We start from the raw sequence: 58,296 nt of genomic DNA, 5'->3' as shown, positions 1-58,296 counted from the left end.
AATTTGCTCCGACTCTACTAGACCAAGTCAGGCAAATGACCCAAACACAGATGTGTAAAGTAAATAAATATTATTTTAAAATAAGGGTTTTTTCGAGGGCAAATTAGGAAATTAAAAAAAGTTTTGCAACCCCTACTGCAACATTTTCAAATAAAAGGACTCGTTAAAAGGATCTCAAATGTATTTTTGTTATTATCGTAAAATAAATAGTATTTACCAGACGAAAATTTACCTTCCCCCCCCCTGATCTCCGAAACTAGTTGAGCCTAAAATTTTGAAAAAAAAATTGCTTGTAGATTACAGGAAAACCTATAAGAATTCTATCAATTGAAAATAAAGTAGTAAACTGAATACAATACGTTCATCATCCCAGCCTATATACGTCCACTGCTGGGCACAGGCCTCCTCTCAGAACAAGAGGCTTGGGCCATAGTTCCCACGCGGGCCCAGTGCGGATTGGGAACTTCGCACGCACCATTGAATCGCTTCGCAGGTTTGTGCAGGTTTCCTCACGATGTTTTCCTTCACCGCAAAGCTCGTGGTCAATTTCAAATGTAATTCCGCACATGAATTTCGAAAAATTCAGAGGTGCGAGCCGAGGGATGAACCTACGACCCTCTGCTTGAGAGGCGATAGGTCAAACCACTAGGCCACCACGGCTTCATAATAATACGTTCACTTGCGGAAAATAGTTCACTAAAACACCACTAGATAGCGCTAGTAGTAGTTAACTCGCGTCTTACTGTGAGGATTTCAAATGTGATATTTTGTAAATAATTTATTGAATCAGGCGTTACTTTGCGGACGTCCATATCAATGTACTAAATAATTTCCTTGCTCACCCGCGACCTTACGATAGCTAAGCTTATGCAAAATATGCGTGTTCATGCAGTTCCTCCACCTCCACACTGTAAGAACACACACAAATCACACAAACCCATCTATCACCACCACCACACTACACTGACGCGTTTCGAACTCAACCAGAGCTCATCTTCAGAGTGACACAACCTTACATATATTGTAATAATTTAAAAAGCACCGTAAAATATTTATAAAAAAAGAGGAAAATAATTGACTTTTGGCATGGTACGGAACCCTCTCCACGCAAAGTTCAACTTGTACGTGGCCTGTTATTTCTAACAAATAATTTTACACACAAAATATAATTTTTCATTTATTTTTTTTACATTACGCCTGTATTCCCAAATGGGGTAGGCAGAGCACACGAAACGTTACCGCTTCGGAGCCACTTTTTAGCAACTTTAGGTCAAATTTTATGTTTAAAATGAATTTTGTTTAGACGTTGCGAACGCCGTGGAAGCACGTCTTCAGATCCAAACATGTCTGGGCCTCTTTCATGACCCACGCTTCTGCCGGGCTCTGCTTCGTGTTCTTCTTAACCCAAATCCCGTCTTATATGCATTACATCCTCGGGTTTGACGTGAAAAATGTAAGTATCATCAAATTTTTGCTTCTCATTCTCATCTTCTTATATTTTGATTATTTTACTGGCAATAAAAGAAAAATGACGATTGATGATGATGTGATATGATTAATAATTAAAAGTCAAAAAATGTATTTTTATGCAAGTTTTTTATGTCTTTCGTGAGGTGTAGTAAGAGTCGTCGTAAGTGTGTGTACTTTTATCAAAGTCAGGTTACAATTTTTAATGAGCTTATTTTCATTGAGGTCTTAATGGTTCCAACGGAAGACCAGCGTCAGCTGCAAGCTTTATCATGTTGAGTTGGGACCTTTTCGTGACAATATTTGTCTTGATTTTTATTTTTGTTTTTCCTTGTTTTATAAAATTATACGAATAAATGTTTTTCTTTCTTTTCTTATTCTTATTATTTTTCAGAGCGGCCTGCTTTCTTCGCTTCCTTACTTAGCTTGCGCCTTCGCCACAATGGGATACGGGGTTTTGTCTGATTTCTGCACAAACCGAGGCTACCTTTCCTTGAAGGCAGCCAGAATAATTTGGAATACACTTGGTATGAACTAGCAATTTTTTTTTCTATGGTATAGGGGGCAAACGAGCAGGCGGATCGCCTGGTGGTAAGCGATTACCGTCGCCCATGGACACCTGCAACACCAGAAGAGTCACAAGTGCGTTGCCGGCCTTTAAGGTGTATCCGTTGGTTAAGCGTCTACAAATAAAATTAGGATTATAATCGACAAGAGACCCGTTTCAGATTTGCATGGTTAGGTACTACTTTGAAAAAAGAGATGAAGAAAGAAAAGTATAGTTAGAACTTTATATTCTTTACCATCTTTTCTCCAAAACTACATTAACGCAAAGCTAATACTATATAGCTAATGCTAATACTATTTATATAAACAATGGGTTATTTTTGATTTCCGTTCTGTAATGGAACATTCGTCAGGTTATACGCAGTTAATTTCTTCAAAATACTAGTGGTCTAACTACTGTTTTGAAGATGTTCGTGAAAGGGCTTTAATTTATGACGCTTTTGCAAAGCACGCAAGTATTCTTAATTCATACATTTTTAGTCAAATAAGGAATTTGTTAGATCAATTTCCCAAAATTGTTATTTCCTAGTAGCAAAATTTCCGTTCGCATTTTTTCCTGAATGATTTTTTCTTACTATGGTTTTTTACTGAAGCTTAGTTTCACAGTAGCGTTTTTTTCCAATCAGAATCGACACACACAGTGTCGACGGAGCTCCACTAAGGCGGAGCTCCTACTTTTGTGTAGTTTTGGCCCTTCGGGCCGATGTAAACTTAACATAACCTAAACCTAACTCTGTTTCTGTATCGACTCTGATTGGGAAAAAACGCGACTGTGAAAATAAGCTTCAGTAAAAAAGCATACTGGGAAAAAATGCATTTAGGAAAAATGCGAACGGAAATTTTGCTACTAGGAAATAACGATTTTGGGAATTTGATCTTACAAACCAAAGTTATTAATACTGACCGCGAACCACAAAGAGACAGATGCCAAGAAGTAACTTTTTTGGTAAACTTTCATTTTTAATACAAGCTTTTTTGCTGACTGTACTTTTTGTTGACTGTACTTGTATTGTGACCCAAACTACATTTGCATACCAAATTTCAAGTCGATGCCATTAACCACTGAAGAGTTCCGTCCTGTGAAGACGTTCCTGGCCGGACTACCAGGATTATTGTATTGTCACGCAATTTACATAAGTATACCAAATTTCGAGTCAATCTAACTACTGAAAACTGGTCAAATTTAACTTACAATATTTGACTACAGACACAGACAGACAACGGGACAGGTGAAACTAAATAAAAGCCTGTAAAAAAAGAAGACCATACATGGTTCGGGTAAAATTACACACGGTGCTGCTCGCCAGTTCCGTTAGCTTGAACTTGGCTTGACACGCCGCGTGTCTAGATCACCGAATCAGTTTTGATTCGGTAATCATTTACTTATTACATGTATGGTCTTCTGTCAAACTGTCAAATGAATCTATTCATTTGAATAGACTCATTTGACAGTTTATTGGTCATCAAATAAACAAGCGTTTGTTATGCAGCTCAAGCTGGTCCAGCTCTGTGTCTCGTGGCCGTATCGTACACAGATGACAGCGCGTTGGCTGTCTTCCTGCTGATCGTTGCGCTGGGGTTATACGCAGGGATCCACTCTGGATGGATGGTGAGGATACAGATGATGTTTAAGAGTGCATAGACACCGTGGGAATTCCCATGGGTATGCCAGATAGGTGGACGTCTGGCATAACACATAAACTACTTTTTATCCTGTGGCCGTATTGCCTAACCGACGCCCCAGCACTCGCGATCGCATTTCATTTCCAGAGCCAGCAATTTTCGTGGCATTTTTGATCTGTCATAGTGACTTCTCACTTATCGACTTCCGATAATCAAAGTCAAAGTCAAAATATCTTTATTCAATTTAAGCTACAACAAGCACTTATGAATGTCAAAAAAAATCTACCACTGGTTCGGAATAACCTCTGCTGAGAAGAATCCGGCAAGAAACTCAACGAGGTATATATTTCATCAATATCGATATATAGATACAAACCATATTAAAAAGATTAAAAGTAGAGGTCAACAATACACGGTCTTACCGTTAGAGAGCGATCTTTTCTAATTAACTTTTGAGCAGTCAACAATGTGAAATAGACATAAATATGCATTAAGTAATAAAAACAATGAATAGTTAACAATTTCTAATTTAAAAATTCAATTTTTTATTCAAAGTCTGTTGTGCTAATAAGTGTTCCATTAGTGTCTTTTTAAAAGATATCGACACCTCCTACGTATACTGGTACAAGTGCATAATCATAAATTTACAGGAGAGCTGTTCAAAGGTTCCAAACCTGTAACTTTCTCATTTGATGATATAACTTTTCAAAATTTTGCATTGGTTCCAAAGAAAACATTTGCTTTCTACCTGTATTCATGGAATTTTGAAATTTCTTATAGTTTTTGAGAAAATTGCAGATACACTACTATACGCGTATTTTACATCTTGTAGTTGTGCGGTATACTGAGCTAATTACCACTTGCTCCAGTATACGGCGTAATGCGTAGATTACTGATCTAACGATATTTTTATATTGTATATGAATTTTTAGATGAAATACTTATATGGCTTGCAATGAACAATAAAACAGATGCTCTTTTACCTTCATCTATTGATTTATAAACGTTTTTATCACTTGCATCAATATACGCTAACATTAGCATGCCACTTGTACCAATATACCGCTAGTAATGTTTTAAACGTGCTATACAAAATACAGAAATATACCTTTATAAAAAACCTCACTTGAAATATAAATGGTTTTATTAAGAATATTAATTGTATTAAGTGCTTTAAATTAATGGAAGCACATTCAATGGATTCGTATTCCTGTTCAAATGTGTACTCGTATTTTATTGTGAAAGGTTCCTCATGTGATACATATATCGCATCGCACCCATTTGTATCCACATAACGGTTTAGCTTTTTGTGCCTCTTCAGGGTTCCGTACCCAAAAGGTAGGTATAAACGGAAACCCTACTTCTATATACTACTTCGCTGTCCGTCCGTCTGTCACCAGGCTGTATCTCATGAACCATGATAGTTAGACAGTTGAAATTTTCACAGATTATGTATATCTGTAGTCGATATAATAGATATAATAAATAGAACAGAATAAATATTTAAGGGGCCCCCATACAACAAATGTATTTTTTTGCCATTTTTTGCTAATCCTAATGAAGTTGTATAGATGGTATGGAACCCTTCGTGCGCAAGTCTGATTAGCACTTTGCTTAAGCCAAGCTTTGACATGAAATATTGAGTCAAAGTCAAAATATCTTTATTCAATTTAGATTGTAACAAGCACTTATGAATGTCAAAAAAATCTACCACCGGTTCGAAAAAACCTCTGTTGAGAAGAGTCTGGCAATAAACCTAGGCATATTTTGTAAACAGATTTACAATCATATTTTAGTGATATCTATACATCACAGTATTTAGCACAACTACATATTTAAAACAGTTCTCAATTCGCTATTTGGAGTAAGCACTCGCCAATGCGAATCGGAATTATTTCCAAATTTCTCTATCCATGATATAATCATTAATTTAAAATAAATAATACGCCATATATTAATGTCTTCTTGACAAAAGATTTAAATTTTGTGTCTGTTTCTGAGTCTTGGGAAACTTCTATAACTTCATACGGTTTACCCGTTTTGGCCATATACATAGCCAGGTACCATTTCTTAGGTGTGTATAAAAAAATGTGTATAGGGGGTTATTAAAAACCTGTACTATACATTAAACCACATTAGGGCTACTAATAACTAATATGATCCAAGTAGAAAAACACTGTGATTCGAAAAAAAAAAGTTTTGCATGGAAGTGGAGTCGCAAGAAGACTTTCTAATTTCGATGTTTTCCCACTTATATCGTATTAGTAATCAGTAGCCCTAATATGGGTTACAGTATAGTACAGGATTTTTTTTATTAACCTGTAGGTATATTGAAATTTACTGTTCTCATTTTAATTAAAGCATGCATGCCTTCGCCTTCTTTTTGGGGATGCTCAACTACCAGAATGCAATGTAATACTGCAATGTTATATTTATAGCACGCGTACATGTAGGTAAAGCCGAGGAAACTGAACTGAACTACTGGTACTGGGGTGACATCCCATACATTTGCCAAAGAAATCATAGCGAAATAGATCACGAAAAGGTTTCACATTGGATTTAGTTTCCATGACTGTATATGAGAAATACGGCTATTGTGGTCTTGCCCTCCGCAATTGTCAGACCAAACATGTTTTTTTTATATATACTATCAAATTATGTGTTCGTAGAACAGTTTAAACGGTCCGCACGCAGCGACGGCTAGCGCGTACACTGAGGCAACTGCCAGTTACACTGGACTTCCCCGGCCCCGCGACAATATCGGTGCCGCGTATAGTGGTGCATGTCGGTTGCCTCAGTATACGTTGTACCGATTAGCAAAACGGTGTTAGATACATTCATATACGTCACTTTATTTCCAAAACTAATAAGAATATCCGTGCAAATTTTTGTGGTAGGTAAATAAGGAAATATTAATCACAAAATTGCAAAAAACTAAAATCAGAAATTTGTCACTTGTACCAGTATACGTAGGAGGTATCGATATAACGATTATTATTTCACGATAATCTCATTATCGATATCATTTAGGTAGTCGATAGTGAGAAATCACTATGACAGATCAAAAATGCCGCGAAAATTCCGGGCTCTCATAATTTCTTTCTACTCCAATGCTATACCGTGTGACGGAAGGAAGTTCTGAAAACGATTGTGATTTTGAGTGCGTCAGACAATAAGCCTCTGATATTCCCACGGGATCGACTCATATAACTCACTCACTATCACTGTGTTTAACAATCAATGATTTGCTCTTTATTCATGTTTTTTTGTTCTTTCAGGTGAATTACATCGATTTGGCGCCGAATTTCAGCGGATCTCTCTTGGCGACTGGCAATACCTTTTCGACTCTCTTGATTGTCACTCAACCAATATTGATCTCTAACATTGTCACTGATGTGGTAAGTGTTTCGGTCTATCTCCAACACCTTGAGACACAGTTTATCTGTGATCATCATCATCATAACTATCACCGTCTTCTATTCAGTGCTACTACCCACAAGTCTTCTGAGAATGAGACAACTTCGGCTGTTATTACCACGTGGGCTCAGTCCGGGTCAGTATGTATAAGGAATTCCACTACGTTTAGCGAAAGTAAGTAAAGTAAACAGATTTGTTTTTGCTCTTAAAAAAATGCGTCTTGTTGCATCACGGGAGGCTGCTCTTCTGGTTTATCATGCCTATCTATGCTCTGCCCTTAGATATGGAAATTCTGTGGGAAATTCTACCGATATTAAGAAAGTTTTTGTAACCCAAAAACGGTGTAGGTATAAGAGCTATATGGGGTCTGAAACCAACTGATTCATGTAAACCTGCCTTTAGAAAGAATTAGATCCTCACACTTCCATGTTTATACATTTTAGAGGCATGTAAGTTTGTACGGAACTATATGGAACTGTTTATAATAAGGAATAATGATTATAAGCGAACTATTACGCAAGAACCTTTAAATTTACCAGTAGCCAAACTAAATTTATTTAAAAGGAATTCTTATTATATGTTAACTAAAATTTTCAATACTGTACCGAAATCTATAATAAATTCATATTATTTTTTAGTATATTTTATATAATATTAAATTTTATTTAAATAATATTTTATACTAAACTTAAGACATGGTTATATTAGGAATGTTATTATTCTATAAATTATTTTTTTGACATTAATAAATGAATATTATAACTTTATTGACATAGTTACAAGGACAACAATTTACATAATTGAAATGCTTCATATTATGTACGCCAGAAATGGCTGAATGGCGGTATAAACCTACTTGAATATTAACTATTTATTCATCAAAAGCCATTTTATATCTCGCCATGATAGCTCACAAATTAAGTTCTTCCCCAGACAAACCAGAAACAATGGCGTATCATCATGTTTCTGATGGCTGGCATGATATTCTTCAGCAACGCGCTTTTCGTCTTCTTCATGTCTGCTGATACACAACCGTGGAATGACATCGTCGGTAAGTTTATAAAGGTGATTGACAAGGTTTAGACCAAATGCTGTCCAGAAATGAAAGTAGCTCTAACTTGCTCCTTACGTTACTTTCCATCAGAAAACATATTATTTTCGATTTTTTACTGAATGAACTAAATGACGATTAATACGACTGTTAATACTTTTAACTTTTAAATTTAAACGCAAAAAAGAAGTGTTATAAGTTTGACCACTATGTGTGTCAGTGTGTATGTATACTGTGTGTCTGTGTGTGTGTATGTCTGTGTGTCTGTCTTTGGCACCGTACCTCTTAAACGGGTAAATAGATTCGAATGCGGTTTTTTATCTGAAATACATACATTGGTCGATGTTTAAAGTGCATTGACGTCAAAAGCGTGACAATATTTTAAGTATTTTATATTTTTGACCAGACAATTTAGTCTGATCTGTAAATGAGCCAGGTATTTTCAAAATGGTATTTCAATATTAGAGTAACTATACAATTAGTTTTTTTTTACAGAAGAAGAAAACGTGGAAACGGAAATGACTGAAAAACGATAGTAAACAGTAGGTAAAACAAGACGAAGTACGGCGATGGCTCAGTGACCTAAAGAAGATTTTGGTCTACCTATAGCTTGACGCCAAACTTAACTGCCGTTGCGCAATATTCTGTTTATGGTACCAAAAATCCGTCCCATATTGCTTGACAACATCATAAACAGAACCTCTGCGGTTAGCGTTTATGAGTCAGTCAGTTCGTTATTCTCATCAAGACTTAGTCTGTATTGTCCAAAGCTTTAAAATATAGTATTGATTTCTTAACGTATTTTTTTTTCTTTCCTGATTTTTTCCAATAGAATACGAGTATAGCTCGACATGTTTCAGGCTATTTCGTAGACCTTCCTCTCAGGAGCACGCTGCGCTGCTGGGGCTGTGTGTGTGAGCACTCAGTGTGCGTGTTGCGGCAGCCGCCAAGTCGCGTGCTCCTGAGAGGAAGGGCTACGAAATAGCCCGAAACATGTCGAGCTAAACTCGGTTTAAGACGTGAGTTATCCGTTATAATATCATTTAATATGAGTGAGTCTCACGGTAGTTTCATGTTCAAAGAATACGAGTAGTTAGTTTGCCGGCAAATTCGTCTTTAAATGGCAGCAGGGCCTAAGGGGTCCCACCAGCTTCATAGAAGACTTTTAGAAGGGACTGTTAGGTTCTAGAGTAGCAACCACGAACTGGAAAGGGAAGTATTGATGGCCCTATAATAGTACATTGTGTCTTAAGGGCGGTAAACAAGGAATTACGAACGAGAGTATTAGAAGCCCGAAGTCGAAGACGCCAGCCTCCGCGCCAAGCACATTAAGGTCGAGGGTTTTATTTGGGGGGTTGCAACCAAGGTAGCCTGCATGTTTCGAGCAAGTGTGATGAAAAAGATAAAAGTGGTCTATTTAGTTATGTAATGATTACGAAAAGGAAAATGGCTCAGCATGAAATCGAGAGATTCGAGGTGAAGTTTTATGGCCGATAATGACGATGCTGTAATGATGACGGCTTTTATATTAGGGTAGTTTGAGATTGTTGTTATATTATTAACCAAAACTGTCACCTTTCTTTTTAAAAACACGACGTTTAAAAAATGGAGCCTGGTATAACCTTTTTTTTCTGGTATAATCGGATTTTGAAGCCTTAACCTAGACCCGTAATTTTTTAAATTATTTGAAGGCTCCGTACATTTTAAGATATTAATGAATAATGAAGTATCTGGATTACTTTACACCCTTGTCTAGGCCACTATAGTGCTTTCACCAGGCGCACGTTATCAGAAGTAAAAAAAAAAAAAAAAAAAACTCCGAAGAACTAAAAATATGCAATGTGAAGTGGTAATAGGCCATCTCGCTCGACGCCGTCGGGAGTGAGAAGTCCTCGAGTAGCGACCAGGAGCCGGAAGATGAAGCTTTGACAGTCCTCCTACTAGGTAGACTGCAAGTGACGAATTGTTTTTCACTGTGGTGTTCTAAGGGGGAAGCCTTTATTCAACAGTGAAGTCTTCCAGCTGATGATGATGATAATGTTAGAAAAATATAAATGAAACGGATACAAAATTCAGATCTATAGTCAAGAAAGACATTAATATCTAAGGCATATAATAAAGTTAATGATATATCATGGACAGGGATATTTGGAAAATAATTCCGATCCGCATTAGTGACCCCTTCAAATAGCGAACCTACTGTGTTAAATATAAAGTTGTGTTAAATACTTGTGATGTATACATGTCATTTAATAATATTGTAAATATGTTTAAAAAAATATACTTCGTTGAGTTTGTTGCCGGATTCTTCTCAACAGAGATTTTTCAAACCGGTGGTAGATTTTTTTTGACATTCATAAATGCTTGTTATAGTCTAAATTGAATAAAGATATTTTGACTTTGACTTTGAAAAGGTGAAACTCAAAAAACAGCCTGTTAAAGTGCATCAGCGACGGCGTGCTCACAATATGGTAACAAGAACTTTTGTGTCAAAATGCAGTAAAATACGTTTCATTTCTATAATTAGCTATCTAATGATCTCATTCATTCAGACTTCTGAATGACATAATTGTTCAATCAAACTGCCGTTCAACTCAGGTCACAGGGAGATACTTTTTGTCTAACTGTGATAATAAAATTTATAAAAATATATCTACAAAAAAAAAACAATACCCCCCCCCCCCCCCAAGACCCCTTGTCCTTTCTTAAAGGGCCAGGAACGTATCCGCATCTCAATTTATTTTATGGGTGTACATGGGCAGCGATGATTGCTTTCATATTTATAGTATCCTATTTACTTAATATATATTCTTGTGTCTTGTGTAGTGGTGTCTATTGTTGTGTTGAGAATAAATGTATTTCTTCCTTTCCTTCTTTCATCCAAAAAACACACTGTTGTATATGATTTTACCGGAAATATCGATGAATACAGGTATGATGATACTATACATATACATTATCAAGCTAATGTACCTTTGAATAAAAAAACTTAAGACCGTTTGATTTGACTTATTCAATTACTAGCCGATATTCTGGATTAATTTTATAATAGCTTGTGTAATAATGTTGTTCTTAAAGATGACGTAATAATGCAGTAAGAACACTCTTTATCTACTCCTAAAGTAGAGGTTATACTGCATCAGCTAAACAGTAAGCATTTGTTTTGAGCTCGCAACTATTAACTTAATCCACACGGTAGACTAGGTCTTCAATTTTATATTTTGTAGATGTATGATAAAATTGAGGTAGCGTATCATTCTAAAACAATAAATTATCTGTGATCATTGTTAGTTAAGCTCTGAAGAGTTGCTTGATGGTTGTGAGGCAGACGAAATGGTGGAGTTTGAAAAAAACAAGTGACTATCAGAAATTTTCCTTTGTTATCTCGTGTACATGTCATAAAAGGAACCTCTGTGCAAAATTTCAGCTTCTATGTTCAAGGGTTTGGGCTGGACGTTGATGAGTCAGTGAATGAATGAATGAGTGTACAGACTTGTATTTTTGTATATATATATATATATAAAAGTAAATTTATTTTTTATGCAAAATTTCAGCAATATATGTTCAAAGAATTCTAAGTCAATAAGCAAAATTATAATTAATGTACAATTAATATATATATATATATATATAATATATATAATATAAATATTTTACTTTTTATATATTTACTCACAAATGTGATAAAAAACACACAGAGACACCGCCCGTAATAATGTTTCAGTATTTCGAGTTCAGAACCTCAAAAATGTTCATGTTTCAACAAAATGAGTTAAATGTTTACAGAAAATTATTTTGTTTTTAAGAACATCTGTTTCATTAAAAATAACTCATGTAACCTTAACAACCCTTGTTCCAGGTGAACTACATAGACGTGTCTCCCAACTACAGCGGCCCCCTAATGGCCGTCGGGAACACGGGAGCTGGGAGTGCTCACGCAACCGTTTTTAATCTCCAACATAATTACCGAAGTTGTACGTACATAATCGGAAACAAAATTTCCATTCGGTTTAATTTCCAAATGCTTCTTTTCCTACTATGGTTTTCTACTGAAGCTAATTTTCACAATCGCATTTTTTCTAATTTTAATCGACGACACTGCAACAGTGTCGACAGAGCACAGCTGAAGCGGAGCTCCTACTTCTGTGTGCTTTTGGCCCTTCGGGACGATGTAAACTTTACATAACTGAAGTAGGTACCTATGTTTGCATGTCAAATAAAATTGGGAAAACCCTGATTTTTTTTAATTTTCAAAATTAAGTAAATAATCATATTGGGAAAAAATACAAATGGAAATTTTGCTACTAGGAAATATCGAATCTATATTGAAAATACAAACTAAGACATGGATGCACAGAAAAACCAGAAAAAGAGACCAGCGCTGGGAATCGAACCCAGGTCTTGCCAGCCGTGTGCTATAACCCCTACACCACCGTATAAACAACTGATGTAACCGCTTCTCAAGTAAGTAAGCTTACGCTTATTTCGATTTTGCCTATTTCAACGAGTACGGTTGCAGCGTTGACGAAATTCTGTTCAGGAACCACCACACTATGTTGACAAGAACGTTGTCATGAAGGTTCACTACTGATTGTCAAGCGAGGACCACGACCATTCTGTCAAGAGTATAATGAACTAAGTACCTCGCACAATGGTCATGACCACGTCCAGTGGTCGCAACGGCCAGATTAACCAGAGAAGCGGCCAGTTGGCCGTTGCGGCCACGTACGCGACGCTTATTGTTAAGCCCAATTAAGACTTCCAAGAACAATCGTGCAAGTTGCATTACATTGCGGCGCTCGATTGACCATTTCGAACTAGTTCACTTGACGTCCGCGCAATATAATGTTATACAAACAAATACAAATCTATTTATTCAAATTAGATGTAGCAATGGTCAAAAAATACATTCGTTTTGAATTGATGTTCAGTTTTTTTAAGCGTCGCAGAGCTATGAAACCTATTCCCATTCGACGCAGAAAAAATCGCTGATTCCGAATATGAAATATTTTTTTTTGACCAGGTGGCGGTTACTATGTTTCCGCTTTTTGCCATCGATATATTGATAGTCTTTTATATTTCCTTGTTCTTTATTCGCCGCTAACAAGATTTATTCTTGCACGTGACTGCATCTCAGAGAATCGAGCTATTCCCTCAACAAACGAAACCGCGAATTTATGTTGTGTTTTTTTATCTTTATTTGTCTCTTCGATTGCTTCTATAACTATTATTGCTTCTCCTTATTATACTCGTACTGGAAAAAATACTAGCACTATAATTACTATAAGTTAGGTTAGGTTAAATTAAATACTATATGGGTTACTTTATTATAAAACTCCCATTATCTTTCAGAAAAAGTTGAACTTGAAGCTGCAAAAGAGAGGACATGAGAAAAGAATATCAAGAAGCGCCTTTATAAAATAAAATTTGAATTTTGATATAGTTGTAAGTATTGAAATTAAATTTTTCTTTCTGTTTATGCTTTATTGAACTACTAGCTGTTGCCCGCGACTCCGTCCGCATAGTATTCGATTATCGCTACCCCACGGGAACTGTGCCATTGTCCGGGATAAAAAGTATCCTATGTCGTTCCCCGGGACTCAAACTACCTATACAGGTAATACCGAATTTCATCTAAATTAGTTCAGCGGTTTAGACGTGATTGAGTAACAAACAAACAAACAGACTTTAAAACATTCATATCCTTATCCTTTTTTGGTATCATGTCGTGTCACCAAGTAACATAGTTTTAGTGCTAGTTTTAGTCTTAGTTTTAGGTGGTACTTATGGAGCCAAAATAAATCTTTCTTTCTTTCTTTCTTTCTTTCTTTCATATTTATAATATTATAGTGGGAAAAGTGGGATTAGTAGGATTATACACTAATATTATTGAATTATGCGTTAAAGAAAAAAGTTACGATAGCTACGTCTATGCAACAAATAATTATGTGTTCATGCAGCTCTTTAAATCTAACATCTGATAGCATGGTCAACAGTTGTGGTGCTCTGGTGCTGACCGCTAGTTGAGTTTTGATTGCGAGATATTGTGCGATAATTATAGAAGACTATCTTTTACCCGCGGCTTCGCACGCATAAATCATTACATTATAGCAGTTGAATTCTCGTGGAAATCCCTTAAAATTACATCGGGGTTTTCATTGACGTTAAATTAAAAGAGCCATTCCAAATTTCATGACTCTAAGTCCAGCGGTTGTTATTTCGAGATTTTATCTCTATCCCGTGAGAACATCGGGATAAAAGTCTATGTGTTAGCCTAGTTGACATAAGAGAATGTATCGGGATCCTATGTTTGCTTTCTTCATTCAATTACTTTATGGGAACTCTGTTTGATTTCTTTGTCTTCAATTTCATGTTTATACATGACTGTTTGTTTCTCAATAAATAAATAAAAAAAATCCAGACGTCCAGCTACCTACGTACCAAATTTAATGTCTCTAAGCCCAGCGGTATCCCTATCCCGTGAGAATATCGGGATATAAAGTATTCGATGTTTTAATCCAGGTTATAAACTATTTTTTCCCCAAATTTCATCTAAATCCGTCCAGCCGTTTCAGCGTAAAGAAGTAACAAACATACTCACTCACTCACAAACTCACTCACTCACAAACTTTCACATTTATAATATTAGTAGGATTAATCCAGGTTATAAACTATTTTTTTCCCAAATTTCATCTAAATCCGTCCAGCCGTTTCAGCGTGAAGAAGTAACAAACATAGTCACTCACTCACAAACTCACTCACTCACTCACAAACTTTCCGATTATAATATTAGTAGGATGACAGACGGTTAGGTAATGAGTAACATGGATCTGAGGCCGTATTGTCACGCGCGAACGCTTGCTATCGCATTCATTATTTCTTCCTGTCTGTGTAAGATGGTGACAGAAAGAGACGGTGAAAGCGATGGCAAGAGCCCGCACGTTAGACGAGAATGCCTCTGTTAGCGAGCACTGTAGGGCGAACGATGACCGAGGTGCAAAAGTGTGATGGAAGATGAGATGCCAGTGCTCTAAGTAGACTTTGGTTAAGAAGATGCAAGATCAGTTAATGTAAGTTCATCATCATCATCATCATCATCAGCCCGAAGACGTCCACTGCTGGACAAAGGCCTCCCCCTTAGAACGCCACAATGAACGACAACTTGCCACTTGCATCCACCGGTTTCCCGCTACTCTCACGGTGTCAGTGTAGTGAATGTAAGTTACTTTTACTGTATTAAGTCCATAAGTTTACGTCGGTTAGGCTCTAGCTGTTAAGGTACAAACTGTAATTTAAAATAAAGAAATAAATAATAATATGTATAAATCAATCATTTTACAATGAAAGTGGAATTGCATAAACTTTATCAGAAATTCCATACTTATCTATCTTGTAACATAAGTTGTCATTTGGACATATAGTTTTAGAAAATAAAGTTAGGTACCTCATGAAACTTAATGAATTAAATCAAAGGTTTATTGAGTTGAGAATGTAGGTCTTTATTCTAGTTAAATTCCGATTGCGACAGGTTTGATGCAACAGCATTATCTTATGCTAAATAATGCAAATAATATACGACAACCTTTCTAACACGACAACACGTGTAAAACAGAAGCTGTTTCATTTGTTTTGTTTGTTCTGACAAAGACAGTGAAGATAACTTATCATCATGTAATTAAAACATTTATAATGAACGCAGTCTTAGTGTTCTCTTAGACACTAAGGCTAATGTAACGTCTGCAAAATGGATAAAAATGATTGGCCAAGTGAATACAAGAAGGTTCCGACTGAAGAATTTGACGATGGTGAGTTATCTAATAAAACAGCTGATAATTATGAGAGAGCAATGTCAATGAAAAATTTCGAATGAACTAACAAAATCATTAAGTAAAACAATTTCAAAAATAGCTTTGATTTTGTTTTCATTAGCTTCTGGAATAAGAGAAACCAACTTAAAGATATTTCTGATTATAGATGGTAAAATTTTCCGAAATAGTTTTTTAAAAGAAAAACTCATTTTTTTTAGATAAACCAAAAGTGTCTATACCGAGCAGTTATGGATATGGAATGCGTCATGTGCAAAGCTGTCTATTATTCTTATGTGTCACCGTTGCTTATATGGCTAGAGCTCACTTAGGAGTCTCAGTTGTAGCTATGACAAGACCAAATGACAAACATAATACAACTAACATTATTGATAATAACGAAACAGCTATTGTTAATGTTAAGGAAACTGGCATGGAATTAAATGCCACTGGAGAAATAATTTTTAAGAATGAATCAATGGATGTTGATGAAACTTCATTTCATAACTTCATTATTAGTCATGGTGAACGGATCTCTGAATATAATAATACTTTGGAAGATATTGTGATTGGCAATGGAACTGATACTTTGTGGAACGTTTATAGGGTAAGTCAGTACACAAAACTGTTTTAATACTTTATGATGCTTTACTACTAAAAGTTGATAAAATATATAATAAATACTATCATAATTGTTACTTTATCACTATGTTGAAATTATCATCTTTGATATTAAATACTTGCCAGTGATCGACCACAATCACGAGAGTGCCTTGTGCCACAAAAATTACAAGTGCATAAAATATCAACATATTTGTGAATCATCTTATACTAAAAAGACAATTAATTGTCTAGAATTGTAGCACCTGTAACGTTTGTGTCATACAAGGAAATTCATAACGTCTCGTTTCTAAAATATACACATAATACGAGAAATTAAGAGTATTGTTCCTATCACCGTGTATTGTATTGTTGTCATGGTCGCTTACAATGGGAATCATAAGAAAGCTCAAGTCACTCAAAGAACGATGAAGCGAGCTATATAATTGGCATTTTTCTGTGTGATCGAATCAGAAATCAGAAGATAGGTATACAAGATAACCATAACCATTGACATACCTCTAAGAGTTGGCAGACTTCAGGGCACATTGCTTATAAAAACAACGGCCAATGCGCTATAAGGCTTGACAGTGGCGACTACAAACTGAAGACGAAGCCTGAGGAAGCCTCTAATGATAGACCAACGACATTGTAAAGGTGGCAGAAATCAATTGGATGCGACCAACACCGATTTTTGTGGAACTTTTTGAGGGAGGCCTTTGTTTAGCAGTGGACGCGCGTCTTTTGGCTGATTTATGATGATGATAATGATGAAAGTTTTTTTTGCAAAATAAATTTATTACAGAAGCTCAAAAGACCATTGAAATGCTTTCAATATTGTCAGCAGACTTACGAATGGAAGAAAGCAACACAGGAGATGATTCTTAGCTCGAATTTTGACTGGGCTATTCACTGGCAATGTTTCCTATGGGTTTGGTAGTCCAGCGTCTTGGAGGGAAAATACCTATTCAAATAGGTTTGCTGGTGAATGGAATAATAAGTATAGTGACGCCGACAGTAGCAGTTTGGGTAAGTTGTACCTTTAAAGTTAATTCTAATGAAAAAACCTTTGAACCACACGGCAGCATATTTTACAGACGCAGTACATAAACAACACGTATAAAAATAATAGCAAAAGTGATAAAGAGGTAGTTATAGTTTATCTTAATTAGATAACTCAACGGCTATGTTTTAAAATATGAAATACAAGAAGTGGCTATTTGTCAAACAACGTTAACCATCATGTAATTTTATAAAATTCCATGAGATTTCTAATTAATATTTTAAATCCCAATGTGAATAATAATGTTTATTTGATACGCTTTCACGCTTAAAATATTTATTTATTGCAAACATTTAGAAAATGTGTTAAGTCCAAAACTTGTGTTTTGTGTGAAAATAGTTTAAGACTCTAGAAAGGACATAGGATAGTTTATGATCCGAAAAATTGTATAGTTCTTTTAAAATTCTTCGCAGACATAGTCGCAGGTTACAGCTAACATAGGATAATTTTGGAATTTCAATTCATCAGATCAACAGCTACATAATTTCACACAAACAAAGTTGCAGTTAAAGCAGTTAAACCGATATTTTTTTCAGGGCGGTTGGAAAGCGGTGTGTGCTTGTCGCGTTCTGCAGGGCGTAAGTCAGTCTGGATTGTACCCTAGTGTACACACTATATTGGCCAAATGGGTACCAATAAATGAAAGAGCAACTTTAGTCGGCTACGTGTATACAGGTATTACTTTCGTTCATTAAATAACTTAAAAGATTACGTGCTCTGTCTGACTTAGACTCTCGAAGTCAAAAGTGAAAGTCAAAATATCTTTATTCAATTTAGGCTATAACAAGCACTTATGAATGTCAAAAAAAATCTACCAACGGTTCGGAAAAACCTCTGTTGAGAAGAATCCAGCAAGAAACTCAACTCTGTCTGCCATAGGAATGTTTCTTGAACACCTTACAGGTACAAATACATTGGTAATGATATAGAGATACTCAATGTTGATTATTATATTCATCCTAATCTAAACTAAATTCACACTAAATTTAAACTTAATGTTTTTGGGCAGCCATTAATGAAAACCTAAAACAAATCCTTCTCCTAAGTACATATTTCTTTTCTTCTTCAGGTACAACTCTAGGAACAGTAATTGCCTTCCAACTCAGTGGGCTGCTGGCTTCGAGTGCGGCTGGCTGGCCGTCCACCTTCTGGGTTGTGGGCGTAACTTGCTTAGTTGCGTTTGCAATGGTGACACTATTTTCTGCAGCAACTCCCAGTGATCATAAAACGATAAGCGAGGAAGAAAAGAAGTACATAATGGGAGCTGCTGGAAGCTCCAAAACTGTAAGGATTTTTAAATTTTACGAGTAATAGGAGATTGCACGGTATCCAAAGAATCCAAATATTTGGCATCAGTCAGACTCGTGTTGATGTTCTGCTGGGCTACTACGAAACTTGAAACTCGAAGTTCGTGTCGTGCTCTCCCTTTCGCTCTCGTATTAAATAGTATAAGTGTCAGAGGGACCGCACGACACGAACTTCGAGTTTGTAGTTTCGTAGTAGCCCTGCTGCTACATGTTTAGTTTTATTATTTTTCAATTAAACATTTTATTTTATGTTTCTGTTTGTGCTTAGCTTTTAAATAAGAATCCAATAAAATGTTTACAGCGTTGCGTCCGCGTTGCGAAAACAACATTTATTCACTAGCAGCTCATAATAATAATAATTATATTTTTTGTTCAACTGTTTATCTTATCCTTAACCAGAGCCCATTTACTACCTGTTTATGTGCCCTTGACATGTTGTGTTAATTATCTTTAATTGTTTTTGCACTTACTTCTTGCTTACGTACATGTGTTTTAGTCTTTGCTAATAAATAACTGGATTTATTATTAATTAGGTATATAGGTACTTGTATTTTCTATATGTATGATAATTATATATTCTATGAGAGCTGCATACAGTGTGGCTTTCTTAAAATATAGAGTAAATTAGTATACATAAACAAAGCCTAAAGCTACTTTCTTTTCCCGGGATATACATTATCTTCGTACGAAATTTTATTGAAATCGGTGCTATCGTTATTGCATAATTCTGCAACAAATTATCTAAACATCTTCACTAATATATTTTAATTTATGATCAGAAACCGGACAAATGGGCGTCATTACTCATAATAATATGTACATGACTCCAAAGATTAATTGATTAATTAATAAATAGATTGATTTCAATGGGATAGTGAAAGAAAGGAGTTTTCTTGTCAAACCTTCTTTGATTTCCTTCTTTAAAAAAAAACTATGTATTTTTGTCAATGACTTGACTATGGTGACATTCATTGCAATAAAATTAATGTTAAATTAATTCAATTTACTTTGTGGTTCTTTCATAAGGTACGAGTATATAATTATCACCAAGCAAATCATACCATACCTAATGTAAATAAAACAATGGCAAATCTTTTACTTTCGCCTATTGAATATCGTTTGCTCCATTAACTTCAGTGGATTGTGAATGGAGTAATAAATTTACCACGGAAAATTTAGAAAAAATACTTTTTATTTACTTGAATAAATCTACACAATAAGAAGGTCTGTGTAATTTATTTATAACTGTCTTGCAAAGTATACTAACTAAATTAACAAGTAAGAAATCAATTAATTTATCTTTGGAGTCATGTCCATATTATTGCGATTATTGGCACCCATTCGTCCGAATATTATTTATTACATTAGGATGTCCTATTCTAATAATATCTTACCGTTTTCAGAGGGCTAAAACTCCGTGGAAGCAAATTTTCAGTTCTAAGCATGTGTGGGCCACGTTAGTGACACATTTCTTCTGCGGTACCTGTTTTGTGTTCCTCTTCACGCAGATCCCTACTTACATGCATTACATCTTAGGGTTCAACATCAAAAGCGTAAGCATTGTTTTATTTTAAAATAAGATCATACCATCCATCCATCCCAGCCTATTTACCCACTGCTGTGCACAGGCCTCCTCTCAGAATGAGCGGACTTGGGACGTAGTTTCCACGCGGGCCTAGTGCCGATTGGGAACTTCACACATACAATTGAATTACTTCACAGGTGTGTGCAGGTCTCCTCACGATGTTTTCTTCGTAATTTCGCACATGAATTTCGAGAAACTCAGAGGTGGGGGCCGGGGTTTGAACCCACGAACCTCTGCTTGAGAGGCGATAGGTCAAACCGCTAGGACACCACGGCTTTTTTTTTATTTATTTAAATTTAAAACTAAGATCAAGTAATCGATAAAATAATTCATTCACTAAGGCACTAACTTATGTCTAAGAATTCGAGCTAAAGTAATTTTATTGTAAAGAGAAACTCTAGGCAAGACTTCAAATTTCTAAATTTAGGTTTTGTGAATTGTAAGACTTTGTGCAAGGTTCGTCCGCTTCAGTCTACTCGTGACCACGGCCACTGTAATGTGGTTGAAACGTCGAGGTAAACATTACTCGTGTGTTTACCGTAATAAGTCCCGTTTATGATATTTTAATTATAAGACTCGTCCAGCCCATATCATTTGCTGATCTTTCTACTAAGCAGCAAAACAAGCGTTGCTGTGTTTAGAGAGTAAGACAGCTTCTCAAATTATCTGCATAGAAAGAAGGTGGTAGGACATTGTGCAAGGCCCGCCCGGATTGCTACCACCATCTTGCTCGCTAATCCTGCCGTGAAGCAGCAGTGCTTGCACTGTTGTGTTTCGGCGTGGAGAGTAAGACAGCCGGTGAAATTACTGGCACTTGAGGTATGATGTTTATGGGTGGTGGTGATCTCTTACCATCAGGAGACCCACTTGCTCGTTTGTCATCCAGTCGAATAAAAAAAAAAGGTATTCTGTCTCAGTCTTCTAGGCTAACTTATCTACAATCGTCTGGTGTCCATGCGATAAAGAAAAATCAACTGTTTGAGGTGGGTATTAGTGATTTAGTCAGGTTGTTAGTACTTCTTTAAAAAAATATTGCTGGTGATGACGTTGGATAGCAAAACAGAAAATAGCCGTAGCAGTAATTTTGTTTTTCAATTACTTGTACTGAATAACAATCGATTTTAAATTCTGTTTTTAGAGTGGATTCTTGTCGTCTTTGCCGTATATTGGAAGCTTCTTCTTCTGCATCGCTTACGGTGTGTTGTCTGACTACTGTGTCAACAGAGGCTACGTCACCTTGAAAACTACTAGAATCGTCTGCAATACACTAGGTTAGTTAGATTATCATCTGTGTTGACGATTTTAATTAATACTCTTTGCTAATTTTAACTTAAATATTAGGAGCATTGCTACACTAAGTCAGTATAATATTGTATTGGTGTTTTGTATTTAAACATAGTTGTGAGATAAAAATACACAGCAATATTACTACAGGGATTACTTTCATCACGCCTATTTTTTTTTTAATTAGTAATAGCTTGCACCCGCGATTTCGTGTGTATCATTCAGTTTTGCATAAATCCTTTAATTCCAAAAGTTTTCTAATCCTCAAGATTTTCCAATTCACAAAAAAAAAAGTGACAAATTTCATCTTTAATGCTAGTGATTACATTTTGGTATTATAAATGGATCCACTGTGAATATTGGATTAAAGTAGCCTATGTATTATTTCAGTCGTTCATCAATTTACATACCACACTGAAGGAGGTACAATCACACCTGTAAACGTTGGACTTTGTTATAATCACAGGTCAAGCAGCGCCGGCGGTTTGTCTTATAGCGGTATCATACACTGACAACATCACGCTCGCTGTTATTTTGATCGTAGCAGCAGTATCACTGTACGCTGGTGTACACTCGGGATGGATGGTAAGGAATATTAAATTTGATACTTTGACTGGAATGATTAAAATTTCAACAATTAAAATGTTGGCTTGCGATTCGCACAGTGACAAACATACGAGCTTATTTGTCACTCCTTTCGTGTTATCTCCTTTCAGGTGAACTACATAGACATGTCTCCAAACTTCAGTGGATCTCTAATGGCAGTTGGTAACACGGGATGCGGGGCTGGCGTTCTTCTATTGCCTGTCCTGGTGTCCAATATTGTAACTGAATTGGTAAGTATGACAAAATTTTAATTGTAAAAGTGCGAGCACGCTGGTTATAATTGAATACCTAGTACGTACAAGATGGAGCGGCGACCTGGTTAAGATCGCGGGATCGCGTTGGATGCGGAAAGCACAAGACCGGTCTGAGTGGAGAGCCTTGGGGGACGCCTATGTCCAGCAGTGGACGTCTTTCGGCTGACATGATGATGATGACCTAGTACGTATTTATTTTGTCTGTGTGTTGCATTTCTGATTTAGACATACGAGTATCTACAGCATAGAGATGCCACATATTACAAGGCGTTCATCAAATAACTTAAAATTGGAAAGTATGGGTACTTTCCGATTTTAGGTTATTTAATTAACCTATTTAGTCACAATCGAGACAGCAGTGACTAAGGGCCTAACCTAATCTAACCTAACTGAACCTTCGGTTTCGGTAAAAAGCATGTTTCGGTAGGATACTATCTTTTGTGTGTGGAATAAAACTTAACCTAGTCTAATGTGCTATGTCGTACATACTAGAATTACGAACATCGACTCATTAAAGCCAGTCTTCGACTTCGGGCTTCTAATAGACTCTCGTTCGTAATTCCTTATTTACCGCCCTTAAGATACAATGTACTATTACAGACTAATCGATCTCAGTGGCGCATCGTCATGATTGTTATGGCTGGCAGTATATTCTTCAGCAACCTCTTCTATATCTGCTTTATGTCTACTGACAAACAAGTTTGGGATGAAATTATTGGTGAGTGTGGTTTTACTAACATCTTACCAATATTAGAAATGTGAAAGTTTGTATGTTTGCATTTATTATATTGATGGGATTTCTAATGAAATGGCATTATGTATGAGTCGTGACGTGTACTTTTAAAAAAACAAGTACCGCGGTAAAGTATAAGAACATACATTTTAAAACTGTGCCCAAGCATTTAATTTAATATTTTAACAATTTAACTTTATTTCCTCGCATTATTGAGAAAAGCATCACGCGAAAATGACAATTCGTGGATTCGTATTTATTGACGGACTCGGCTCGCTTCGTCCGTCAAACTCTACTCATCCACGAATTGCTTTTTCCCGGCTTCAGCAATAATGTACTATAGTATCTTTACCGATTTCAGATGACGAAGATACGGAAAACGAAGCCAAACCTGTGAAAACATAAAATGAAAAAAATCTTGCATTTTGCAGTCAATAAATATTTATAAATTAATAAGCTACCATTATTACCACCTGTTTATCCTTACTATTATAAAGGGGAAAGTGAGTTTGTTTGTTTGTTTGTTACGCTTTCACGCTGTAACTACCACACCGATTCCTATGAAATTTTGCATACGTCATATTAGAGGTCCAGAATAAATAATAGGATATTTTTTATCCCGAAAAAAATTGCCATTCCCAAGGGATGACCAAAAGTTTGTTTTTGTATTCTAACCGCGGAGCTGACTGAGCTGACTTAATAATGTGTTAAAAAGCATGCTTGCTTGCTTGCTGCACCATTTCTTGCATAATCACATGCTTGCTTACACGATTGCTTCCACGCTTGCTTGCATGATTTAATGCATGCTTGCTTGCATGCTTGAATGCAGGCTTGAATGCATGCTTACTACTAGCACTATTTCTTGCAAAATTTCATGCTTGCTTTGCTTGCATGCTTGAATGAATGCTCGAATGCATGCTTGCTTGCACTATTCCTTGCATAATTACTTACATGCTCACTTACATGCTCACTTGCATGACTTCTTGCATGCCTGCTTGCATATTTGTTTGCCTGCTTGCATGCCTGCTTGCATGTTTGTTTGCTTGCTTGCATGCATGCTTGAATGCATGTTTGCTTGCATGCTCGAATGCATGCTTACTACTAGCACTATTTCTTGCAAAATTACATGCTTGCTTGCATGCTTGAATGCAGCTTTGAATGCATGCTTGCTTGCATGCTTGCTTGCATGCTTGCTTGCATGCTTGCTTGCATGCTTGCTTGCATGCTTGCTTGCATGCTTGCTTGCATGCTTGCTTGCATGCTTGCTTGCATGCTTGCTTGCATGCTTGAATGCATGTTTGCTTGCATGCTCGAATGCATGCTTACTACTAGCACTATTTCTTGCAAAATTACATGCTTGCTTGCATGCTTGAATGCAGCTTTGAATGTATGCTTGCTTGCATGCTCGAATTCATGCTTGCTTGCACTATTCCTTGCATAATTACATGCTTCCTTACATGCTTGCTTGCATGCTGACTTGCATGCTTACTTGCACGCTTGCTTGCATGCTTGCTGCATGCTTTAATGCATGTTTGCTTGCATGCTCGAATGCATGATTGCTTGCACTATTCCTTGCATAATTACATGCGTCCTTACATGCTTGCTTGCATGCTGACTTGCATGCTTACTTGCATGCTTGAATGCATGTTTGCTTGCATGCTCGAATGCATGCTTGCTTGCACTATTCCTTACATACTTGCATGCTTGCTTGCATGCTAGAATGCAGCTTTGAATGCATGCTTGCTTGCATGCTCGAATGCATGCTTGCTTGCACTATTCCTTGCATAATTACATGCTTCCTTACATGCTCACTTGCATGCTTGCTTGCATGCTAGAATGCAGCTTTGAATGCATGTTTGCTTACATGCTTGCTTGCATGCTTGCTTGCATGCTTGCTTACATGCTCACTTGCATGCTTGCTGGCTTGCTTGCTTGATTGCTTGCTTCTTTGATATGTTAATGGTTAACGCGAGCGAAGCCGCGGGTAAAAGCTAGTTTGTAATATTTCTAACATCAATACTGACGTCACCAACAATAAGATTTTTAAATTGTAACGAAAATTCATTAGAAATTTCATCATTTAAAAATCTTGTCCTCTATGATCTGATAACTACTTAGTTAGGCTGCGTTAAAATTCGCCAATAGAGTTGCATCAAATTTCTGCGAAGCGAGATTAAAATTCACCAATAGAGTTGCATCAAATTTCTGCTCCTTTTTGGACGACAGAGTTGGAAAAGTGCTGACGTAGCGTCACCGTTGCAGCCTCACAGCCGCAGCATCATTATCGCGGCGTCACAGTCGCAATCATCACTGACGCGACATTACGCTTGACATAGACATAGACTTGTCATAGACGCGGAGTCAAAGCTACAGCATCACAGTCGCAGCGTCATTGTCGCATGCGTCACTGACGCGGTGTCACAGTCGCAGCGTCATCGTCAAAAGCGTCACTGACGTGGCATCATTGTCGCAGCCATAATGTCACTGTCGCAGCGTATTAATTTGTCGCAGGAATTACTGTCGCGGTGTCACTGACGCGGCGTAACAGGCACATGCTTCATAGTCAAAGCGTCATTGTGGCAGGTGCCATGATCGCAGGTGTCAAAGTCGTAGCATATCTGACGTAGCGTCACTGTTGAAGCGTCATTGTCGCAACATCAATGTCGCAGGCGTCACTATCGTAGCATCATTGTCGCAGTGTCACTGTGGCAGGCGTCATTGATGTGGCGTCACTGTCGCGCCGTCACGGTCACAGGCATCTCTGACGCAGCATCATAGCAACATAGCAACAGCGTCATTGTCGCAGCGTCATTCTGACAGTTTTACGGTCCCAGGCGTCAGAGTCACAGCATCGCTGACACGGCGTCACAACCACAGTGTCATTGTCGCTGCGTCATTGTCGCAGCGTCACTGTCGCAGCGTCACTCAAAATGATTAAAAGTCGTCTGTACTTAAACAACTTAAACGAGTTGGTAAGTTATGTGGCATAAATATAGTCTTACCGGTACGAAACAGCAGGGTTACTACGAAACTCGAAACTCGAAGTTCGTGTGGTCCCTCTTTTAATACGAGATCGAGAGGAACGGTACGATACGAGTTTCGAGTTTCGTAGTAGCCCTGCTGTGCGTGCGGCGGGTTTGCTCTTTACAAGTTTTTCCCTCATCAGTCTGCTACAGTTTCTCTACGTTCGATGTTCAAAAGAACTATTCGATTCACTGGTTATATAAAAGAAATTCAATTTTGAAAATCCAGTCCGTACTGCCAGTGCATAATTCAATAGGCGGAAGAAATAAACCAATGAAAAGAACTTGATGAAAAGGTGCATTCGCTACAGAGAACTGTGATATTTCCCTTGGGGATAACTGCGTAGTTTTAATAAAGAGAGTATATGTGATTAGGGATGAGTTATACTTGCTAAATCGCGTACCAGGGCTTAAAAGTACGTCCACCTTTTCATACCAAGTGCAAAAACCAGGTGTCAAAATACTTTCAAAGTACTTTCTGTCCAACGCAACGAGACGAATACTTGCTTCCTTGCAAGTTTAAATAAAAACCTTGTTGGTATACAAATAAGATACAAAATATTCAAATAAAGACGTAAATTACTTTGAAAGTATTTTATTTCACTTATAACACAATCTGAACCTTATGTGTGTATGTAAATAAGATATAATTTAGCATTTTGGAATTTTGAGGTTACTTACTTTGAAGGGACAGTATACTTTAATGGAAAAATACTTTCAAGTGTTGCAAATATATCGGGTCGGTACCTGGTTGGTATACTTGCGAGGAAATACCTGGTATCAAAACCTGGTAACGTAAATACGCACCATCTCTATTTGTGATAATATGTATGGTTTTAATCAGTACTATGTATGTGATCTGTCATGTACAATGAGGCGAGACCCATTCGATTTATTTTGATATAATGTTAGACAGTAGTCTAAAAAAATTTGGTGAATTGTAATGTTTGACTGTTTATGAAGTTGTAATTATGTTTTATCTTGAACTAATAATTGATTTTAAAAAACATGGGCAAAGTGCAAGTTGAACTCTTGCACCGAGGGTTCCGTACAGATTTATAGGTATCTGTGAATACCTAGTGTTAGCAGAGCCCTGCTCCTAGAGAAATTTTAGACAGCGTGGGATTATTTTGGATCGGTTACTGACACAGAGAGACACAAAATTTAGATTCTTAGAATATAATTATTATTGATTATCCTACAGGACAGCTCTTAAAGGTAGACTTCCGACTAGAGCGGCTCTATCGCAACGGCCGCAGCGTCAGAGCCGCTGCGCCAGTGTCGCTGCGGCTCTGACGCAGATTAGCTTCCGAGCAGCGCGACTCCGGTGTCAGTTTGTTGTTATTCCATGCAAAATAATCTCAAAACCACGTGCGAATCAGCGATTGCGCGGCAGTGCTTGCGCAAACATGGCACGGCCGCTATCGCTCGGCGATACTGACGCGGCGCCACTGTCGCGGCGACAGTGACGCTGCGTTCGAACGTTAGTTCATACGTTTCCGTACTGCATAATACTATCGCTCTATCGCCGCGTTACTGTCGCTGCGTTAGTGACGCCGGAGCCGCTCTACTCGGAAGTCTACCTTAAAAAAGCTATAATATTATAACAATAAATAGCTCTTATAAGAGCTAGCAAAATTTAATTTTCTAGGACAACTAGAATTACCTACTCTATAGATTTTAATTCCCCTGAAAATTATAAAGGAAACACTTTATTTAATAATTATGTATATCTTTTGATTGTGTGGACGATGAGAAACGGAACCCAACAAATAACATTATAATAATAAATAAATAAATAGATATGAATTAGTAAATAAAAAAACGTGTACCATGTAAGCCGTTGGCAGGCAGACAGCAATTGATTGTTGAAAGATGAAGTGAAAGCTGCATTTGTCGGGAGTAGACCCGATTGTGTTCCTGCGGGATGTAGCCGCAATATGACATTGAACAGAGGAGGACAAATAATACTGGTCAAACTTTAAAACTATTTTATTAAATCAGATGGAGTTCCAAATCAATCCTACTAATTAAAATTTTATTGTTAAAAACAAACATAATAAAACATAATTAAACTATAGATAGAAAATTTGGCCTAAATCGCCGTCAATGGGTAAGGTGCCCAGAAGGCTGGCCGTATTTCCTCGTTGTATAGCGATACTTATACGCTGTGCGAAATAGTGGCCAGCCCTCTGGTCGCCCGAGGCCTCTATTAGGCGCGTCGACAAATCTTTATACAGCCGACGCGCACTTGGCCCCCAAGGCCCCAAGGTTTCAACACCAAATGCCGCAAACATGTAGCTGGTTCCCAGGGCGGCATATTTGCGGCGTTTGAGGCTTTCAGCCGAAGATGCCGCAGCGCCAGCGGTGACGCTGGTGCTTGGAACATGGGACGGTGCTAGGGTATCAACGCAAGTGGCATCCCAAACTAGCGGCCGACCCATGCTCCAAGGCACCAGCGATATTCCGTCAGGCCTCTTGCCGTCGTCCCTGGCCAGCCCGCTGGGCTCGAGGACTGCCGGAACTCTCGCACTGACAAGGGCCCGACGGATGATGTCGTTAATACTGGCGTGGCGGGAGATCCTACCAGCGCTCCGGACACATGAGAGGCCATGGTGACCCAGTATGTCCACCATGGCGCCGCATTGACAACGATGTGGCTGATTTATTGATGCCCAAACGTAAGTTAGCTGCCAGGCGGAAGGTGGTGTTGTCTAAAAAGTACCTATGTTTGGAGAAGGTAGCGCCTGCAGCCACAGACCCGATTCCCACTCCGCAGTCGCAAGGAGACGAGCACGGTCTGCCGAACTAGTTGACGTATCTAAAAGGTTTTTCCGTACTAGTTGACAGAGCGGCTCGTCCCATTGCCTCTGCGAGCAGGGATTGGCAGGCGGGTCCGTGTCGGGACAGGTTATGGACCAAACGTTCATGGCCTCGGAGCAGTGTGCAGCCTCCACAGATCCAATGGATGGATCTAATATTTTCGCTATAAGGCTTTGTGCACCATGCACCGAGGACAAGAACGCAGGTAGAGCAACACAAGAAATTTTACGGATTCCAATAAATAAAATCCTACTAATATTATAAATGTGGAAGTTTGTGTGATTGAGTGAATAATCAAACTTATGTATAGCATCGTAAGGTTAATATTCCACCAATCTTTTTTTGCAGTTAGTGACCCTTTGCCTGCCACCCGACGAGGTTCACAAAACTGCGCCGTGAACCAATTTTATACGCCGTTTTGATGTAAGAAACATGCAGTCTATAGATTTGAGTTTCTAGCCGAATTCTTCTCAACAGAGGTTTTTCCGAACCGCTAGTAGATTTTTTTTGACATTCATAAGTGCTTGTTATATAGTTTTTTTTTATTCTACTGGATGGCAAACGAGCAAGTGGGTCTCCTGATGGTAAGAGATCACCACCGCCCATAAACATCTGCAACACCAGGGGTATTGCAGATGCGTTGCCAACCTAGAGGCCTATGATGGGATACTTCAAGTGCCAGTAATTTTACCGGCTGTCTTACTCTCCACGCCGAAACACAACAGTGCAAGCACTGCTGCTTCACGGCAGGATTAGCGAGCAACATGGTGGTAGCAATCCGGGCGGACCTTGCACAACGTCCTACCACTTGCAGATATTTGGATTTTGAGATGTCGATGGTTTCATCCTAACAGCTACACATCCGTTCTCCATGCTACTACATGTTAGTCAAAGTCAAAATATCTTTATTCAATTTAGGCTATAACAAGCACTTATGAATGCCAAAAAAAAAACTACCACGCGATTCGGAAAAACTTCTGTTGAGATGAATCCGGCAAGAAACTCAACGAGGTATATTTTTTTAATGATATTTAATTATGGTTCTGATGATAGGTGGTTCGTTTGATTTGTGTGTGTTCCTACAGTGTGCATGAACGCACATTTGTTGCATAGACGTTCCTATCTATCGTAAAGTCAAGGGTCAAAGTAATTGTTTACACATAGTTCATTGAAGCCCATACTGCCCACTAAGTTTTCCTGTGTCCTTTCATCAGGCAAGCTTTCAACTAGTCCTTTGTTTTCCGCCAATCCCCACTCTTTGTCGTTTTTAAAGGAGGTCTCTTGGCATTTTGAATGTAAATTAATTCGATTGCCTACCGACTCTACAAAGGCTTGAGAAAACCTATACAAGGCCTTACTGCAGAACTTTTCCATTGTTTAACAGCCGTATTATTTTTCTTTTATAGTTGGAACTATAAGATGATATTTTATTGAATGAAGTTTTACTTTGCAGTACAGTTCGGGTTATTTCATCTTGCTCGTATCTCGGCCTATACAGGATGTAACATAAATCGCTTACAAGGAAGGGTACCCAACTGGCCGACTCCGATTTGATTTATTTTGATATATGTTATAGAGTAGTCTAAAATAACGGACACGTATTTTTCTTAGCTGCCCAAACTCAACTTAATTGGAGAAAATATCCTTCAAAGTACTGAAAATTGACCAAACCTTCTAATTTCTGTTGAGAGATTTGTTCAAGAAAATTGATCATTAATTACTGGTTTTGTTATATGTTGGAGAACATGAAAAAAGAATGGAGGAGTGTTTTGTCATTTCACCACAAACTAATTTTTTTTTCGGGACCATGGATCATGGAGCAAGAAGTTTTCAAGCCAAAAAAATAACCAAAGGGAAGTGAGTGAAGCGACGAAAAGTTTGAAACTTTGACGTGTTTTTTTATATAAAATATTTTAATATAATAATACATTAGAAAAAGAAAAAAATAAATAAAAAATAAAAAACAACAATAATATTAAAATAAAAAGAAGTATTATGCATATGCGAGATCGCGAAGCGGCCCCAGCTCAGCATAGTGTTGGCCGTATAGGCCAACGCTGGTCTTCCGCTGTGACCGCTGTGCCAACAAACCAATGACAAAAACCAATAAAATCAAAATTCAAAACCAAATTAAATAAAAGAGTAAAAAACACTAACTATCCATAGACCACAGACGCCGACACGACATGCACAATCTGTCGATTGTCATGTACTTTATAACGATGTTTAATGTAGGAACCAAATGTACTAAGTGATCGAACTAGTACGTTAACACAATTGTACTAATTAGGAGCTATCCATCTAATGAACAAACACGCATAACTTCAATGTAATAAGCTTGGTCGTCCTTATACCATTTACTCCTGGAGGGATAACCTTAGTTCAAGTATAAAGCCTTAACTAGAAACTGACTATAAAGTTACCATGAACCATTCATATATGCTAACGTATGTCAGTGCGGTCGCAGCTGCTGTACTCTGAAAGTGCTATGGCTTTAGAAGAAAACTTCGCTAGTATACTCTTTATGTTCTAGTCTTAAAGCACCTACATCAGAAGGTGCCATTACTTGAATGCCGTTATACTTTTGCATGCTAGTGTGTAGTGAAAAAGTTTTCATTATTGTTCCTGTTCACTATCTTAATTTACACTATGTTCTGCAAATAAATTACTTACTTAATATTTTTTTTTATAGCAGCCAGGATAACTCTCACTAGAAAAGTAGGTTGGATGTCATTCAATATGTTACTAAATAACAGTAAGTAAAATAAATGAAGGTATTATATTCCAATCAATACATTTGACGAAAATTAATAAATACCAATCGCTTAAAGGTTAACTGGAAGAGATCCCTTTAAGGGACAAGTTCGCCTTTGTACATCTTATTATCTTATTGTCTATTAATTTCATGTGTTTTTATGTACAATATAAAGAGTTATACAATACAATACAAATATGCAAGCGTCAAATTTCTCGTTACATTACAAAATGATTATTATAATTATAAAATTATAGTCCTTAGGTTTCCTTGTTTTTTTTTTTAATTTCCTGCACTACTTTTTTCTTGATAAGAACTTTCAACAAAGTAAGTAGGTATTAGAAATAATAGAAAAATATTTTTTTTATAAGTACATATACTTACTGATTAAGACGGCTCAAAAACAGACAGATATACAGACAAACTTTTAAGCAAACACTGAGAACCAGTCTATCTAAGCAGACAGAGAGAAAAAAGCGCTTAACTGCCTCCTGTAATAAGTGCTTTGTGATTCGAGTTATTATTTACAATATTTCCATATACACTATGTATTTCTTTTCGCTTCTGTGAGGGAAAAATATTTTAAATTTAGAACAACCACAAGATAAACTACTCGAATTATAAAGCATGTTAAATCACTTTTAAAAGGGCGTAAGTTTACGAAGTAGTTTTCCCGCTTACTAAAGAAAGGAAGAAATAAATAAATAGAAAGAGAAAGAAATATAGAAAGAATAAAAAGAAGGAAAATACATTTAAAGAAGGAAAAGACAAGACACAACAATAGTATTAAGTACAAATAAATGCGCGTGAGTCCGTACGTAACCGTGGAGCACTCGCGACTGATGGTTGCCGAGGTATGCTGAGAATTCGTGGCGCGTAGGTATAACTCGCGTTCCGGCCGTTTGTATGAAGACGGTATACTGCTCTTTTTTGTACTGTGATCGGACTATTAAGGCTGGGAAATGTCAATCAATTATTGTACTAAATGAGTGACTTTTTCATATGCATTATTATAGATTTCCGTTGCCTAGTGTCCATAGTACAAGCTTTGCTTAGTTTGGGACTAGGTCAATTGGTGTCAAGTGTCCTATGATATTTATTTATTTATTATTATTTATTAATAATATAAATTTATTTATAATAATATACAATCTAGGGCAAGGGGGTTAATATGGAACTTTATTATTTAGTGTCAAATGTCAAAATGAGATGTAATGATTCTTAAGCACATTTAGAGAGCACGCTAAATACAAACTTTTCCTGTAACTTACGATGGAAAAACAAATTTGAGTAGGTTTCCTTTTAATATTTTCCTTCCCAATCCGCACTAGGCCCGCGTGGGAATCGCCCAAGCCCTCTCATTATGAGAGGAGGTCTGTGCCCAGCAGTGGGACGAATATAGGCTGAAATGATGATGACGAGCAGTATTGTATCTACGCATAACCTGTCAAATTTATGTTCAAGGCAAACCAACGAACCATATGAGCAATAAACTTCCTGATAATTGTGCCGCTAAATGTAAAATGTTTCACCAAAATTGGATGCAACCGACACAGAAATTTAATTAAAACTTTACACATAAAAAATCAAGAAAAATGTTCTTTTGTTTGGCTGGGGGTTCGGGGGAAGTATAATTACACAACACGCAACGATTACGAATGGACAGGAAAAAAAATCGACAAAGTGCGAATCTGACGCGCGCTGGGGGTTCCGTGCGTTTGTAATTTATTAACATGTTTTTTTTTCTAAGTACCTAATTCTAAGCCAACGTAGTAGTAATTAATAACTTAACCAACGTAGAAAAGTAAAAAACTAACTACTGACATTGTCATTTCAAAGTTTATCAAACATAGCTATGAACTACTGCACCATTTTATTTTTTTCGGTCAGTCGGTTCGGTATTTTTGTTATATTTTTTTTATACATAAAGTAACCTAAAACTTGTGCACAATTTAGTTTAAAAATTAAATCACTCGTAATGTGTACTGCAGCCTGAAAAAGTTTGAACATCTTTGATCTACAATTACCTCTTTTACGTCAAGCATTGATGTAATCCGAGAGCCTGTTACGAATTGAAATACGTCGTAATAACATTTGGATTCGATAATGTATTATAAAAAGCGTTTTATAAATACCTAATTTCAAAATACCTAAGAGCAGAAATCACTATGGCAAGAGAGTATGGTCAAATTACTTGCCACTTATCCTAAACAGCTTCCCTTTCGATACCATAAAATTATGTATATTTGATAAGGCAATTCAAACTAAGAATATTGTAAAAAAGTTACCTACTAACAAATAAAACTTACCTACTTACTATCAGGGCGCAGTGACCCAAAGTGGGTCTTGGCCTCCAACACCAGATTACGCCACGCTTTACAATCTTGAGCTTGCCAGCCTTCGACCCCGAGGTCCAAAAGGTCTTTCAGGACCTCGTCCTTCCAGCGGTACCTGGGACGACCAACCGGTCTACGTCCACTTGGTCGTCCCAAGTAGTCCCTTCACAGTTCGATCCTCTCCCAACCTTTCCACGTGCCCGAGTCACCGGAGTCTGGACGCTTTGGTCTCTCCTATAAGATTGGTGCTTGGTGATCAATAAATAATATTTGTATTGTATTGTAATTGTTGTATTGGGTTCAGATACCAGGTCTTCAATTTCCCTATTCTTTCTCACCCTCCAGCTTCCGTCTTCTCTCTGTGTCGGCCCCAGAATCTTCCGAAGAATTCTCCGTTCTGCTACTAGCAGCTTGTTCTCTTCTTTGCAAACTACTACTAGCAAATAATAATAAATAATTATAATTTGATAGCATGAAAGTAACCATAACAAGTCAAGATCCACTTATTAGTAACATAATCCTAACATAAAACGATTGTACTTATAATAATAATTAAAGAAATAAACAGTTTATTTTTTTTGGAGCTCTAACACAGTAACAAGTGGCAAGAAACTGAAGATGAAGATTAAAAGAAGAATGATTTTAAAGATAAAAGACGTTGATTTAGTAGAGTCCGGATAAGGTGTAATCACGTTAGCTGTTGTAAAAACATACACGTGATTCCATTGCTCAAATTATAGGCTCATCACTATATGTGTGCAAGCTGTGGCAGTAATTGATGTTGCAAATAAATATATAATACAACAAGCTTAGCAAGAAACGAGGAAGCTGGCCAAAAAGACAAACAATCGTCTGCTGTGTTTATTTGCGATAAGAAACTGTATATTAAGATGGTTTATGAATGGAAGTCGGTGATGTAGATTGAGAGTTAAGTTGATAAGAGTTCGCAGACAAGAGTGATACAATGGCTGTTTTAGACAAAACTAAGGATAAAAGCGAAGAATGTGAAGATACCGTTGTTGGTGGGACTTGTACTCAAACTGTTGGTGAGGATAATTGATGTATTGACAGTTTTAGCTTTAGATTTTAGAATTATAACGAAAGTATTAAGACAAATATATCCTGAATTGAAACTAAAACTATTTCGCGTGGGTGCTTTTCTAGATACGACGTAAATTTTCTATGTCACTTTAAATTCTACAGATTCTCTAATTCACTATAAGTTTTCATGTTTTCTATAGAGAACTCATTTATTTTTCAAAATGTTAGGTCTTGTAGTTTTAGAGGCAAAAGGGGGGTGGTCAATTAACACCTGTTTGCTTAGGTAACTTTAAAAATATTTATCTTAAAATTATTTTTAAAAAGTGAGATTCTCACAACAAGACCCTTCATTTGATATGTCACCTCATATAGTACCTATACCTTCAACTTTTTTAATTTTCTCATTTATTAGCCTTTTTTATTTAGCCTTCATGTTTATCATTTATTACCTAACGTTCCACATTCAAAGGTCACCGATATCACCTAGACCTAAAGTTATATCGAGAACCAATTTTTAACTAAATCAGTTGTTGCTGTCACACACGGATAGACTCGACACTGATTCTATAAGGGTTGCATTTTTTCGGAAGCCTTAAAAAGTACGTGAGAATTCTCTTTGGTTTAATCACTTTAATCCTGATCAACGACATTGTAAGTCGCAACGCGGTGAACAAGTTGAGATAGTGAAAACTCGACATTTTACTCGTGACCACTACAATGTGGCCGAAACGTCGAAATATAATTTAAGATACAAAATATAAGATTTTCCTTTTGTATTTTCTTTAAGCTAGCTTTTGTATTTTTATGTAAGCTCTACAAGAATCTAAGCTTGAATTGAGTACACTTGTTTCGACTTGTCAAGAAGAGTGTTCAAAGCGTAAAACATTATTATTAGTTCGTTGTTAATGAATTCGAAATATTGCCCAGCGGTTCATAAACTCCAAAGTAATGAAGCAAAGCGTATGTTTACGATTTTACATCGAAAATTACATTTATTTAATAAGGTGTCACTTCATTGAATGTCGGCTTATCTATTAAAATATTTGAAAAAGTTTTTGTAATATTCTGAATTTACTTTGTGATACTTTGTCACACTACAAAAAAGGAGCAGTACGCCATCTTCATACAGTCCGGAACACGAGTTATACCTACGCCCCACGAATTCTCAGCATACCTCGGCAACCATCAGTCGCAAGTACTCCGCGGTTACGTACGGACTCACGCGCATTTATTGCGTACCTTAATATGTCACAACGATACAAACAGTATTGTTCGGTGTACGGACGTTTAAATTCATGTAATATATTATAATAGAAACGTATCTTTTGAAGTTATTTTTATCAAAATGCGAATTTTTATACTCTTAAATTCAACAATAAAGCTTTTTGCACATTCCAGAATAGGCGCAAATACTTCTCCGTAGCTAATTTGTAGGTAACAAATATACGTAGTTATGAAGCCAAATAAAACCGTTTAAAACATACATTTTGTGGTTTATTCAAATAACGTAAAATGCTTTTTTGTTTTTTGTGTACTTAGTCCAACTTTAAATCTCTCCTAATCCCTTCCCTACTTTAAAGAACCCCGCACAAAATGATCGATAATAAATCAAATACATAACTGAAGAGTGACAGTTAGTAGAGTAGGCAGCCCAATCGCGCATTTGTGTACCTAGCCGGCGTAGGTAATTATATCAAGCACGCTGCCGAGATCGAATACTGCTCCTTTTTTATACTTTGACTTTGTACTTTAAAAATTATATTTTATGTTCGAGGTTGGGGTTACCGACACCAGCAATGCGCCATCCTCTTCTGCTGCATCACAGTAGCATACAGCATGAGAGCTTGTATGGGAGTATCATTAGTAGCTATGGTACAAAGAACCGATGATCAACCGCTTGCTAACATAAGTGATACCAATACTACAGAAAATGGAGGATTCCTAAATGCACTACTGCTCGTACCACCAGTAAGTTTTATTAAAGCTGTTTACAAGGAGTTTATTTTACGCTAAGACACGAAGTCGAAAACGATGTTTTACGAAGTCGTTACTTTCGAGGACTAGTCTGCTCCACCGTTCATCGGTCCTGCGACAGATGTGCCCAGCGCAACGCCACTTCCGCGAACTAATTCTTTGAGCAACGTCGGTGACGTTCGTTTTTTGTCGGATAATTTGATTTCGGATTTTATCCTTCAAAGAAACCCCTAGCATAGCTCTCTCCATAGCTAGCTGAGCGAACTCGAATTTGTGGATTAGCCCCGCAGTCAAGGTCCCCTTGGAGACCACGGACGGGAAAACGTAGTGTAGGGCGGAGGGCGGACGACCTTAAGAGGGTCGCTGGCGGCGGATGGATGCTAAGGGCTGAAGATAGTGTTGTGGCGCGCCATGGAAGAGGTTTATGTCCAGCTGAGGCTGCTGTAGGCTGATGATGATCATGAAGTCGTAACTTGGTACGGCGCGATACAGATACTACAGTACCGTGCACTCGACACGTCACACCCATCCGACAAAGCTGCGCTGCGCTGTTTTGCTTTACAACACTATGCCGTGGTGATGTGGCCAGGCACATACACGTGTTAACACGTTTCAAAAGAGACTGAGTTACTTTTGTACAAGCATTTCAAGGAATAAACGGCAAACACTTTGACATTGTGCTTTGACTGCGCGTAAAAATATGGAATATGCATATGATTAGGCGGAATGTGATGAATTTTTGTATTGAAATAATGTGAGTCTCTGTTTTAACACCAAGGCTTTTTGCTACTCTTATGTAACTAATTTTAAAAGGAAAAATTGAGGTTAATCTATAAACTAACTCATGTTTCTGCAAGGTCGGGATGTGCGGATATAAAATCCTATAACTCATTAAGATGAGTTATGTTAGTACCCTGCTTTTATACCTGATTCGCCATTTTCGTTAATTAATCAATTTCCCTAATTCTTCAATGACATCAAAATCTTTCCATCCCAGCCTATGTACGTCCCACTGCTGGGCACAGGCCTCCTCTCATAACAAGAGGAGGAGGAGGAGGATCAAAATCTCTAATTCATCAATTTCTTTAATTGGCCCTTTTCGTTTCTTCTTCAGTTTCCCTTATGCCATCAAAACATTCTTATAAGTATGTTCTTCAGTCATACAATAACAAAAGTTTTATATTACGCATTTAACATCATTATTACGAGAGATAATTAGTCCAGCGATTATTGTTTTTCAATGACTTTATTTTGTTTTCTTTGATTAAAACATACGTACTTAATACAATACCTAGGGCCTGTTTTACCACTCAAATTTTAAGTGACAGATGATTTTAAGTGACAATTGAATCGAACCGTGCATTTAAAGCCCCATGATCAGAGGCACTCTGTATACTAGGAGCATTTTTTTGCAGTACCCAAAGTTCCAGTGGAGTAAAAGCATCCAGGATGCAGTGCTTGCTTCTTTCTTCTGGGGTTACATGGTGCTGCAGATTCCAGCTGGTCAGTTGGCGCACAGGTTCGGTACTCGGTACCTGCTCACTGGTGCCCTGATGATCAACTGCATTGTGTCCTTCAGCTTGCCATGGGCTGCTTGTTATGTAAGTTTACAAAATGTAAATCACGAGTACATAAAGAAAAGACACTGTCTTATCAACGAATAAACCTTTGCACCTAGAAAGCTGATTTTTTTACAGGTGTTATTTTTAAAACGTAAACAATAAGAATGTGTTTTTCGAAATTCAATTCTTAATTTGGTGAAAAGAGGGTTGAAAGTTTGTACGGAAGTCTGTCATTTTTGGAGATAAAACACGAGTGTTTTTAAGCTGAAAATGAAAGATATATTTTATACGCGTATTTTAACGTTTTCTAAAAATTCACTCTTGAAGGGGTGAAACGGGAGTCCAAAATTTTAATGAATTATGATTAGCCTTATTTTTTATTTGAAAATTTTCTTCACTTGTCCAAACGTACGAAAAAATCGTAGAAAGTAAATATGTTATCCCAAGTTTAGCGCCAGGGATAATGCGGGTTAAAGATAGTGTTTTTATTTTCAAGGGCGGTTGGGTGCTCACGGTCATCTTCAGGATCATCCAGGGCTTGAGTCAGTCCTGCATAGTGCCGAGCATGCACACTGCTTTCGGGAAATGGACTCCCTTGGAGGAAAGAGGAAGACTTACTTCTTTTGCTTATGGAGGTAATTAATATTTTCCATATTTTGACTAACTTCATATTCACTAACCATCATCATAACCCGTGATTAATCCCTATCTCATGTGATAAAAAGTGCAGATGAAGCCAAAGGTGCATCACGTTGGCTCAGTAACTGTCTATAAACCCTATAGTCTTGACGTCTAGGGGTCGCTGCATAGGGCCACTAACTACAACGACAAAACGCGGCCACCTTAAGGTCTCCCCACATCTATCGTCACAGAATCGGCTTAAGCCGACCAAAAAACGCTTTATATCCACGCAATAAGAGCGAAAAAGACGACGATCGGCTCGGCCGACGCCAAATGACGTTCATCGACGGGGAGGCGTACAGTAGGTTTGGGAGACCCTAAATCGCTCCTGTTTATTTTGTGAGCTTTAACCTGTCATGTAATATTTACTAAAATGGTTATTACAAGTGAATGCTCAAGTTTGTCAGCATCTTTAGTCGATTTTCGTAGCATATGGGATATGGCTGTAGAAACGCTCGAAAACCCTTATTTTCTGTTGTTTTCATACATTTTATACGCGACGATTTGTATGGCGGCCACCGGAGTCAACCGTGTGCGGCGAGTCCATATAAAATGTATGAAAACTAACAGGAAATATACCGGTGGCCGCGTTTTGTGATTGTGACCAGTGGCCTGTATGCGGCGATCCTGTTGTGTCTGGATCTAGGTTGTATGTGTTGGTTTTAAAAAGTGGTAAATCTATTTCCTTCAGTTCAAAGATGAAAGATGTGGTCTCTCTCCCGAAAATTAATTCCTGTTTCTGTCAATCATTTTGACTTCACATTTAATTTCAGGCCAAGCACTAGGCACTGTCCTGGGTATGCCCATTACGGGTTTCATAGCAGCCTCTCCGCTGGGCTGGCCGGGCATCTTCCGCTTCTACGGCCTCCTGTCAGGGTTAGTGGGGGGAATGCTCTGGTGGCTTGGGGCTGACACACCAGCTCAACACAAGTCCATTTCGGCCAACGAACGGCGGTATATCGAGGAGGCTCTAGGACAAAGTGGAAATAAACACAAGGTAACAACGTAGTTCTAAGCTTGGAAAGTTTTGCGTGTTTCAGAAAGTTATCTACCCATAATAATCATCATCATCATCATGTCAGCCGAAAGATGTCCACTGCTGAATATAGGCCTCCTCCAAGGCTCTTAACTCAGACCGGTCTTGTGCTTTCCGCATCCACCGCAATCCTCCGATCTTAAATTCGCTAGCTCAGCTCACGCATTGTGGTCGCGGTCGCATTCCTTGTTTTGCTCATAATTGTACCTAATTTTTGGAATCTTAATTAATAGCAAAGTAACCAAATTACACTACCGAATTCTGTTACGTAATTAACTGCCCAAAAAAGTGGTTCAAAAGCAATCAATATAAATACTTCTAAAATTTATTAAAAATAATTAAAGTGTGTTTATTGACACTTGAAGATGTCTCCTCGTCGTGAACATCACCTTGCGACCCTTTTGTTCGGGATAATACAGACGGGACGACCGAAGTACTTGTTCGAGAAGCTAGCGTGGCGTAAATCGGCGTGTCGTGTGGTGAGCGGGCCTTTGTGTATGCCAAAGCATGGGTCAGCTGCCTTCCGTGGTAGTTTTAAGTATGCGGCCACCAGGTGTTGGAACAACTTGCCGCCACCTCTACGTCTACCAATGTGCAAACACACATTTAAATTAAAGCTAAAGAAGCATCTTTTTGAATACCAAAAAGAACAACCTGTTGGTGGCCGAGTTGTTCCAACTTACTTGAGGCGTCCCTAATTTTATTTTACTTATTATTGTTGTCGTTATTGAATTTATTGCTACTCTTTTATTTTATTTTTAAATCCTCTTGTAAAAATTTCCACGCATATATATGTATATAGGTATTTTATAATTCTTATATTTGTCATGATTTATATATATATAATATAATATATAGTTTTTTCTTTTCCCGCAATAATTACGCGTTCGGTTACGTGGGTGCACACTCACCGGGGTTCAGCTGAAAACCAGCGCTGCAGCTCTGGTTACAGGGCTACGGCATATGCTGAGCTGAGTCCTTTTGGCATCACACTACAGCACAATATCTCTTATTTTCTTCTCTTTTCCTATTTATGTTTTTACTGTGTTTTTGTTGTGATGTAGTGTGTTTTTCTTGTCAATAAATGTTGTGAGTTTGAGTTTGAGTTTGACACCAAGACTCTAATATAATTGATTCAAGAGAGCCAAAAAAACTGGCGACATCGTTTCAAGATGATGCTATTTCTATTCTTCTTTATCATCGGTAATGTGTAGAACACTTTCGAGGGCGATTTCCTATTGTGCAAATGTGATTGGAGGAAACGTGTAGTGGCATTTTAAAGTTCGTGAGATGGCAGAGGCTAAAAAAATATTTTTTCTATCAAATGAACAATAAAAGCAATTTTTTACAACTACCTAAAATCTGAAATTGGATACTTAAAAGTAGACCGGAATTAAACGCAAAATTTTAGTTATTCTTTATTATGATACCTTAATTTACTGAGTCAATGAGTGATCAATTTTAGAAATATAAAAAAAAAACTTTTATCGCTGTCCGTTTCAGAAACATCTCCCAGTTCCTTGGAAGAAGCTGATGCGGTCCTGGGGTCTTTATGCGATAGTGGTCGCTCATACAGGGTACAACTGGGGTAACTTGACTCTCTACTCTGAGGTGCCAGCGTTCATGGATAAGATAATGAAGGTCAACATTAAAGCGGTAAGAATTGACCAAAGCAGTCTTTCTTAATTTCTTTATTTATATTCCACGCTTTAGTATGCAGTTAAAATACTAAGGCACTGAGTAGGACAGAAATACAAAAAACAAAAAAGATCATGAAAATAAGGAAATACAAGGAAAAAAAATAATAAACTATTAGGTACCATCAGCCAAATATGTGGTCTACCACTCTAAAGTTGATAATCGTTTGCATGTCACAAAACAATAAAGCCAATAGACGTGTCTGTTAACTTGAAAGTTCGACTTTAACGACATATTAATTTGATAGGAACTTGTTTAAAAAGTGATAGACCAATTATTTGGCTGATGGTACATGAAGGCACACCTGAATCCATCGCTTCACAAAACCTCATACATTCAACACACACACTCTTCCAACGACCAGTAAACACGTCATACTCTAGAACTGATGCAAAAAGGAAATTGGCATATTGCAACGAGCGAACCCACGAGCAACAGTTCGCGCAGATGGCACTGCGATTACGTATTGAAAAAATCATGTAGTTGTTTTGCTAGTTCAGTAGCGATACATCGACTATTGTTTACTCTTCTGCCTTTATCAAAGTGCACCGCCATATCTGAAACCATCCATTTTTATCTCCTACAAGATTCGACATCTTTTTTTTTACAAAACTCATTGATGCATCATATTTTTTCAGAATGGTCTGCTGACGGCTCTCCCGTACTTTGTACAGTGGTTCAGCAACTTCTTCTTTAGTTGGGTCACCGACATGATCATCGTCAAGAAGTACCTCAGCGTCACCAACACCAGAAAACTAGCTAACAGTATCGGTACGTTCTGTTTGAGGACATATCTTTATTTTGCAAGTCACTGTTTATTTCTCATTAGATAAGACTACATAGTCAACCAAGTTCATTCCTGGCCCACAGTAAAATTTTATCTCAGTTAATAATTTTATTTGTCTTATAATTATATTAGTACTTATCGAATGAAATATCACCATGACAAAGTTCTTTGGTGGTTTAAGAATCAAACTGGTTGACCCGGCTGCATCGAAAACCTTTTTAAGCGTTATGGTTATGAGTAATCTTTTTCCTTACTGAGTGCCTGTCAGACTGTTAAATCTACCGCAGTAATTAAAAGATATGCTGCAGTAAGTTGATAAGCTGTGTTGATGTAGTAAAAATGATGATAGCAAGAGTAAATAAATTTACTTTTTTTAAATGTTGATGATTGAAATGTATTATTTCAGGTTCGATATCGTCTACGATCGGTTTGATCACGTTGGCGTTTGTGGATAAAGATATCTACGTCGTGGAAACCATTCTAGTCACCATTTGCGCTTTTTCTATCTCTACGAATGTGGGATATCATGTGAGTAAACTTATAATTATGTACTTGTAAAAATGATTTAAATTAAGACAATTACTAATTTCAAGAAAATATGTTAAATGTATTGTAAAGTGACCATGCACTTGGAAAATGGGTACGTAATTTATTTTAAATCTTTTTCTCAAATGTTGTACGCGCTGCAAACCCTCAGACTGCCTATTTCATTTTTATTCCTCTTTCTCCCTTCCTCTCTTTTAAATCTCATTAGGTATTATGTATGTGGTTTTAATTTTAATTTGTTTTATTGGGCTTATTTTGTAATATTATGAAATTTAGCACTTCTAACCTGACTTTGACTGGATTTGAATTTATCTCCGTTCGATAATGCCACACATTTGTCGTGTGATTCAGATTTACGTGGTGGTTTAGGATTCTTATTTGACGTACATAATTATAAAGATGCTGATTATGATATCGAGCATCTGCCGTTTTTAAAGTCGAACTGAACGACGAACATTTTTTGGAATAAATTATTATAATTATAGAGCCAAATATTGCTTCGAACATAAACCATCATTCTAGGGAACGCTTTAATAAATGTTCTTCAAATATTTTATGATTTTTTGACGGTGCTCCGTAAAAAACTCAAAGCCAATTTTCCGTCGTTTGCTATACTTGGTTTGCTATAGTTATTTAACCACGTCAATTGTAGTGTTAAATATTGTAATTCCCCCAGTAAACTATCTAAACATTTACATTTCTGTATTGAAATACACTAGTCTAGTTTGTATTACAATGATAGATAAGTAAAATGTTTAAAATCCTTGAATGTACCAAATCTGGCAGCTAAAGTTTGTTTACATTCAGTTAAATACCTATCCAAACCAAGTATAGAATCCTTCCTAAAATGCTTCTGTTTATTTTGTAAGCTTTTACCTGCATGTAATATTCGCTAGAATGCTTACTACAAGTGAATGCTCTGGTTTATCAGCATCTTTAACCAATTTTCGTAGCATATTGGAAATGACGGTAGTAACGCTACAAAGCCCCACCCAACTAAGAACTGGCTTAGTGATTAATGCACGTTTCACTGCCATTAATATCAGGCAATGGGCTTGGACCGACGCCAGTTCATGATAAGTGTGCATCGGTGAACTGAAATGACAAACATACAGTAAATAGTGCTATATGCACTAGCTTTTGCCCGTGGCTTCGCACTCGTAAGCCATTATGTCTAACAGTCGAATGAAAATTCCGTTATTTAAGTAAATTCATCATGTCTGGTACTGATTGTATCATCGTGTACACACATAAGCAAGGTGTATTCTTTTAATTTTATGAAAAGTTAACATTGCATGAAAGAGATTGTTTTGATGTCTCACTTTAACTTCTTTTGTTCCAAACTTATTACAGGTTAACCACATCGACATTGCGCCGAACTTTGCTGGCACACTGATGAGTATCAGCAACTTCGTATCAAACTGCGTCGGCTCCTTGGCTCCTATTGTAGCTGGCTGCATTCTGACTGACGTTGTAAGTAAAGATCCCTGCCTCACTGGGACGTCATGGAAAGAAAGAAGAGAGTACCAGTACCACCATCTGAAAGTATGATACTAACAATAAACCATCGTGACGTCACCGGCTAGGTATCCAAACAATTCACAAAAACGTATAGGCTATTGCTCACTCGGCGGCGCTTTGGCAACATCGCCAATTTGGAAGCGTTTCCACGATTTTCAAAGTCAAAGTCAAAATATCTTTATTAAATAACTAGCACTACTATTAAATAACAAGAATTAAAAAAAAAATACTATCACCGGTTCGGCTCTGTTGAGAAGAATACGGCAAGAAATTCAACGAGGTATATATTTTTTAAACAGATTTACAATATTATGAAATGATATTCTCATCACAAGTATTAAACACAACTTTATTTTTAACTCAGTAGGTTCGCTATTAAGTAAGGGATCGCCAATGCGGATCGAAATTATTTCCAAATATCCCTGTCCATGATATAATCATTAACTTTATAATACGCCTCAGGTATTAATGTCTTCTTGACAATATATCTGAATTTTGTAGCCGTTTCATTGGTTATATTTTTTGGAATTTTGATTATAAAAACGTATGCTTCGGCAGCCTTGCCACTAATATCTACACGCATAAGCATCGCCTCAGTTACTCCCGGTCCCCAACGATGACAATCTCCTCTACGTCCATTCCTATCAACATCGTCGAACTGACTGAGGATTAGCCATGGCAACTCTGTTTGGCGACCTTTAGATGCCAAAAGCAATCATGTTTGCGTCTCTGGTGACATTGCCATGTTATCCTGGTAATACAAGCCTCTTACTCTCCCATATTCACATTTTTTCAACAATCGATCTTTATCTCATCTGATGGTAAGCAACAGCCTATTTAAACTCTGACTTTGAGTAGCCCGAAATTATTGTAGTCTGAAAAACAGTCGATAGAACCGAATACCACTACTTAACAGTTGAAATTGTAATATTAACGATATAATGGTCTAGGACGACCACAAATGAAATGGATGGATTAACTGGTTAAAGCCGCAGGTTCACAGTAGATGCAGGATGCTCCAACTGGAGGAATGTAGGAGTGGCCTATATCCAACAGTGGACGTCTTACGGCTGATATGACGACGATGATGATGATAATGGTTATGAAGGGTCGAGAAGCTCTCCAAGCGTGGTCATATAACGGTGAAACGAAGATGATGAAATAAGTCCATATAATTCCTTCGCACTTTATTATGGTTTTAAAATTTAAAATGTTTTCAATTTCCTCTTTTTTCAGACGAGTGAATATCTCTGGCGCAAAGTATTCTGCGTATCCGCTGGCTTTTTCTTTGTCACCAATTTGTTCTACGTTATTTTTGGAACTGCTGAACTGGCGGATTGGAATGAGCCAGAAGAAGAAGTGACTAAAGAAGATGAAGACCCAATGCTTATGAAAGAAAGAAGATGATTTTAAAACTTGAAATGAAGTGTGTAGATGTGCTTTCATCAAAACGAAGTATGCAAAATCGACCAATCGAACAACCTTAAAACTACAACTAGGCTTGAGTCGGTCCTGAACTAAGAACTAAAAATAATGAATGCCCATCGCGGACCAAAAAGAACCAGTTCCTCGTAAACTATCTTAATCGGTCTTGGTCTCGGTCCGCGCTCCTTTGGCTCCGGAGCTAAAACGGAGCGGGAGCTGGGAGTGAGCGAGTGAACGAGGTAACGAATAGGTAAAGAGCGGAGCGGACGGCATGGCGCGGTGCTCGGTCGATGTGAACGAGACAAATAGTATTATTTCAAAGCGTATCCTGCTCAAGTGCGAGAGAAACGCTTTATTTTACATTGTACATTGTCCGCTTGTTTGATGATACCAAAGAACCATACTTAGAAGCCCGGTTAAACGAAACTAAACACGTAACAACAAATAAATATTTGATTTTTTATCTGATTACAACGTAATATTTTTATTATACTCCTTATTTTTTAACATTCCGCTCTCAGTTCAGTTCACGACCGATTCGAGTCTAAACTCGCTCCCTTCCCTTTCCCTGTCCCTGTTTCGGTCGGAGCCGCTCGGAGCTAAAGGAACTAAAAGACCGAACTAGTTAATTTGACCGATTGACTGAGATCGGAGTGCTCCCTTTAAAGACCGAGCGGGCGCAGCTCTAACTACAACCTTTTACAAAAGGTAGAAGTTAGCTTTAGTGAGAGTTTCAGAGACAGTCTATTGCCGCTAGTATTGTGAAGTTAATTTGACAACTTTGAAATTCGAGTCACGTTTCTGGTCGGTTTAATAACAAATAAGCCAATCCCGTCAAGACTGTAACGTCAAACGGAACTCACGATACTTAAGGAGCAGCCATAGCGCTGGTTAAAAAACGGCGACGGTACGGAATAGCAGTGACGCTTCCTATGCGCACGGTTTTTGTCGCATGCCCTCCACACCGCTGCTCAAAATACGCAGACGGTGCGGAATCGCAGTGACGTACCGTAAACATCACGACTTTTGGTAGAGAGCATGCGGTAAACTCTGTCAATAATAATATTCATACATTTTTCACCTGTGGAAGTCAGGTGGCAGTGAATGCGTGAAGCAGTGGTGTGGTCGCAGCGATATTTCACCTTTCAAGTAAGCCTAATTGATATTTAATTATCCAGTGTAGAAATAAACATCGTTGGAATGTGGTCTCTGGCCATATTATAATGTAATTCGTATTAAACACTACAGAAGACTAAGGGGCTAGCAGCTATCTCTCTCAACAAATTGCCATCACCATTCAACGAGGGAATACTTCAAGCCTTTTGTGCACCAAGGCACGGGGCCTTGTTTGATTTAATTAAGTATAAGTTTTATGTACTTACGTGTGTGTTAAGGATAGTTTTATTTTAATTTAATTATTAGTCCTATTTATTCTATCTATTCAATTAACAAAACTATTTTTATTAAAAAAAATAGTAATAAAATGGTGATATGTAGTAAGTTTAAAAGGTTAAATATTAACTGAATATAGTTTGATATTTTAGTATTGGTTAAATAACAAAATCATTTATTAGTTGGTCGTAGAATAAAGACGTAATAAGAGTCAAATGTTCGAACAACAATTGCACACTCTGTAAAAAGTAATTATAATATTAGTAAAAAAAAGGATACAAATATAACCTATGGCATAAAAAAAATGTGACGCTTAATTAATTTTAATTAATAAAACGATTTCTAGTTTATGTGTGAATCGGTGGCGTATCAGTAATAATGCATGATCAGAAATCGAATAAATTATAAAAAACTAAAATTTGTATAATCTAATATCAAAATCCGTTTAGAAATCTACAAAAACTTTTGCTTTTAATTAGAGGTGGTCTATCAATTTACATAAGGTTACATTAATTTTTTTTGTCACTGAAGAGTGGCTATATGCCAAATAAAATATCAAAAATGTTCATAAAAATCATGAAAATGTGCAAGATTAAATAAAAAGAATAAGATAGGTAAGATGTGGATATTAAATCAATAATTAAATATTTCGCATTTTGTATTCTTTTAGACGTTAATAACGAGGTAACTACAGTCCCAAATATTTGGTGCAAAAGTGTTCCCTACGATCAATCGAAATATCATGAGAACATTGATGCATAATCTTTTGTTGCCTTATTTAATGACAAGACATTCAACTCGATTGATCCTGGGATCGTATTGAAGAAATGAAGAATAAAAAAAAATTGGAATATTTTTGACAGTAAGCTATTAATTTAAAAAAGAAAATCAAACCTCTATTGATCGTGAACCATTTTTTATTGTAGAGAAACAAGAACAAAGATCACCATCATAATGGGTAATAATGCGATTCCCGATGCCCACACACAAACATGGGTTAAAGACCGGAGATGAAAGACGTAAATGTACTTTGACCCATTCATTATCACATTTTACTACACTATTCCTGATTTTTTGCTACACAACGTAGTAATGTACATGAGCTAGGTGAGAAAAGAAAGAACTAAACAAAGGTTACATTAAAAAAGGAACTACAATTTTTTTTTGTTAGATAAAGAGATGTCAAAACAGAATTTGTTACAAAAGTTTGCGCAATTTCGTCTAAGGTGGACCGGAAATTACGGCGTTTTTAGTATGTTTATCGTCGAATCAAAATCTTGCTATACCTAATTAAGAAGACAAAGTATTTGTATATGTTTGCGTAAGATAGGTATACACCTGCGGTATAATAGAGTTAAGGTATTTGATGCAGTCGATACTTGCGATATTCATTTATTATTATTTATTTTAGCTGCTCCACAACCAAGCAGAAGCAAACAGTTATTTAATAGTAAAGTCATTGGTTCTAGTTCATTCATAGAAGAAATTTCGGCAAATATAACAACCGATTCAAATTTTAACATTGTTTCTTGTATATTTTTAACTATATTTTGATGTTATTAATTCGTCGCCTTTAACAAACACATTAACATTTTTGTGTACATGAAATAAAATGCGATGTAGGTAATGCCTCAATCGTAAATTATTGTAATCATTGAAATCAGTGAAGTTATTTGCTGGGAAAATTATACAATGACTACTGTTTCGTCGTAGTGTTTGCTGTTGATAAGAAATCGTGTATATTAAATGATTTTCCGGATGCTATGAAACATTATCATATTGTGAGCAAATTATAACTCTAGACGCAATTAACTTTGTGGGGTGAGTAGAGAAAATAATGACAGAATGGCTCAATTAGATGAAAAAAAAAGTGAGCAAGAAGGACAAAATGTGGCTCAAATGGTGTTGGATGAAGGACAGCAAAAAATAGGTACGTAAATTAAAAACTGAATAGAATAATGTGATCATAATCTGTGTTCTGATTTTAGGAGCTGTAAATAAGTCAAACTTATTTCGTCATAGGGGAATGTTTTTTACAATGGGATTATTGGAATTAAAGGCGACCGGAAGAATATTGAGGTTTGAATAGAAGCTTACGGTGTCAGATCAGATCCTAGATAGTATTTGAATTTAGTAGTATTTTTTTTCTTTCATGTTCCAGGGTGGGGATACAGACATCAACAAACCATCATACTGTTCTTCTGTTTTACTGTAGCTTACAGCATAAGAGCTTGTGTGGGAGTATCACTTGTTGCTATGGTGTATGGATTTCATGACAAAAGTAACATTACAGCTGTTAATGAGAACGACACTGTCAAAATTGACAGCGAGGGAAGTGTTAGCATCCTCAATGGCATTGTATTTGATGAACCCGTAAGTAATTTTTTTGATTTTCTTTATTTCAATTATTTGTAAGAATGACACTATTATTATTTTAACGGTACTCCAAGTATTTATTATTCTACTCACTGTAATACCTTTTTTTAGATACTTATCTCTTTTGTTGAAACTGCATGACTGCTGTTAACCATTTGATCTTATTCCAAACTTATCTTTTAATTTAAACAAACTATTTTATTTAAATAAAAAGTAGTTGACAACATGATCAATTTGATAAGATAACGGAATATTTTTATGGTTAAGGTTTAAGAATTTATCATTACCTGCATTGTAACTTATACAATGCCATTTGATTCTTTAGCAGAATTTTATTTACATCAATAATTAGTAACTAACTTCTTTAATTAGAAATAATGATTCCTTTTATTTATAAAACGTAATTATAAAAACAACTTGTGTAATAGTGGAGTTTTAAACGTGATACATAATTAGTGTGTCTAGCTCAGTTAATCTAAAAAAAAAATACATTAACTAAGTAAGTGAAACGAGTCGGAAAAAATAGGATTATGTTGAAGTTATCTCGCAGTAAATGTATGGACATCTCAAATTAAATGAGACTTATTATTGACTTACTTTTGATTGACTGAATGCACTGTATCATTTTTCGGCATTATCTGAATTAGAAACACTTAATTTTGTGTCACATTTAAAATTTTACCTCGTGTGACCACGTTGTTTATTCATTGCGCTTAGGTATCTATAGTATTAATTTTGTTAACTTTGGATCTATTTGTATTTTTTATTGCTTGTCCAGTACCCATCATTCTCATGGAGCAAGAAAAAGCAAGACGCCATTTTGTCCGCGTTCACGTGGGGCTACATGACGCTGCAGTTGCCGGCCGGTGCGCTCGCGCATCGCTTCGGCACTCGCTACCTTCTCACTGGCGCGTTGGTCGTCAACGGGATCATATCCTTCTGCATGCCTTGGGCCGTTTACTATGTAAGAGTTCAATACTTTATCAACAAATTCTGTATCATCTGTTAGTAACTGATTGTTATTTGTTTTTGTTAGTATGTATAGGGATACTGACTTGCGTTGGATGAGAAACAATTCTACACAAACAATTCAAAACACACGGCCATTTAGATTTTGTTTACAATTTACTTGTTGTTGAATGTTTTTTTTTGTGTGGTTTAGATGTTTAGATTTAGACAAATTAGCTTTATTTATAGATTTAGTAATGTCATTAACAAATCAACTGAATTGTGTCTCCCTCTGTAAAATGTTTTTGCAAATGCCATAGTGAAATAGTATTGTATGACAACGTCCGATCGTTTGAACGTTCATTCGTTGGTGGTGGTTGGTCGTTGGTTGATCAATTACAATACAATAACCTTTTATTGTACACCAAAAAGCGATACAGAAAACAAGGAGCAAACTCCTTTAGGAAACCTTTTTTCCAAGCGATCCAAGATTTTCTTAGTTTAATTTTTTTTTATTCTCTTAGGGTAATTGGATAGCAGCCGTGATATGCCGGATCCTGCAAGGCTTGACTCAGGCTTGTGTTATACCGTGCATGCACACGGCATTTGGGAAATGGACCCCTTTAGAAGAACGTGGAAGACTCACCGCGTTTGCGTATTCAGGTAAAACAATAAAGATCATGTCAAGTAGCATGAGAGTATAAAAATCCTAAATAGTTGATTACCTTTTTTTAACCTTACGTATTTTTTGATGTTGAATTTTTCTTATAATTATTTATTAATTCCTTGTAAAAAATAATTTTGTATATTAGCCTCACAGTGCTTTGGTTTTTACTGATATGCTGTGATTCTTATTTAAATAAATAAATAAGAAATAAAACTTGTCATGCTCAAGTGAATTTATTTTGAAAAAAAAGTCTTTCTACCATGTTTCTTGCGGCACATTCTTCTTGGCAATGATAGTCTTTCCGAAAGCGCTGATAGTTCACAAAAAAATACGTGTACAAGATTGAGGTGGAAGAGAGGCTCATTGCGGCCTATTTACAGAATAAACGATTTGAATTTAAAAATTGATTTTCTCAAACCAATTTTTAATAGATTTCTTACATTTTTCTAGGACAAGCTCTAGGTACGGTCCTCGGCATGCCCATAACTGGCTTCATAGCAGCTTCTTCTCTGGGCTGGCCGGGAATCTTTCGATTCTACGGACTCTTAGCCTGTATCGCTGGAACAGTTCTCTGGTTCCTTGGAGCGGATTCTCCAGCGAAGCATCGAAGTATTTCTGTAGCTGAAAGACGGTATATTGAAGAGGCTTTGGGTCAAACTCAACAAAAGGTATTTATTTATTATAGTTATTTTAAAGGAAACAGTTTTTTTAAGATTCACAATAAAAATTACAGTGATTACTTTTAATTAACTCTCAATGCGGTTGCATGCATCATGACGATAATGTATTTTGGGTCAGCGTCGACGTATAATCGAAGAAAGTGATTCGCGTACCAGGGTGAAACCTTTTCATATACAATTTCGCTCTGATTTCTTAGGAAAATGTATGGGATGTCAACATGAAATAAGTAGCACAAAGGTTCCACCCTAGTTCATGAATCAGTTTCCTTGACTGTACGGCAGAAATTCACTGTAAAATATTTAATCTAAAAAAATACTCTTTTTTCTTTGATACATCTTTCAAGAATAAAAGTTAAAAAAGAAATAACAATGTTGAGCCAACTCGTTAGTTTCGTTTTTTTAAAGCATAAGGATGTTGTCGTCGCTACAGATCAAAAACAATTTTGGATATTTCCGTGACCTTCGAATTTCAGTCGTGGTGCTGGCAAAATCAATTTTTAAGGAATAGTTAAAATTTTAATAATATGTTCTCCAGAAACACCTAAAAGTTCCTTGGAAGAAACTCTTAACCTGCAAAGGCATGTGGGCTATCATATTGGCCCACATTGGTCAGACATGGGGTCAGCTCACTCTGTACACTGAGGTCCCTGCCTTTATGGATAAGGTCATGAAAGTCAACATCAAGGCGGTGAGTTGTTTGTTGTTATTGTTTTCTGTTATTGTAGAGTTGTTTGTTGTTATTGTTTTCTGTTATTGTAGAGTTGTTCGGTTTTTTGTTGCTTGAACCTTTATTAATAGACTTCAAAAAAGAGGGAAGATTTAAATTTACAAATTAACGTTTTTTTGTGACGTTGTACTTTCCGTTTCATCATCATCATCATCATCTCGACCTATAATTCATTCCTCTACAGAGCATAATCTTTCTCTCATTGTCAGAATAAGAAACCTTGGGTCGTAGTTTCCAAGCAGGCCGTGTGTGGTTTGGGAACCACCACCATTGATTTATTTTGCAGGTTTGAGTACACTTTGTACAGTTTCTCTCATGATATTTTCCTTCACTGTAATTTAAAGCTATTGGTACATTTCAAATACCGGTGCTAGATTTTATTGACATTCCTAAGTGCTTGTTATACCCTAAATTGACTGAAGATTTTCTGATTTTGACTTTGAAATGCTATTTCGCATATGAATTTCGAAGAACGTTGACCCTACGATCCTCAACTTGAGAGGTCATAAAAGGTCCAACCTTTAGGCCGTCACGGTTTCATTTCATTCATGTTCTCTATTTTTTTTAAAACATTATCTAATTTCAGAACGGTCTCTTAACGGCGCTTCCATTCTTCATGATGTGGCTAACCAACTTCTTCTTCAGTTGGTTTACTGACATGCTGATCGTCAAGAAGGTCCTTAGTGTCAGCCATACAAGGAAACTGGCTCAAACTTTGGGTAATTAGCACGTTAATCTTAACTACTAAGGGGAAGTTTCACCACCCATTGATTAGTGTTAACTGACGGTTAAATGTGATGGCGTCTCTATTTGTTTTGTTCGAATAGACGGAGACGGCATCACATTTAACCGTCAGTTAGCACTAATCAATGGATGGTGAAACAGCCCCTAAATTTACGATACAGGGGCTGTTTCACCACTTATCGACTAACTTTAAGTGACGGGTATCTGTTTGTTTTGTCGAAATAAACAAAGACGGCATTACTTTTATCTGACTCTTAAAGTTAGTCGGCAAGTGGTAAAACAGGCCTTTAGTGTACGAAATCAGAACCGAATTTTAGTTTGACATCGTTGAACATGTCGAACAACACATAGGCTACTTATAATCTCGATATTTCCAAGGAATTGCGATAAAATCTCAAAATCTCAACCGCTGGCTTTAGATGCTGAAACCACATATAATTTTTGAGAACTTCACGATATCTTTCATTTTATTCTTCCTTCTTCTTCACCTTTAACACATTCACTGCCACCTGACTTCCACAAGTGCCACCGACGCACATGTGCGTTCAAGATGTATGAATAATTATGACAGTGGAACTGGGTGAAGTTCCGAAAACGCGTATATGCGTCGGGTGCAGTGAATGCGTTAAGCTGATTGAACGATGAAAATAAATGAAAGCTTGTTGTAAGCATGTTAATATGTTTACAGGTTGTTTCCCTGCAGCAATCGGTCTCATTTCCTTGGCCTACGTGAAAAAAGATATTTACATCGTCGAGTCGATCCTTGTGGCCACTTGCAGTTTCAAGGTCGCGGCGAATTTGGGATTCCATGTAAGTTCAAAATATTTTAACTTTTGAACACCCATTTTTTGCACAAACGTACCTATCATAAGGTCGCGGCTGAGAAAAGTAATTGCTTCAGTTCATTGATTTGCTTGGGGGCTGTCGCCTGCTGTTCCATCTTCTAAAATTCGTTCATCGCATGTACACTGGAACTATACAGTTTACGGGTTAAAAACTCTCCTATATAATTGTCAGGGTCCCAAACTATCTTCATACTGCTAAGAACTGCTAAGGAATAAGCTCCCACATATAAACAGATGTCTAGTCTATTACAGAATTTCCTCGGATCTTTTTCTTCACCGTAAAGCTCGTGGTAAATTTCAAATTTCAGTCTGCATAATATTATTTTCAAAAACTCAGATTATCACGGATTTGATCTCATATTTGCTTGAGAGGCTATTACATAGGTCATACCCACAGAACGGAAAAAACTAGGTCATACCACTACGCTAACATGGTCTTTTCAATAACTGTTCTTTAAGAAATATCTGCCCTTTTTAAAACCATTTTTATTTAACATTAATAAAAAAATCGGGTTCATCGGATGCGATAAGAATCCGCATCCCCTGGTATTATGACAAGCAAACAGTGAAATTAAATCCACCATTAGAAAAGCTGTGATTAATTACAGCACATTGTTTGCAATTCCCTTGTCCAAATGCAGAAAACAAAAGGTTCACTAACGCAGAGGAACCCTAACCGAATTACTCACGGTTCCGTTGAGCTCTGTGACAAGAAGGGATATCACTATCTTTGGAGCTTTTTGTGAAGAACCCGTGACAACTATCACAGGAGGTGGCAATGCTACACACTCGGCAAAATGATAATTGGGTAGATTCATGGGTTTTAAAAAATCGATGGTCTAGAAGACAAGCACATTAATTACAGATTTAGTAATTGTTCAGGGAAACAGTTTTAAGAGCGTTTATACCTGCTGAGCTGGCAACGTTGCATTTTTGTTAGTTTTTCTCGATTATTCCATAAAAATTGAATGAAAATTAAAAATGTGGTCTGATAGAACTCTTTTTAATATATAAGTTAATGTGTCTACTCCAATAATTATTCGTGATGTACTTTTATTCTCTTTAAAAACAGTTAATAAACATTTGTTCGTTTTTAAAAAATATAAAAGTCTATCACGAATAATAAAATTATTGGAGTACACACATTAACTTTTATTTATTTATTTTATTTATTTATTTTTATTTATTTATGGTTTTTTGGAATCTTTTTGTATTTTTTATTTCCATTCCAAATTTTTACTTTTACGGTCATCCCGTAAAACCTAAATTGAAAATACAAACTGAAATATAGATGCACAGAAAAACCAGAAAAATAAGACCATCACTGGGAATCGAACCCAGGTCCTCGGTAATCCGTACCGCGTGCTATACCGCTACACCACTGATGGTTAAGTGGCTAAATAAGAAACAAACAAGCTGAGATATGAGGTGCATAGGGGAAATTCGTGTCGGTACCGTTGACCATCAGTGGTGTAGCGGTATAGCACGCGGTACGGATTACCGAGGACCTGGGTTCGATTCCCAGTGATGGTCTTATTTTTGACCATCAGTGGTGTAGCGGTATAGCACGCGGTACGGATTACCGAGGACCTGGGTTCGATTTCCAGTGATGGTCTTTATTTTTCTGGTTTTTCTGTGCATCTATATTTCAGTTTGTATTTTCAAAAGTCCTTGGGTTTTATTTAGGGGTTTGCAACTAAGTTAGCTTACATTAAACGGCACTGCTTATGAAAAACGATGAAAAAAAACCCGGCCAACTGCGAGCTTCACTCGCGCATGAGGGGTTCCGTACTATTATCTATACAACATTAGATACACTCGAGAGCAAAAGTTTCGGGTCACTAACATTTACTTCAATATCTTGAAAACGAATAAAGCTATCGTATTGAAATAAATTGAACCTTATAGACAATTTAATAATCCTTCATTACACGTATAAAAACTTATTGGGGTACGTGAAGTAATGCCATTAAAAAAGTTATAAACAAAATGATCGCTTTTTTCTCAAATTAGAACTTCTAATTTTCGCAACTGTCTTTGCTTTTGTTTTTGTTCTGTCATAAAATGTGTTTATAAGAAGTGCCCCAAGTATCCAATAGTCATTATCAAAGTAGTAATTATGTCACTCACACCCGAGGAATGAACGAAAATCCTCACGCTGCTGGAAATTGGGACAAGTCAGCGAGAAACTGCAAGAATAGTCGGTGTATCGTTGTCTACAGTCCAGCATGTTCGCCAGCGGTTTCTAGAAACTGATTTGAACCTACGCAGACCAATAACAGGCAGACCCAGGTGTTTAACGGAACGGGAAGATCGATATCCAGTTAACACTATGCTGCGAAATCGATTTCTTACGGGAACAGCACTGACTCAACATTTTTTAGGGCTTGGTGGAAGCAACCCTAGTGCTTGGACTGTAAGACGGCGACTTGCTGAAGGTAATTTGAAACCATTTAGACCCGCAAATGGTCCGGAACTCGAGCGGCACCATCGTATAGCAAGACAAATTTATGCACGCGAACATTCAGATTGGGCGATTGAAAATTGGTCAAATGTCACATTCTCGGACGAATCAAAATTTATGCTGTATAAAAACGACGGAAGGGCAAAGGTATACAAAAGACTAGGAGAATGATTAATGCAAGCCTGTATTGAAGAAAAGGTGGCATAAGGTGGTGGTTTGGTTCTCGTCTGGGCTGGAATTTCTGCGGAAAGCCGAACAGAGCTAGTACTGATCGAAAATGGTACTCTTAATGGCGTAAGATACGTGGATGAATCCTTACCGACCACGTCGGTCCATTTATGGCAAGACTCGGTGAAAATGCTATCTTTATGCACGATAACGCCCATCCCCACACTGCTCTTGTAGTGGAAACCTACCTCGATGAGGTGAATATTCGTCCCATGGAGTGGCCAGCACGTAGCCCCGACCTTAACCCGATCGAGCACGCCTGGGACGAGATCGGACGACGTGTGAGACAGCGAGATCCTCCTTCAATTGCGCTTCGTGACTTGAAACATGCTTTGGTAGAGGAATGGGAAACATTCCCCAACAGTGTTTCAGAAACTTGGTGTACAGCATGGCGAATCGCATGCAGCAGTGCAGACAGCACGTGGGGGTAATACCAAGTACTAAACTGCGTTAAAACTACTTGTAAAATATAAATCTTAAATGTTTTCAGTTTTGGTTTTGCAAGCAAATTGACGCTATTTTTAATTTGTCGTTTTAAACAAATAAAACAAATGATCAGTAATAAATGTTATGCATTTTATTTTAGTAACATTAAATTGTCTATAAGGTCAATTTATTTCAAACGATAGCTTTATTCGTTTTCCAGATATTGAAG

At 37.0% G+C, this 58,296-nt stretch overlaps 4 protein-coding genes across 6 annotated transcripts in view; all 4 read left to right on the top strand.

The window, feature by feature from the left end:
* LOC141436683 (putative inorganic phosphate cotransporter) overlaps positions 1-8,926 on the top strand; it is a 27,728-nt gene extending 18,802 nt beyond the window's left edge. The window contains exons 7-11 of the mRNA XM_074099693.1: positions 1,862-1,994; positions 3,525-3,643; positions 6,936-7,055; positions 8,008-8,125; positions 8,621-8,926. Of these exons, the coding sequence (XP_073955794.1) occupies positions 1,862-1,994; positions 3,525-3,643; positions 6,936-7,055; positions 8,008-8,125; positions 8,621-8,661 (531 nt within the window). The 3' untranslated portion in view covers positions 8,662-8,926. The remainder of the gene's footprint in view (positions 1-1,861; positions 1,995-3,524; positions 3,644-6,935; positions 7,056-8,007; positions 8,126-8,620) is intronic.
* Positions 8,927-15,068: 6,142 nt separating this feature from the next.
* Positions 15,069-23,798, top strand: LOC141436991 (putative inorganic phosphate cotransporter). Of its 3 annotated transcripts, none has more exons than XM_074100151.1 (10): positions 15,069-15,195; positions 17,378-17,559; positions 18,130-18,268; positions 18,663-18,877; positions 20,304-20,453; positions 21,624-21,756; positions 22,236-22,354; positions 22,486-22,605; positions 23,230-23,347; positions 23,724-23,798. In XM_074100151.1, the coding sequence occupies exons 2-10, from the start codon at positions 17,449-17,451 to the stop codon at positions 23,765-23,767; spliced, it is 1,149 nt and encodes a 382-aa protein (XP_073956252.1). In that variant the 5' UTR covers positions 15,069-15,195; positions 17,378-17,448; the 3' UTR covers positions 23,768-23,798. The 3 variants fall into 3 exon arrangements, with proteins under 3 accessions (XP_073956252.1, XP_073956250.1, XP_073956251.1); XM_074100149.1 differs by lacking the exons at positions 15,069-15,195; positions 17,378-17,559 and adding exons at positions 15,785-15,930; positions 16,152-16,537; XM_074100150.1 differs by lacking the exon at positions 15,069-15,195 and adding an exon at positions 16,449-16,537.
* An 11,416-nt stretch (positions 23,799-35,214) lies between these two features.
* Positions 35,215-46,703, top strand: LOC141436886 (putative inorganic phosphate cotransporter). Its single transcript, XM_074099984.1, has 10 exons — positions 35,215-35,345; positions 37,115-37,308; positions 38,730-38,915; positions 39,373-39,511; positions 40,331-40,554; positions 42,097-42,249; positions 42,930-43,062; positions 43,485-43,606; positions 44,978-45,097; positions 46,382-46,703. Exons 1-10 carry the CDS (start codon positions 35,264-35,266, stop codon positions 46,550-46,552), a joined length of 1,524 nt encoding a protein of 507 aa, XP_073956085.1. The 5' UTR covers positions 35,215-35,263; the 3' UTR covers positions 46,553-46,703.
* A 2,616-nt stretch (positions 46,704-49,319) lies between these two features.
* On the top strand, positions 49,320-54,914 carry LOC141436887 (putative inorganic phosphate cotransporter; the record flags this gene model as incomplete). The annotated part of the gene is given in 8 exon segments (XM_074099985.1): positions 49,320-49,892; positions 50,124-50,335; positions 51,117-51,302; positions 51,811-51,949; positions 52,404-52,621; positions 53,169-53,321; positions 53,947-54,079; positions 54,793-54,914. Coding segments are annotated over 8 exon segments (1,248 nt in total), but the record flags the coding sequence as incomplete, so codon positions are not given.
* Positions 54,915-58,296: the final 3,382 nt, after the last annotated feature.

The sequence above is a fragment of the Choristoneura fumiferana genome, chromosome 17 (genome assembly GCF_025370935.1).
Source record: "Choristoneura fumiferana chromosome 17, NRCan_CFum_1, whole genome shotgun sequence".
Lineage (NCBI taxonomy): Eukaryota > Metazoa > Arthropoda > Insecta > Lepidoptera > Tortricidae > Choristoneura > Choristoneura fumiferana.
The sequence above is the reverse complement of the archived record's forward strand: the minus strand, read 5'-3'. Positions and strand labels throughout refer to the sequence as shown.

Excerpts from the sequence above, each read along its gene's own strand:
- LOC141436991 (XM_074100149.1), top strand. The coding sequence starts at position 15,870 with ATGGATAAAAATGATTGGCCAAGTGAATACAAGAAGGTTCCGACTGAA. Across the intron at positions 15,931-16,151 it reads GACTGAAGAATTTGACGATG|ATAAACCAAAAGTGTCTATA; the intron begins GTGAGTTATCTA and ends CATTTTTTTTAG. Across the intron at positions 16,538-18,129 it reads CTTTGTGGAACGTTTATAGG|GGCGGTTGGAAAGCGGTGTG; the intron begins GTAAGTCAGTAC and ends TATTTTTTTCAG.
- LOC141436886 (XM_074099984.1), top strand. The coding sequence starts at position 35,264 with ATGGCTGTTTTAGACAAAACTAAGGATAAAAGCGAAGAATGTGAAGAT. Across the intron at positions 38,916-39,372 it reads TGCCATGGGCTGCTTGTTAT|GGCGGTTGGGTGCTCACGGT; the intron begins GTAAGTTTACAA and ends TTTATTTTCAAG. Across the intron at positions 42,250-42,929 it reads TGAAGGTCAACATTAAAGCG|AATGGTCTGCTGACGGCTCT; the intron begins GTAAGAATTGAC and ends ATATTTTTTCAG.